This window comes from Lactuca serriola, chromosome 4 (genome assembly GCF_051521515.1).
Source record: "Lactuca serriola cultivar US96UC23 chromosome 4, Lser_US96UC23_V15, whole genome shotgun sequence".
Taxonomy (NCBI): domain Eukaryota; kingdom Viridiplantae; phylum Streptophyta; class Magnoliopsida; order Asterales; family Asteraceae; genus Lactuca; species Lactuca serriola.
Window position 1 is genome coordinate 240,806,945 of NC_136411.1, and position 72,089 is coordinate 240,879,033.

At 37.7% G+C, this 72,089-nt stretch overlaps 1 protein-coding gene across 1 annotated transcript; it reads left to right on the plus strand.

Moving 5' to 3' along the window:
- The first annotated feature begins 6,946 nt into the window (after positions 1-6,946).
- LOC145099260 (uncharacterized) lies at positions 6,947-50,616 on the plus strand. The gene is made up of 2 exons (XM_079036851.1): positions 6,947-7,513; positions 50,395-50,616. Exons 1-2 carry the CDS (start codon positions 6,947-6,949, stop codon positions 50,614-50,616), a joined length of 789 nt encoding a protein of 262 aa, XP_078892977.1.
- The last annotated feature ends 21,473 nt before the right edge of the window (positions 50,617-72,089 follow it).

Below are 72,089 nucleotides of genomic sequence, written 5' to 3' on the forward strand. Positions count from 1 at the left end.
CACTCACACAACTATGACTAACTATTTCAAGGATTAAACATGCAAATATGGAACAAGGTGAAGTTTTATGAAAACAATACACTTGATACATTAATACATCATGATAAAACACCAATGCTTAATCCCTAAATACAAAAATACCAAATTCTTAAATTGGTGATCTTAATATTTGAACATAATAAGCTTAGTGTCTTTGTCAAACTCATACTAGAAATAAACGTTCTTCAAAAATTGATTGGTAATATCACTCAAGTGAACCATTCAGGAACCACTAGATTTATATGATCCAATTGAACATGAATATCACAAACAGAACACAATATAGTTTTCTTAAAAAAAATGTTCCTCATATTCAAGTGAATTGATGATTACATGGATTCACGGGGCAATTGAAACAAGGAAACATGCCACAATCTTCCCTCTGACCTTTGCTCAATCTTGACTTCGGTGAAACTTGAAATAATCTTGGGTGGGGACCCGAGATGATACTCTGATGATAAATTCAATTTCTATCGAGAAAGAATGATCAAAGCTCAATGAAGGGTATATTGGGCTAAGCTTTTATGGATAGTCCATGGAGCTTTTAACCCATGGATCCTATGTAAATAAAAGGTCATGGGTATTAGGGTTTACATGGATGTAACCCTAATCCTCCATAATATATAAAGGGGTCCTTGGCTCACAAAATTGGCACAAGTGTGTGAAAATAAGATTGGGCCAATTTTAGTGTGCATACATATTCTCTCAAGTTCTTCCAAGGTGTTTTGGTGAATTGTTATTCCATTTGAGGCTTCCACACTATTTGGGCTAAGCTCTTAAAGCTTGAATACATCAAGCTACATCAAAAGGTATGTCATCTAACTAGAACTTAATAGTATAGGTGCTTCATAATATGCTAGTTAGGATGAAACCTTGGAATAGTTAATGTTTGCATGTATAATAGAGAAAACATATATCCAAGATTTATAGGGTTGCATGTACACCATAGGAGTGTTAGAATGCTCAAACTCCAACAGTGGTATCAGAGCCATGGGTTGTTTTCTGTTATATTGATGCAAATGTTTTATTTTCAAAGTTGGAAAAAAAAAAGGAAAAAAACATGACGTTTGTCAAATTTTACGATAATTAATTGTTTTTGTGAAAAACTAATTATTAGTAAAATCTGAATCATTTGCTATATGAGTTGAATTAGGTCAAATTTAGTAAAATATAATATGATATGATTATTTTATTAGTTTTAAAAGTTTGATCTAAAGAGTTTTTTTGAAACCTCCATAAGTTATGGATATTAAAAGGTTTAAAAAAATTTGATTCAAAGTTTTTTTATGGAGTTACAAAACTTGGTCGTAATGTTTTAAAGAATTCCATAACTTGTTCTTAAGTTATGGAACGTGAAAAGTTTATCATAAAACAAACATTAAACTCCATAAGTTATGGAATCCAAAAGTTTTCAAGAGTTACAAAACATTACCTCAAGTTTTGGAATTTGGAAAAAGTTTTTATGAAAAAAAAAAGAATTGAATTCTAAAACTCTTGGGTTCATAACTTAAACAATTAATTAAATGGTTTTAATTTTGAATTTAATAATTGGAATTATGATGTTTTGTTGAATAGTTCAAATTAACTCTTATGGACTTCATTAATAGTTAATTAAAGCATTTAATTAAAAGAATACTATTAAATCCATAAATAAAGATATGGTTTGAGTTTAATTAAATTAAAAGTTTAGTTTAATAAATTGATTAAACCACCAAGTATTTTAAATGTCTAAAATACACCCTTATACTATTTTAATATTAAAAATTTCATATATTATAAGTATAAGAGCAAGTCGTCTTACCATTAGTAGGCATCATTCACGTAGCCGGACTATAAGGGGGGTATAAGGTTACTGCCTATAAAATGGCAGTTTAATGGGTGTCTACTCTCACCCACCGCTTCCTTGACTGGTGGAGGGTCGTTAGCCGAACAGGTAGGACAAGGACTATAATTTTCCTTTCATTAAAAGTATTAATGATAAATACTTAGTAACTAAACTTTTTATAAATTTCCAATCTTAGTTATTAGGAAAATGTGAATAAGGTGCTAATCCATGAAATTACACTTTGCACTTTGTTTAAGCCGTTAGTGGAGCGTGTGTTGTTAACTGGCACACTAACCTGGACTTAACAAGGTAGGCAAAGGGTAACTTAATGTTTATCATAGTATCGTTGGAGCTTGTGTGGTTAACCGGCACATCGATTGAGGGGTAAATATTAAGACTACCAAGTATATTTGCATGGTTACTTCACACCTTATTTTGTGATCCTCGGCATCCCAGTCACAAAACCTGAAGGGCACACTCGAGATTGAAACATGTCATTGAAAAGTTCAATGAATCTCAAAAGAATCTAGGAGTTTCAAACCCGATTAAAACCTAATAAGACATTTCGTTTATCTTGGTGGAAATTTGTGAATCGTCATTTACCTACCTTCAAATATTTTATAGCTTGGATTACGGCATCCCTCTTCCATGTTATAAAATAGTTTGTTGGGTCCTAGCCTTAATATTTCATATTGGGTGTTATATTAAGGACTTAAATCAACTTTACTTGAATTTCTCCCATTGTTGATGTCTGGTTTAGAAAACAATGATCTTCCCATACCAAGCTTTCCTAATGAATATGACTTCCCGAGTTTGGCTCATGGAAATCATACTTCTCTTCCTCCACGTCCTCCAATTATTCTCCCTGGCCCACAAGCTCAAAGACTTGAATAGTTCAAGATCACTCAATCCCTATCCACAATGAAAGATAAAGGTGGAAGTCCTGTGTGCACTCATGTCTTAGGACTAAAGTCACACACTGACAGGTTGAGAATGTTGAGTGTCGTTGTCCTAAGGAAGTTGGTTATTGACTAGGTCTTTCAGTCACTTCCTGATTCATATAGAAAGACTACTATGTGATAGGTCACAACATGACCCTAATGGATCTTTCTTATTTGTTTATTGTTGCTAAATATAAAATAATTTGGTGCAATAGGCAAGCAAATATGGATGGAAGGTCTATTTCTCAAACTTCCATGGACATGGACAATGGTAACATTGGAAGTCCAGAAAAGCTTTCTCTTCCCAATGAAAAGGGATCAGCCTTGGTCAACCCGGTTGACCGGAAGGTAAAGAGAAATTCTAAGTCTGGAATAGTCGTTTGTACCATTCCCGAAGAGACTATATGTTTTCATTGTGAAGAAAAGTGGAATTGGAAGCGAAGTTGATGATTCTTAATACAAAATGTGACTTGGTTGCATTTTGATATTTAGCAGGATCAAGCAAAGGGAAGGAAACTTAAAGAAAATAGTATGTTGAATCTGATCGCGAAAATGGATTACAATCGCTTGGTTGAAGATCGGATTCTTGAGCTACTTTTAGGAGTTATGATGAATTGCTAGGAAACATGTAATAACATAGTTTTCATTTCAAGTTGCATTGTAAGGAAAAGGTTTTCCGCATTTTTATAAATAAATAAAAGGTTTACTTTATATCTCCTTGCAATGGCATTTATGAAAACTTGATGTTTGTATGTTTCTAGCAATATTGAAAATATGAATTTGGTTCTTTCGTTTGTGGTAGTGTCTAAATTTACCAAATAAGGAAAGATTTTCATCACCCAAGTTTCAATTGGACCGAAACTTGGAATCATACAAGTTGTATAGTATGATGTATGAGAAGTTTCATTTTGGAAAATTAAGACTAGTTCCTTGTTCACATGTATATATGACTCAAGAGAATGACTAAGGGATCAAGTACACATTCTTGTGAACTAGCCAAAGTTCACCACAAAAGATGGATAAGACTATTTGTCATGATTTACTAAGGTTTAGTAAATATGATTATACTTACAAGCTTAAGTATAATTCTGAGACATTAGAAAAGTTCCAAATGTATGGCAGAGCGAATAAGAAGAATCAAATTAGGCAAAAGGATAAAAGTTTCTCAAATCTGAAAAGATGGGAGAGTACTTTAGTATCATGTATATATGATCATCTTAATGATTAAGAGACCTTATCACAATTCATCCTCTAAGTTCATTCTGATAGCTAAAAAGAGGAGTCGTGAATTGTTGAAGTGGTTAAATTAAGAAGATGATTCATACTTCGTTCCAAAACAAATCTTAGAGTCATACTCTAAGATTGTAACTTGAGCGACATATCTTAAAGAAGGTTTATAACACTTGTTAAATGTAAGAGTAAAAGTTTTCTCCAAATAACACTTGTTAAATGTAAGACCCATTCACATTAGTTTTCTACTCTTGTACATTTGAAATTGGATAAAACAAAGACCAACTAAGGCGAATTGTGTGAAGTGTTAGTCTTGATTAGAATCCACATTATTTCCTTGAATATTTGGCAAGCAAGTCTTATAGGTCAAGAAGACAGTGGCAGTCTAACAGATCCTTATATAGTTTCAAGAACTAATCAAGAATAAAACCTGTATTTCATCACTAGCACACAACTAGAGGTTGATAACCTATTGTGTTGACATTTCTGTGCCTATTCCAGTTAAGTTGGCTAGAACATTTGAGTTCTATATGTTCTCAATTGTTTCCATAACTACTTGGAAGCAATGGCAGGCCCTTGTGCTGCCAGGTGGCAAGAGGTTAAGATTGCACAAGTTCAATCCATATGAGTTAGGATTTGTCACTAACCTACTCTTGTGATTATGGTTTTGACAAATTCATGTGGATAAGAACACATACACCATAAAATCTAAGGGTCATAAGGTTTCTATCTGCTTCATGAAAATGATGGTGAGGAAACACTTCCACCAAGTAGATTTTAAGTAAGATAGCAATTATAATCTTTTGCATTCTAAAATTCATTAGTGGAGCGTGCATGGTTATCCGGCACACTAACATGGACTTATGAGAAATGGCAAAAGTCTAAACAATTGAGACTATGATTACGACATCCCTTTTCATAGTTCTAAAATTGTTTAGACACACCTGTGAGTTATCTAAAATAAGGTGTATGATTTTGATAAAGACTTATCAAAGCAATCTAGTATCAGAAATATGAACTTTGGTAAGAAAGTCAATAAAGTATTGACTTCTAGAAGTCCATCTGTTTTCTGGATACATGTCAAAGCTAGTAGGAGCATAATTTTTATGCTAATAATCATCATGTTAGTGGGAGCATGATAATTATGATAAGTATTGCAAGCTAGCAATGTTAATTATAGAAAACAAAAGTTTCAATTCGTGATGTTGCAGGGGTTGAAAAAGTTGTTTTTCTATAATTAAAGGAGAGGATATACTTCATTTCAGTTCTAAAGGCTTAGATTGAGACCTTAATCATCTTTAGTCAAGAATGTATATATATGAATTTCATGTTGGATTGTTTCAACTTAAGGAAATTCTATATATTGCGTTCTCAAATTTCGATTATGATTACGACATCCCTCTTCATAGTCAAATTTTTTAGAACATGGCAAATAAAAATATTGTAGCAAAAGACTGGTCTAGAATCATGTCTTTATGTGAGACATCATGAATCGTGTCCCATTTGCTTTGGTTACAAGATCGATTACATGTGTTATAATATTTATCCTTTCTGAATTTTCCAAATGCCTTGGGGCATAAAGGAGGGAAAATGTTTAGAATTGGATATGACTAAAGTGATTAAGAAATTGTCGAGGATAATCTAAGGTTTTACCAAAGATTGGTTGCTCAAGGACAGTTAGAAGTATACTATTAATATTGGAAGGACCGTATTGACATAGTTTGAAAAGAGGCAACTCTTGTTCAGAAGTGGTAGTCAAAATGGGAATATGGAGTTATCTCCATAGGTGGAATTTATTTGTGTTAGAAAACTTAATGCAATATGAGACTTTGTTTCATGGAGTTGATCTCCATTAGAATACTTTGTAATGTTTGTTGAGAAGTCGTTGTGACTTTGTGCATGATCATTACAAGAGATTCAGTGCATATAAGTTTAAAATCTAAACAAATTTCGATAAATGATAGGAATTTGGAATTCTTAATTTTTTTCGATAACGATTTGAGAGTGTGAAAAGAGAATCATTGAAATTATGTTCAATCGATCTAGTTCACAAAGTAAGAATCATAGACAAACATAGAGTGCATACTTGGTGTATGGAAAAGATATTGTTTAAGACGAGTCGGTATGGGTCCAACGAGAAGCGACGGGGGGTGAGGTGGCACCCCTCAACGCCGTTATAACACGGGGAACTCCGCCCCCCTGCTCGTTGCTTCTCGTCGAGGTGAATCTCGTTGCGATGGCGACGGGAAGAAACGAAGCTAATTAAAAAAAAATGACCGTTTTAAATTAAAAAAAATGACCGTTTATTTGCAACGGTTTAAAAAAAAGTTAATTACTAAAAAAAACATTTTATCCTATAAATACTTTCATTTTATTTAAAATTTTCACACACTTTCTCTTATCCTCTCTACATACTTTCAATTATCTTCAAAAAAAAATATGGATCCTTTCGACTCGTCCGATGATTCAGATGACGATATTTTCTTTAGGATGGTGTATCATTATTACACTACCGACCTGCTACAACCAGACCCAGCCCCGCTACTAACAAGACGTGCGATGTTAAACTGAAATCGCGAGGAAGGACACGAACATCTATATCGCGATTCTTTGCGGATAATTGTGTATACGGGGCGAAGGACTTCAAAAGAAGATTTCGTTTGAGTAGGGATGTGTTCTTACGAATCGCCAACGCCTTGGAAATCTGGTATCATTTGTTTACTATATTTTTATACCAAATAAATAAAAATGTACTACATGTTTCTTTAATTTTACAACATATGCAATATATTTTTAAACTATAGTTAATTTATGTTTAGGTATGAATTTTTTTCAATTAAGATATGATGCTAGAGGTAGACGGGGGTTTACAACGTTGCAAAAATGTGTTGCGGCCATTCGTTTGATGGCTATGGGGGAGTCACCCGACACCATGGACGACTATATGAGAATGTCCGAAAGAACCGCAAGAGAGAGTTTGTATACATTGTCAAGGGGTGTTGTTGAAACTTTTGGAGATGTGTATTTGCGGAAACCTTCGTTGCATGATTTGCAAGAATTGTATGCGGCGCATGAAGAACGTCATGGGTTTCCCGGAATGATCGGAAGCATTGATTGCACACACTGGAAATGGAAAAATTGTCCGGTAGCATGGAAAGGGCAATACGCAAGTGGTCATCACGGATCACCTACATTGGTGTTAGAGGCTGTCGCTTCTCAAGATTTATGGATTTGGCATGCATTTTTTGGGGTTGCGGGTTCCAACAACGACGTCAACGTTCTTGATCAGTCGCCAATATTCGACGATCTTTTGAACGGAAAAGCCCCGGATGCTCCTTTCACGGTGAATGGAAACGAATACAAATATGGCTATTACCTTACAGATGGAATATATCCTCAGTATTCCACATTCGTGAAGGCATTCCGCCACCCGGTTGAAGAACGAGACAAATTTTTAAGAGAAGACAAGAAGGAGCACGTAAGGATGTGGAACGTGCTTTTGGAGTGCTGAAGGCGAAGTGGCATATAGTTGAACATGCAGCACGACCATTGGATTTAGAAACTTTACAATATATCATGTATGCATGTATCATAATGCATAACATGGTAGTAGAAGATAAAGGGAGAAATATTGCACACTATATCCCAACAGAGCCCAGACACGTTCAGTTTCAACCAAGAACAGCAGATTATTTGCATCGCGTTGTTGACATTCAGGACGCAAATAAACACAGACAACTTCGAGAGGATTTGGCGGATTATATCTTCTATGGTAACAATAACGATAATGAATAGCATTGTCTTTTTTTTTTTTTAATTTAGATGTTATTTCTTTTTTGTTTTTGGATATTATGTGTAATTTAGCCTTTATGTTAATTTTAATCTTTAAAAAATTTTAATTTTTTTTATAATTTTTAAACATTATATTTTATTTATTATTCATATTTAAAAAATATTTATATCAATTTAAAAAAAATCGAAATAAATAAAAAATAAATTATAAAATGAAAAAAAAGTATAAAAAAAACGAAATAGTAAAAAAAAAGAAAAAAATTATTTATTTTCAAAAACTTGGTGTTGCATCTTGTTGCATCTTGTTGCATCTTGTTGCCCATTTCCCCACTTGGTGTTATAACACCACTTGCTTATGTGGCATGTGAGGTGGTGTTGCATCTTGTTGCCCACACCCAATGCTCTAAGAAAAACATAGTGTACATTCTTGGAGCACGGGACAACTAGTGTTTTTAATTCAAGTATAAAGGTGATAAAACCGAAGAAATGAATAATGAGTAATCAGTATGGTGATAAATAAAACTGTTTATTTATATTCATAGGGTTTGACCATATTTGATTCATTTATTCTAGTGTTTCACTTTGCATGTTTTGACTTCCACAATAACTAAGTCGCTCTTCCTGAATGATTAAGTTATTCAAACCATCCACAGTCGGTCATATGTTGGAAGTTGATATGAATCAAGACTGTCATGGGTTGGTTTGTAGAGGTCCAAGTTGGTGGACAAAGTGGTGCTACAACACTCATGAGTGCTCATAAGTTCTAAGTATTGGATTCAACCCGTGCTCATTTGAATCACTTCATGGATTTTATCACGACTGATCATGAGACAATAATATCTTATATTCTTCAAACCTAGAGATATGAGTTGTTACTATGAGTTGATAGTACATTGATTGCACGAAAACGCATTGGTAACTCAATGTTATAAAACGTGCCTTTGTGTATGATTCAACAAGTAGCAGAACAAGCCATATGAGTCGAAGTTTATCCATTCCTTTTACCTTTGGGATAAAAGCGATATCTGTGGGCCCCTCGATGATTTAGCGATGACACATGTGAGTGCTTGGCCAAGCCATGACTGATTTGATTTGTTCAATCAGTCAGTCATCATAAATCGAAAATCGGGAAACAACAAATGGACAGAGAGAATGATTATAATCCATTTCTTAGTCCATATGATATCTAGAATAGAGGAATATATGATCCCTTATCTATTGGACAAATCATTCACAAGGTCAGAGTTCGACAGCGGCTTTAAGAGCTACGATTGACAGTTAGGTTTTGAAGTCATACTCAACAATAGTTTTAGACTTATCCAAGTGGGAGACTGTTGGATTAATGTCTAAGTCCATAACTATATTTGGTATGTACTTGACCCGACCCGGCATAGTCCATTTGGGTTGCACTTCACCGACACAATCTATATGGATAGTCTTTTGAGAATAGTATATTTATGATTAATATTAATAAATTATAAGTTCTAATATATTAATATGGAATCATATTATTTAATTAGTATTGATCAAGAATTAATTTAGAATTAATTAAGTGATCAAAAGTAACTAATTAAATATGGACTCTTATATATATGGAATGGGCCAAGTTCATTTAGGTTGGGCTAAGCTTTTATGGATAGTCCAAGGAGCTTTTAACTCGTGGATCCTATGTAAATGAAAGGTCATGGGTATTAGGGTTTACATGGATGTAGCCCTAATCCTCCATAATATATAAAGGGGTCCTTGGCTCACAAAATTGGCACAATTGTGTGAAAATAAGAGTGGGCCAATTTTAGTGTGCATACATATTCTCTCAAGTTCTTCCAAGGTGTTTTGGTGATTTGTGATTCCATTTGACGCTTCCACACTATTGGGGCTAAGCTCTTAAAGCTTGAAGACATCAAGCTACATCAAAAGGTATGTCATCTAACTAAAACTTTGTAGTATAGGTGCTTCATAATATGCTAGTTAGGATGAAACCTTGGAATTGTTAATGTTTGCATGTATAATAGAGAAAACATAGATCAAAGGTTTATAGGGTTGCATGTACACCATAAGAGTGTTAGAATGCTCAAACCCTAACATTTATGTCCATCATTTGAAATTTGGACGACAACTTTGACAAGGTTGAGAATTTACAACTTATTAGTTGAATAAAGTATATTAACTCGAGCCGGCTTACCGGTGCAGCCCAGCGGGTGTGGTATGTCATCAGCCCCACGTTATGGAATAATATATATATATATATATATATATATATATATATATATATATATATATATATATATATACATTTTGTATCGTACTTCAATTTCTAGTCTTCTAAAAAATGTACATAGTTGCTATTCAAGATAAGGGATTTTGTAGAGTAGATCATCATTATGCAAGATGGATTCGTAAGGTAGATCACCATTATGCGATATAGGAGATTTCACATGATAAACTGTCTTTATACATGATAGGAGATGTTATCTTTACATCCAAGGTGATGGGAACTTCCTAATGCTTTTTCACAGGGACGTTTCCAAAGTAAAGAAGTAGTGTAGACTCAAACCCATCATGTCATTGAGAGTATCTTCCTTGCCACCTATTGACATAGCCATAGGAAACCTTGTGGGCATTTTTGTCACACCCCAAAACCAAGAACGGCGGAAATGTTCTAAGGCGGAGGACGTCATGTACAGTATAACAACAATGAAAAGTAGTAAACAAGCAAGAACATCATCCATTGCATTAATAATAGAATTATTATACAAGTATGTTCTATCAAATTTTGATAAACACTAAAACATAAATCAAAATGAAAGATGAGTCTTGAACAAGCTCCATCTTCCTTTCTCCTTGCATCGGTACCTGTCTATGATGACCTGAGGATACAAGTAATTTTGAAAGCGAGTATCAGCTTTGAAGCTAGTGAGATCATAAGTATTTTAGTGTCTTAATTTGTATGTAAGTATTTGTATGTAAGAATTTGTATAAGAACTGTAAGTATGAAGATGTTTGTAAAACAACTATAAACGTTTGAAAAACCCTAGAAATCCCTATGATTCCTACTATTATAACAGGGAGTCTTCTACCAAGACTTAACTGATTCTCTATGTAGTCTTCTACTAAGACTTAACTGTTCCATATGTTCGTCTCTTGTAAAAGGGTGTAATTTTCCCAAGTGTGACTATTATTAACAAAATATAGTTTTTACATCTATAGTTTAAGTGAAAGGATCACTAAATATATGTACAGGGAAAATTAATGTAGTACTAAAACGTAGCGCTATAAGAACTACTGCTGTACTAATTACCTTAAACTGGATTTATATTAAGGCATTATGTGATAAATTGCACCACACTATAGACTGGTAACAACGACAACGTATACTCAAAAATAAGGTATGACGTTTGGCACCCGCATACCTGCAGGTCCCGCTGTAGCTAGCAGCAAGGTGTAGGTTAGTCAATCCAGTATAGATCTATACGCAAACTCACGCTCTCCCTTCAAGAGACTCTGGCAACAACCCGGGTCATGACAATTAAGGCATGATCCCATACAGTGGATCACAATTTTTTTAACGTATTAATGTAAGTGTAATGTACGGGAATGTTCTACGTGTGCTAGCTGTAATGTGTGTTCTCTCTCTATCTAGCAAGTATAGTAATGTACTGTAATGTTCTAGAAAATATTGACTCATGAATCAACTGACTCATTGTATGATATCACGTTCTAGTAATTGTTCTAGTATCTTCCTAAACTACCCATATGGTAGTTTACTAGTAATCTAACTAGTACGTATGGACAGGGATGTATACCCTTGCTAACCAATGGCATGGGATGAACTAGAAGGACCTTTTATGACTATATATGTACACATGATATATAACTAATATTTAAACGACCTTCGGACGAGTACCCGATATCCCACCAGACCACATCTCAAGCGCGAAAAGGAAATAGGGTGGATAGCCTTCCTAAGTCTTTTAAACATTTCTTATATAACTATACATATAGAGGCATGCAATTTATAATATAAAAGAATAAATAAGTTTTTTAAAACATTTGAACATAAATATTATCTTATGAAAAGATCGACTTGATGTCAATCTATAAAACAGTTTGAAGGCATGGGTTTGATAAAACAGTTTAGTATATAGAAACATTTGTTTGAAACACAATTGTAATAAGTTTGAAATATGATATACAGAGTAAAATGTACAATGTAATAAGGAGTTTAAAACATATAAAATTTTTATAAAAATCATTTGAAGGAAACTGTTTGGTAAAACGGCTAATGAGTAGCCAAATCTTTTGAATGCTATATATTAATCACATGTGATTGATGAAATAACTAGCATAATTCTACTTATTAATCACATGTGATTGATATAATAACTAGCATGATTCTACTTGTATCCCACCCATAAAACATTTAAAAATAGTTTAAAACATTAGTTAAGGGGTATGAACTCACCTGCAGTAAGTGACTAGAATTGAACGGACTGTTATCGTAAGGAAGGATCGGGCAAGTGCTTGGTGTCAAGTGAAGACTTTAGACACACAAAATGATCAATTTGGGATAAAAACCCGAAGATCCGTGAGAGAGAATTTTCGCTTTTCTCTAATTGGAATTCAAGTAATGAACCAATTTGGTTCAGTTTTCTATTTATAGTCCTGGGATTTTTGGCAGAAAATATTTCTATTCTCGGAATGAACTCTAATATACTAGAGTATTGGAATAACAGTGTTGCACAAAACCCTAGTGCATCCACTCTCCTAATATCTCCTTAAGTGTAATATCCTGAAAACTGCCAAACTTATACTCGAAATCTGAGTTTTCACTATAACTGTTCTACTTCTATTGGCTTCAAACGGTTTGTTCAGAATGGAAATTTCGTGTTGTCACATCATCCCCCTGTTGAAGGGAAATTCATCCCGAAATTAGAATTTAAGCAAGGAAGTATGTACGAATGATCGAGTCGTGAGGAGGAAACTTCCTAAATGATTGGTTCTAGCACACCTAAGTGAAATCGGGTTCTCGTTTGGAATCCCAACAAACCTTCACTATCGGGCGATGGCGCTGCTTCGTCCGCTTGACCTCTCGGTCAAGGGTCTCTACGGTTCAAATACGAAGGCGAGGATCTCGACGAGTGGACTTACAATAGTCCTGATGGAAAGGTATGGTTTCACGATCAAGACGCGAAAAGTAGAATGTACGTTACTGAGTTCGTGGAGTAGGTCTAGTTTGTGCGAGACACAGGACCGATTCTGATAAGAATCTCGGAGGTCCTAACTATATTGGATTTAGCTTTCCACGCTTTGCGAAGCGTATTAAGCCGCTCCCGAGTGAGACTTCCTAAAGAATTTGGTCACTCACTTGGAATCTCCAAGGTTTCTTTTTCTTGATTAACTTCCCAGTCAAGGGCCATCCCTTGCTGGGTCAGAGTCGTACGGGTTTCTGTAACTTGCGAGGAGTTCTAAATGAACTACGATAGTAGGTCGGTAAGACCTAGAATTTGGCGAAAGGCTGTCCGCGTCTCTGGTGTCGACAAATGCTCAACGGTTTTTGACAAGTTGAAAGAGTACTCAAAAATTTCCCACATTACTAACAGTGTGTCATAGAAATTTGACTCTTCAATTTCAAAACTCGTGCCTAGAGAACTTCGCTAAAAGTTCCTCTGTAGGAAAATGTTTCCATGGGTTTTCTTCTTACTACAAGGGTAGATAAGTAAGTCATTACATGGAGAAATGACGAACTGATCCAAGTAAGAAAGATGTACCCTATTCGTTTAGCTCATGAAAGCTATGGGCGTATTGGTCCTATCCGAAGGGTATCACTATGGACACGAAGTGTTTGCATCGAGTTCGGTAGATAGTCTTCCGGACATCCTTTCCTAACACTCGAACTGGTGATATTCAGATCTCAGATCCATTTCTGAAAGTGATTATTTCCTTGCGTTTGCTCAACCATTTTATCTATGTGTGGCAGAGATAACGATTTCTAATGAAAAATCTTGACGGAGTCCTCGAAATCCGAGGCACATACGATGCAATTTGCCGATCTCTGGGAGAATAAGACTGGGGGTTCTCCAGGGTGAGAAGCCTAGTCTTCTTATTCTATCGTTGTGCAGTTCGATAAGTTGTTTGTACTGTTCCGGTATCTCTGTGGGTGTCACAACTAGAAATTTTGTGTCTTGTAATCACTACACTCAAGTAAAATGTAGAATCAAAAACTTAAGAGCATGTATGATGCTTCCTCTATGACAACAAAACTTCAATCCAATACACCATACAAGTACTACAAATAGTCAACAAGCAATTGGAAACCCTAGAAGTTCTTGTTAGGTCCATTTTGGGCTAGGACTTCCCTATTGGACTCATTGGACCAATAAGCTTCCAATTTGACTATCATGGTCTTAGAACCTTTAAATGGGCTCTAATTGGACCCACAATCATTTATTTCAACATTTTGGGCCATATTGTGCCTAGAATGAAATAAATTAAATATTATGAACCATAATAAACCTAAACTAGCCCAACAAAGTATAAAAATCACACTTATATTTTATACGGCCAACAATCATCAAACCTAACTCTAATATGGGCTTAGGGGCATTAAAGCCCAAAAATCTCTTCTCCCCTCTCCAATCTTGGCCCAAGCCTAAAGAAAAGGGAGAGTTGACCTTTGTTGCCACCTCATAATTATTCAAAGGTCTTCCATGCAACTTATCCCATATATCCATGCAAACATCACTTCAAGGTCTCTATTCTTCTTCCTCTCTCTCACTCTTGGCCGAACACACACACATACACTCACTAAAAATTCCTTTCATCCTCTCTAAGTCTTGAAGAACATCCCCTCACTCTTTCTTCAAAAAATTCGAGATCTAAGGAGCATTCAAGAAAATATCTCTACAAATTCTTCACCTAAGGTAAGATCAAGTTTGGATCTATGATCTAGGTATTTTGTTTTATCAAAATCTTCTTCTAATCCATGTAAAAATCTTGATCACTCTCCTAGAAACTCTCTAAATTCGAGATCTTCCAAGGAAAGGTTGCTTAGGCCGAAAATCACATCATTTTCTTCCATCTTTTCTCCAAAACCGAAACCACACCCAAAGGTGAGCTTCATACCCCCTATTTTTCGGTTTTTATAAGTTTTGTGGGGGGGAGGGAATACAAGCAAATGTGTAGATCTATGAGTATATGTATGCTTTGTATGATTTCTATGCTTATTTACATGTTTATATGTGATTATGGTGTTGAAACTAGTCAAAAGGTCCTTAAAATCGAGATTTGCATTAGGATGTATGAAACAAGTGTTAAACATATTATTACACACAAATCATTTCTGGAGAAATAACCAACTTGGTTAATATGAACTCATTGGGCTAAAAATCCCATTTTTGGAGTCAAAATGTTAAAAATATAAAGTTAAAGGGCCCAAAATGACAAAATACAAATTCTGATAGATGAAGTGAGTCAAAACAGTTTCAATAAGGTATTTTCCAGAAACTTACTCTTTGGAAGGATTCAAATGTGAATTTTTAAGCATAATGGGCCAAAAATGAACTTTTCGGCCCAATAAAGCCCAATATGCGAGATTTTCAAATTAGAGGGGCTGAAACTATATTTTTCTGTAAAACAGGGGACTAATAGTGCTCCAATTCCATTTCAAGGGTTAAAAATGCTTTTCATATTTAAAAAGGACCAAAGATGCAAAATATTTCTATTTTGGGCCAAAAGTGTAAAAACTGCGAAAATGAGGGTTTCAGCCGAGAAAAACTTTATTTGATGGACTAAAACTGATTTTTCAAATAACTTTGAGCTGACAAATAACTTTTCTACAAGTTTTGATACTAAAGTGTCAAGAAAAATTGTTTGAGGACTAAAATAGAAATTTATTTTATACAAAGGATTAAATGTGTAAATTATCCAAAAGAAAGGGGCTGCAATAAAGAAACATCCTAATGTTTTAAAATACTAGCATCTCGACTATCGGCAAATTATAATACACCTTCAACACCAAAAATCGTTATCAAACGAATTGATTCGGTCTCGAATCAATAATGAATCCGAAATTACTAACACGACGAAACTTCAATACACACGCGGAAAATTCGGGAAGTCAATACACAGGTGAGAATACACCAGACGTCGATACACCGTCTTTGGGCCCAAAAGTTTCAAATCGTGTTTGTTGGGCCTAGCTAGCCCAATGGCATGATCTTTAGGCCCGAAGGAAACTCGCTTACATGGAGTCGGGTCTTATATGACCTAATTTCGTGTAAAGGACTTTTACAGGCTTTGTTTTGTTGGACCCCAAGGGCCCTCTGGTGCTGCTAGTAAAGTTGAGAATTCACCAAATGCGAGTCGGGCTAAGGGCCCTTCGCATTCACGATAGCCTTGAACGACTCACGGAAAATATCGGGGCTTCGCACCCTCTTTTCCTCCTCGGTTGTGGGGCTACATGAAGTCCGGGTGTTTGGATTAAGTGAATAGTGCGAGCGACGCCTAAGGGATCGTTTGTATGGTTGTAAACTAGTCATTTTCATTAATGTGTGTTTATAACAATTCACGATCCATAATTAATCCAACGTCACCGGGACTCAACGAATACACCTGTCGTAACGAAATAACAAGACATAAATCATTTGATGCAAACTATTAGGAAAACATCGGGTTTTCCTAGGGTTTTCAATTAATACACCTACGAGTTACATACCGAGTTTTAAAAATTGTACTTTCACATTTATAGAAACAAACAAGCATACTTACGGATCTTCACACTTTTTATACTAAGTTCTTTTCAGAAAATATCGGATTTTCTGGTGATTTCAAAACAATACAAACCACTGTATTTCAAACATTACTTATGAACTCACCAACATTTCATATGTTGACGTTTTTCAAAATACTTGTATTCTCAGGTAACAGGTAAATCGAAAGGGAAATATGTATTCAGTAACGTCTTGCTGTGGTTTTAATTAGTACCGAACAATTTACTTTTGGACATGTAATATTATGGATCAACGTACTGAATGTAAATGCTACCAGTTGTAATATTCCATTGCTTGGTATTGTATGATGTTATGTTTCATGTATATTCATTGTGATGGTATTCAATTGAGTCACAACAGCCCCCGGACGTTTCCGCCGTCTGGTTCGGGGGTGTGACATGTTGGTATCAGAGCTTTGTTTATAGTGAACTAGCATATCGAACCATACATTGATATGCAACTATAAACCAAAAGAGGGACTAACATAACTCTGAACAAAACAAGTAAAATACAACAATAAAACAGCTTTGCTTGCATTAGGAACAAGGAACATAACGCCGAACCAAACAAAATAATGCTAGTATCTCGGTTAATTCAGGACTGTTAGTCACAACTGGAAATTTTGTGTCATGTAATCTATACATTCAAGCTAATGCGAATCAAAAACTTCAATCAAATACATCATGCAAGTACTACAAATAGTCATCAAGCAATTGGAAACCTTAGAACTCCTTGTTTAAGTCCATTTTGGGCTAGGACTCCCTTATTGGATCCAAATGGACCAATAAGCTTCCAATTTGACTATCAAGGGCTTAGAACCCTAATTGGATTCAAATTGGACCCACATTTATTTAATTCAACATTTTAGGTCATGTTGGACCTAGAATGAAATGAACTAAAAGCCTTGATACATGAATAACTTAAACTAGTCCAATAAAAATATGAAAATCCTACCACATTCTTTTAGGCTTAAAACATACTCAAGATTAACACTAATATTGGGCTAAGGGGCAAAGGCCCAAATTTTTTCCTTTTCTTTCCAAATTCTCGGCCCAAATGCACAAGCCCAAGAAGATGGAAGAGTTGACTTGTTGTGCCACATCATTATTGTCCATAGGATTTCCATGCAAGATATCCCATTCTTCCATGCAAGTATCACTTCAAAGATCACCTCACTTCTTCCTCTCTCTCACTCTCGGCCACAAGCACACACACACACCACAAAAATCTCTCAAACTCTCTCTAGATCACTTAAGAACACTCCTTCCTCCCCTCTCCAAAAATCTCGAAAATTAGGGGCTTTCAAGAGGATCTTGCAAGTTAATCATCATCTAAGGTAAGATTATGCTTGGATCTATGGTTTAGATTCTTTTTGTTATCAAAATCCTTTCCTAATCTATGCAAAAATCGTGATCTTGCATCCTAGAACCATCTCAAACTCGAGATCTACCAAGGAAAGGTGCTAAGGCCAAAAATCATCAAGTTTTCTTCCATCTTTTCTTCCAAAAACCGAAACCACACCCAAGGTGAGCTTCATACCCCCTATATTCTGTTTTTATGAGTTTTTTTTTTGGGGGGGGGGGGGGGGGGAATACAAGTGAAAGTGTAGATCTATATGTGTTTTGTATGCCTTGTATGATTTCCATGCTTATATGTATGCATTTGTGTGTTATAATGTTGGATCTAGCCATAAAACCCCTCAAAACCGAGATATATCTTGTGTTAAATGATTTTAGCTTCAAATATATTTCTAAATACAAAGTGTTTCAAGAAAAATGGTTAAGTGGTTTAGTAACAATTTTCTTTGGGTTAAAAACACAAATTTTGGGCCTAAAATGTGAAAAATACAAAATTAAGGGTCCAAATTGGCATATCACGAATTCTCATGGATGAGGTGTGCCAAAACAGTTTCAATAAAACAATTTCTGGAAATATACTCATTTAGGGGATTAAAAACATAAATTCCAAGCTTAATGGGCTAAAAATGACATTTTTGGCCCAATGAGGCCCATTATGCGAGATTTTCTATTTTGGAGGGCCAAAACTGTATTATTCTGGAAAAAAGTGAACCATAAGTGTTCCAAATCCTTTCAAAGGTTTAAAATGCTTTTTAAATTTAAAAAGGACCAAAATTGCAAAAATATTACAATTTGGGCCAAAATTGTCAAAGTTGCGAAAAGAAGGGTTATAACCGAGAAAACTGAAATTTCAGGGGCTTAAACTGTTTTCATTGAAAAATATGCAGAAAAATATAAATTTCAATAATTTTTGGTGTTAAAATGTCAAGAAAATCGATTCAAGGACCAAACCGGAAATTATTTAACAAAAGGGTTGAAAAAGTAAATTTTACAATCAATGAGGGGCTGAAACAGAAAACTTTCAAGGCTATTTCAATACATGCAAACAATGGTACCACGACTATCGACGAAATACAATACATTTCAATACCAAAAGTCGTTGTTAAACGAATTGGCTCGGTCTCGAACCAATAGAAATCTACAACTACTAACACTACGACACTACGATACTACAATTTATACAAGTAACGTTTGGTAATTCATCATACATGCGAGTGTGCACAGACGTCTACGCACCATCTTTGGGCCCCAAAAGTGTAAAATCTTGTCGTTGAGCCTAGCTAGCCCAATGACCTGATCTTAAGGCCCGAAGACATTTTTTTTACGGAGTGCTGGGTTTTACCGATCCGACACAACGTAAATGGACTTTCAATGGCTTGTATACTACTGGTCCCCAAGGGTCCTTTGGTATTGCTAGTAAAGTCTACATTTCATGCGAGGCGGGTCGGGGACCCCTCGTACATTTTTATCCCCAACCGGTTAATGGAGTCATCGGGGTCTTCGTGACCTCTCTCTCGTCGGATGTGGGACTACACATAGTCAGGGCGATTGGATAACGTGATTAGTACGGACGACGCCTACGGGATCGTTAGTATAACTATAGACAAGTCGTTTGTGTAACGCGTGTTTGTAGCAAATAATCATGCTCAAAAATAATCCAACGTCGCCTGGGACTGACACTACACGCTATGCAATGTTTTCGATGTGACTTCATGGAATTCAAGGAATTAGGAAAACATCGGGTTTTCCTAGGGTTTTCAATACATACAGATTTGAAATGCATAAAATTTTAAATGAACAATTTTTTTTTACAAGCATAGAAACAAACAAGCATACCTATGGATCTTCACAACATTTTCAAAAGCTTTTCTTTTCAGAAAATATCGGATTTTCTGGTAGTTTTCAAACAATACAAACATTGGATTTCTAACACTTCTTATGAACTCACCAACATTTCATATGTTGACGTTTTTCAAAATACTTGTATTCTCAGGGAACCAGTGAACCAAAGGAAAACATATTCGGTGATGGCTTGCAGTTTGATTATGTACGAATCGAACAATTTATTTTTGGGAATGTAATGTTTAAACAATGTATGACATGTAAACGCTACTGGTTGTACTATATTAATGCACGGTGACGAATGTTGTTATGTTTCATATATATTCAATGTTATGGTATTCAATTGAGTCACGACAGCCCCCGGACGTTTCTGCCGTCTGGTTCGGGGGTGTGACAGGTTGGTATCAGAGCTTTGTTTATAGTGAACTAGCATGTCGAGCCATACATTGATATGCAACTATAAACCAAAAAGAGGGACTAACATAACTCTGAACAAAACAAGTAAATAAAACACACTTGCTTGCATTAGGGATAAGGACCTAACGCTGAATCAAACACAATAACACTGGTATCTCGGTTAATTCGGGACTGTTCTTAGTGATACGAAGGAGTGAATGTAGCCTGATCAACTACATTCTCTTCAAGGTAAAACTACACACGTCTTGATGAGATCGGGATGGCTAGGGAACCTAAAACTATACCCTTTATCACCAAAAAGAGAATGTTTTCTTAGTCTGTACAATAGTCATAGCATCCTAGGAATAATGTTAGCATATTTACGTACTCGCGCAGACAGCATGGCTGGTTTTCATCACCCTGGAGACCCCTACTTCCCTAATCAGGGAAACAACGGGTGGCTAGAGGAGGAGGAGGAGCCTGAGGAGGAGCAGCAGGGTATCCAGTTTCATCAGGCCTTAGTAGCTCACGGGATGCTTGTGGATGAGCCAGGAGAGAATCCAGGTGAAGCACACGATGTCGGACCCGACGAATACGTAGACACCGACTACGAATTTGGAGAAATCGACGGCGACGACGAGGAAGGTCAGGTCGGGGACCAGGACCCCATCCCGCCATGCGAGGACGAGGCACAACCAGATCACCCTGCTCCACCAGCGAACCCCCCAAGAGAGAACCGTTCCCTCAAAGCTGAGATCGCCGCACTGCGACAACAGCTGTATGCTATGGAGGCTCGGGCAGTGCAAGCAGAGCATGAGAGGGATGAGGTTATAGGAGACATGGCAGAGATGGCGCAGCTACTGGCACAACATTTCGGCATATGACCTCGGCACCACCTCCTGACGCAGCTCATCGCGGTTAGGGATAGACTTATCATAGTAGGTCATTAGGAACTATGTTATGTACTCCGGCTCTATGTTTAAGTGACTACACTACTCATGGAGCCGTTATGCTGTCGGATTAGTGTCACATATGTATGCTCCTACGAGCAAATTTTCTTGTATTAAATGCGGATAATATTAATGAACTTTTGTGTGTTTTGCTATGATATTACCAGTTAATATGTGTTGAGACGTTATGATTGTATGCTCGATGGTAGTAATGTTTAGGTTCGTATCATACGCCTAGTTAGTAGGATCACAACGTCACAGAAACCGCGTACACTCAACATCTTCCCGTTTCATGACAGAAAGATGCCTCGCCCAGCTACTCGTGGGAATCCCGAACCAACTCCGCCCGAAGTTGACTCCACTGCTTTCCAGGCAGCCGTGTCTGCTGCGGTCACAGCAGCTATGGCACAACTTCACCGAGGGAACAACGGAGGAGGTAACGGGCAAGGATCCGGAAGTTCGAACAACGGGACGAACCAAGGACCCACTAAAACGTGCACCTACAAGGATTTTGCGAACGCCAAACCCCGAACTTTCAACGGCACTGGAGGAGTGATTACCCTAAAGCGATGGATCGAGAAGGTAGAGTCGGTATTCGAGATATGCGAGTGCCCCGAGCAGATGAAGGTGAAGTTCGTGGCCTGCACTTTTGTGGACCAAGCACTCACTTGGTGGAATGGACACGTAGAAGCTATGACGCTCTCTGTCGCCAACTCTATTCCCTGGGCAGAAATGAAAGAAATGTTAATGGCGGAGTACTGCCCCCGAGGCGAAATACAGAAGATGGAACAGGAACTATGGAATCTCACTGTGCAGAATGGGAACATCGATGCTTACATATCGAGATTCAGCGAACTATCTCTGTTGTGCCCGGGTATGATCACATCAGAAGGAAAGAAGATCGAACGATTCATCTGGGGACTGACACCCCCCATTCAAGGGAATGTGATAGCTGCGAACCCTGAAACGTTTGACAGTGCAAAGAGATTGGCAAAGAGGCTATATGATCATAACCACAAAAAGGGCGAGAAGCCAGTGGAGACTGAGAAGAAAAAGGAGGATGATGGCAAGAAAGGGCGGAACAACAAGAGAAAGGGGCGTCAGGGCCCCGAGACCTCTAAAAAGCAGCAAACAGTGGCAGTTAACGCTGTCACTGCGCCGGTTCCAGCCACACCACATGCTCCAGCCTCAGCTGCTTCAAATGCTTCAAGACCCTATTCCGGTAATCTTCCCAAATGCAACAAGTGCGGTTTCCATCACCAAGGAGAATGTAGGGAGTTCCATTGCACCAGTTGCAACCGAAGGGGACACACTGCAAGGTTCTGCAGGACTTATCCTTCTCAGAACCAGAGTCAGGGAAACAACCAGAACAACAACAACCACCGCAATAACAACAACACCAATGCCGGCAGCAACAATACAAGGCCTAGCCACACCTGTTTCGGGTGCGGAAGGACGGGACACTTCCGTCGAGATTGCCCTAACAACAACAACTCAGGAAACAGAGGAGCAGGAAGAATGCTAACTATGGGTCAGAGTGATGCAGTTCAGGACCCCGCAGTTGTGACCGGTACGTTCCTCCTAAACCACACTTATGCATGCATCTTATTTGATACCGGAGCGGAGCGAAGTTTCGTAAGTGAGAAGTTTAAACATTTACTAAAACAACAACCCCAGAAGCTAAATGAAACCTATACGGTGGAAATGGCCAATGGGAAAACCGGATCCACTAGGGAGATCTACATCGGATGTACCCTAACCCTCAACCAACACGTCTTACGAATAGATCTGATGCCAGTATCAATTAGGAGTTTCGATGTGATTATCGGCATGGATTGGTTAAGCCCCCACCATGCTGAGATTATGTGCCATGAGAAGGCTATTCGCCTTCGTCTCCCAAATCACGAAACCCTAGTAATTTATGGAGACAAACCCAGTACGAATCTTCGTCTCATCTCGTGCATCAAAGCACAAAAACACTTGCGAAAGAACAATTTGGCGTTCTTGGCTCACATAGTGGACCAAAGAAGAAACTAACATCCAAGACATTCCAGTAGCGTGTGAATTTCCGGACGTGTTTCCCAAAGATCTTCCAGGAGTACCCCCAGAGAGACAGGTTGAGTTCCGAATCGACCTCGTTCCAGGAGCAACTCCTCTTGCTAAATCACCATATCGATTGGCTCCTGCTGAAATGCAGGAATTGTCCAGCCAACTCAGTGAGCTTCTGGACAAGGGATTTATCCGACCTAGCTACTCGCCATGGGGAGCTCCGGTGCTCTTTGTCAAAAAGAAGGACGGATCTTTCAGAATGTGTATCGATTACAGAGAGCTGAATAAACTCACTGTTAAAAACCGCTACCCACTCCCACGGATCGACGATCTATTTGACCAGCTCCAAGGAGCTAGTTACTTTTCTAAAATAGATTTACGGTCCGGATACCACCAACTCAAAGTCCGAGAAGAGGATATTCCTAAGACCGCTTTCCGAACCCACTACGGACATTATGAGTTCGTCGTAATGCCCTTCGGTCTAACAAATGCACCCGCCGCATTTATGGACCTAATGAATCGAATCTGTCGACCGTTCCTGGACAACTTCGTCATTGTGTTTATCGATGACATCCTCGTCTATTCTCGAAACAAAGAGGAGCATGGCCGACATCTCCGACAGATCCTAGAAACTCTGCGAACGGAAAAGTTGTACGTCAAACTCTCCAAGTGCGAGTTTTGGCTCCGGAGTGTGAATTTCCTAGGCCACGTAGTTAGCCAAGACGGAATTCATGTGGATCCCTCTAAGGTCAAAGTTGTGGAAGGATGGGCAACTCCGACTACGCCCACCGAAATTCGTCAGTTCTTAGGCCTAGCAGGCTACTATAGGAGATTCATCCAAAACTTCTCTAAGATCGCCAAGCCGCTTACCTTGCTTACGCAAAAGGGCGTGCCATTCAAATGGACGGACCGACAAGAGGTTGCGTTTCGAACCTTGAAGCAAGCTCTTTGTAGCGCACCTGTACTATCTCTACCCGAAGGAACGGAAGATTTTGTAGTTTACTGTGACGCGTCAAATCAGGGCTTAGGTTGCGTTCTCATGCAACGTGGAAGAGTGATAGCATATGCGTCCCGCCAACTAAAGACGCACGAAGTAAATTACACGACCCATGACCTAGAACTGGGAGCCGTGGTCTTCGCCCTAAAAATTTGGAGGCACTACTTGTACGGTACAAAGTGCACCATCTTCACGGACCACAAGAGCCTCCAGCACATCTTGAATCAGAAGGAGTTGAACATGAGACAACGAAGATGGGTGGAATTGCTAAACGACTACTAATGCGAGATCAAGTACCATCCAGGCAAGGCCAACGTGGTAGCCGATGCATTAAGTCGGAAGGAGTACTCTAATCGCCGTACGAAAACGCACTCGATAACCATTCAGTCTCATCTGGCCACTCAAATTGCATCAGTCCAGGCAGAGGCTATGAAAGCGGAAAATAGAACTAGCGAGGCATTACGCGGGATGAAGAAGAACCTAGAAGTCAAGGAGAATGGGGTATACTACTTCATGAACCGTATTTGGGTCCCAAAAATCGGAGGATTTAGAGAGACCGTTATGAAGGAAGCCCACAAGACACGATACTCCATTCACCCTGGTTCGGACAAGATGTATTTGGACATTAAGCAACACTATTGGTGGCCTAACATGAAGGCGGAAATCGCGACCTATGTTGGTAAGTGCCTTACGTGCGCCAAAGTAAAAGTGGAGTACCAGAAACCTTCCGGATTGTTACAGCAACCGGCAATCCCTGAGTGGAAATGGGAGGGGATTTCTATGGATTTCGTGACCAAGCTGCCCAAGACGTCGGACGGATTGGACACCATATGGGTAATAATCGACCGACTGACGAAATCTGCCCATTTCCTGCCAATCAAAGAATCCTACAAGATGGAGAGACTGACGCGTTTGTACCTACGAGAAATCGTAAGACTCCATGGAGTGCCAAAATCTATCATCTCGGATAGGGACAGTAGGTTCACATCGCGCTTTTGGCAATCACTCCACAAGGCAATGGGAACTCATCTTGATATGAGCACCGCGTATCACCCACAAACGGACGGTCAAAGCGAACGAACCATTCAGACGCTTGAAGACATGCTTCGTGCATGTGTAATAGACTTTGGAAAGTCTTGGGATACCCACCTGCCGTTGATTGAGTTCTCATATAACAATAGTTACCATTCAAGCATCAAGGTGGCTCCTTTCGAAGCACTGTACGGGCGTAAATGTAGATCACCGTTATGTTGGGCTGAAGTAGGTGATACCAAGCTAGCAAGAACAAATACGTCGGACAGAGCACTAACAGGACCTGAAATCATTTGCGAAACCACAGAAAAGATCGTTCAGATCAGAGCTCGATTACAAGCATCGCGTGACCGAAAAAAGAGCTACGCCGATAAACGGCGAAAGCCCTTAGAATTCCAGGTCGGCGATCGAGTACTGTTAAAAGTCTCACCCTGGAAAGGGGTTATACGTTTCGGAAAACGGGGAAAGCTAAACCCACGGTACATTGGACCTTTCGAAATCGTCGCCCGAATAGGTCCGGTAGCATACAGACTACAACTACCCGCGGAGCTAAACGGCATACACCCCGTGTTTCATGTCTCTAATCTGAAGAAGTGTCTATCAGATGAAACCCTTGTCATTCCTCTTGACGAAATTGAAATCAATGAGAATCTCCTGTTCGTCGAAGAACCAATCGAAATCATGGACAGGGAAGTGAAGCGTACTAAGCAAAGTCGCATCCCGATCGTGAAGGTACGGTGGAACGCAAAGCGTGGGCCAGAATTCACGTGGGAATGCGAGGATCAAATGAAGCAGAAGTACCCTCACCTATTCTAGCATTTTCAAATCTAGCTTTCAAACAGAATTTCGGGACGAAATTCCCTCTAACGGGGGGATGATGTCACAACTGGAAATTTTGTGTCATGTAATCTATACATTCAAGCTAATGCGAATCAAAAACTTCAATCAAATACATCATGCAAGTACTACAAATAGTCATCAAGCAATTGGAAACCTTAGAAGTCCTTGTTTAAGTCCATTTTGGGCTAGGACTCCCTTATTGGATCCAAATGGACCAATAAGCTTCCAATTTGACTATCAAGGGCTTAGAACCCTAATTGGATTCAAATTGGACCCACATTTATTTAATTCAACATTTTAGGTCATGTTGGACCTAGAATGAAATGAACTAAAAGCCTTGATACATGAATAACTTAAACTAGTCCAATAAAAATATGAAAATCCTACCACATTCTTTTAGGCTTTAAACATACTCAAGATTAACACTAATATTGGGCTAAGGGGAAAAGGCCCAAATTTTTTCCTTTTCTTTCCAAATTCTCGGCCCAAATGCACAAGCCCAAGAAGATGGAAGAGTTGACTTGTTGTGCCACATCATTATTGTCCATAGGATTTCCATGCAAGATATCCCATTCTTCCATGCAAGTATCACTTCAAAGATCACCTCACTTCTTCCTCTCTCTCACTCTCGGCCACAAGCACACACACACACCACAAAAATCTCTCAAACTCTCTCTAGATCACTTAAGAACACTCCTTCCTCCCCTCTCCAAAAATCTCGAAAATTAGGGGCTTTCAAGAGGATCTTGCAAGTTAATCATCATCTAAGGTAAGATTATGCTTGGATCCATGGTTTAGGTTCTTTTTGTTATCAAAATCCTTTCCTAATCTATGCAAAAATCGTGATCTTGCATCCTAGAACCATCTCAAACTCGAGATCTACCAAGGAAAGGTGCTAAGGCCAAAAATCATCAAGTTTTCTTCCATCTTTTCTTCCAAAAACCGAAACCACACCCAAGGTGAGCTTCATACCCCCTATTTTATGTTTTTATGAGTTTTGTGGGGGGGGGGGGAATACAAGTGAAAGTATAGATCTATATGTGTTTTGTATGCCTTGTATGATTTCCATGCTTATATGTATGCATTTGTGTGTTATAATGTTGGATCTAGCCATAAAACCCCTCAAAACCGAGATATATCTTGTGTTAAATGATTTTAGCTTCAAATATATTTCTAAATACAAATTGTTTCAAGAAAAATGGTTAAGTGGTTTAGTAACAATTTTCTTTGGGTTAAAAACACAAATTTTGGGCCTAAAATGTGAAAAATACAAAATTAAGGGTCCAAATTGGCATATCACGAATTCTGATGGATGAGGTGTGCCAAAACAGTTTCAATAAAACAATTTCTGGAAATATACTCATTTAGGGGATTAAAAACATAAATTCCAAGCTTAATGGGCTAAAAATGACATTTTTGGCCCAATGAGGCCCATTATGCGAGATTTTCTATTTTGGAGGGCCAAAACTGTATTTTCCTGGAAAACAGTGAACCATAAGTGTTCCAAATCCTTTCCAAAGGTTTAAAATGCTTTTTAAATTTAAAAAGGACCAAAATTGCAAAAATATTACAATTTGGGCCAAAATTGTCAAAGTTGCGAAAAGAAGGGTTATAACCGAGAAAACTGAAATTTCAGGGGCTTAAACTGTTTTCATTGAAAAATATGCAGAAAAATATAAATTTCAATAATTTTTGGTGTTAAAATGTCAAGAAAATCGATTCAAGGACCAAACCGGAAATTATTTAACAAAAGGGTTGAAAAAGTAAATTTTACAATCAATGAGGGGCTGAAACAGAAAACTTTCAAGGCTATTTGAATACATGCAAACAATGGTACCACGACTATCGACGAAATACAATACATTACAATACCAAAAGTCGTTGTTAAACGAATTGGCTCGGTCTCGAACCAATAGAAATCTACAACTACTAACACTACGACACTACGATACTACGATTTATACAAGTAACGTTTGGTAATTCATCATACATGCGAGTGTGCACAGACGTCTACGCACCATCTTTGGGCCTCAAAAGTGTAAAATCTTGTCGTTGAGCCTAGCTAGCCCAATGACCTGATCTTAAGGCCCGAAGACATTTTTTTTACGGAGTGCTGGGTTTTACCGATCCGACACAACGTAAATGGACTTTCAATGGCTTGTATACTACTGGTCCCCAAGGGTCCTTTGGTATTGCTAGTAAAGTCTACATTTCATGCGAGGCGGGTCGGGGACCCCTCGTACATTTTTATCCCCAACCGGTTAATGGAGTCATCGGGGTCTTCGTGACCTCTCTCTCTTCGGATGTGGGACTACACATAGTCAGGGCGATTGGATAACGTGATTAGTACAGACGACGCCTACGGGATCGTTAGTATAACTATGGACTAGTCGTTTGTGTAACGCGTGTTTGTAGCAAATAATCATGCTCAAAAATAATCCAACGTCGCCTGGGACTGACACTACACGCTATGCAATGTTTTCGATGTGACTTCATGGAATTCAAGGAATTAGGAAAACATCGGGTTTTCCTAGGGTTTTCAATACATACAGATTTGAAATGCATACAATTTTAAATGAACAATTTTTTTTTTTACAAGCATAGAAACAAACAAGCATACCTATGGATCTTCACAACATTTTCAAAAGCTTTTCTTTTCAGAAAATATCGGATTTTCTGGTAGTTTTCAAACAATACAAACATTGGATTTCAAACACTTCTTATGAACTCACCAACATTTCATATGTTGACGTTTTTCAAAATACTTGTATTCTCAGGGAACCAGTGAACCAAAGGAAAACATATTCGGTGATGGCTTGCAGTTTGATTATGTACGAATCGAACAATTTATTTTTGGGAATGTAATGTTTAAACAATGTATGACATGTAAACGCTACTGGTTGTACTATATTAATGCACGGTGACGAATGTTGTTATGTTTCATATATATTCAATGTTATGGTATTCAATTGAGTCATGACAGCCCCCGGACGTTTCCGCCGTCTGGTTCGGGGGTGTAACACTGTTCTTAGTGGTACCAAGGAGTGGATGTAGCCTGATCAACTACATTCTCTCCAAATTATAACTAACACACGTTCTGATGAGATCGGGATAGCTAGGGAACCTAAAACTATACCCCTTTATCACCAAAAAGAGAACGCTTGCTTAGTCTGTACAATAGTTGTAGCATCCTAGGAATAATGTTAGCATATTTACATACTCACGCAGACAGCATGGCTGGTTTTCATCACCCTGGAGACCCTTATTTCTCTAATCAGGGGAATAACGGATGGTTAGAGGAAGAGCCTGAGGAAGAGCCTGTGGAAGACCCCGAAGAGGAATCTGACGGGGAACCGGAGGCTGGAGACAAAGGCGAGCCTGCCGAACCCGAAGAAGACGAAGAGAACTTCGAAGAGGAACCCGATGACAGTGAAGGAGGTGATTCGGACGGAGAGTCTGAAGTCATCAACCCCCCCCTACCTGATCAGGGTGTCGGCTTACCGTGTGGGCCCCACTGGTCCTACCCCTCCTTGGGGTATTGATCTTTGGAGATGGAGCAGACAGCAGGGACAGCGACCCCCGTTCGGCATGTCACGCGAGTTGTTTGACCTGAGGGACGGAGGACTGGCCGACCGAGCCCTACCGGTCATGGTGAGACGATTACGGAACACCGACGATCTTGCTTAGGGCACTGTTGATTAGGTACGCCAGCTGTGGACTAAGGTCGAGCGTGCGGAACAGGATACATGTGACGTCCTTCGGGAGTTTCACATGAGGCAGGTAAGGTGGGAGTCTCGACTCCAGGACGCAGAACGACTGGTGGCTCGTCTTCAGGGAGCATCCACATCCTCGGCACCACCTCCGGACGTAGATCATCGTGGTTAGGGATAGACTTATCTTAGTAGGTCATTAGGAACTATGCTATGTACCCCGACTCTATGTTTAAGTGACTACACTACTCATAGAGCCGTTATGCTGTCGAACTAGTGTCACTCATGTATGCTCTTACGAGCAAACTTTTCATATATCAAATGCGGATAATATTAGTAAACCTTTATGTGCTGTGTTATGATATTACAAAGTGTTATGTATTGAGAATCTATGATTGTATGTTGAATGGTAGGAGTGTTTAAGTTCGTACATTGCACCTAGTCAGTAGGGTCACAACCTTCTAGAAACCCCAAACACTCAACATCTTTCCGTTTCATGACAGAAAGATGCCTCGCCGACCTACTCACGGAAACCCTGGGCCAACCCCACCCAAAGTTGACTCCACTGCATTCCAGGCGGTCGTGTCTGCTGCGGTCACCGCAACTATGGCACAACTCCACCAAGGGAATAACGGAGGAGGCAACGAGCAAGGGGCCGGGAGTTCGAACAACGGGATGATTCAAGGACCTACCAAAACATGTACCTACAAGGACTTTACAAATTCCAAACCAGGAACTTTTAACGGCACTGGAGGAGTGATCACTCTGAAGCGATGGATCGAGAAGGTGGAATCGGTATTCGAGATATGCGATTGTCCTGAGCAGATGAAAGTGAAGTTCGCGGCCTGCACTTTTGTCGATCAAGCGCTCACCTGGTGGAACGGACATGTGGAAGCCATGACACTCCCTGTAGCCAACTCCATGTCGTGGACGGAGATGAAAGAAATGTTGATGGCTGAATACTGCCCACGAGGTGAGATTCAGAAAATGGAGCAAGAGCTGTGGAACCTCACTGTGCAGAATGCGAATATCGATGCCTACATATCGAGATTTAGTGAACTGTCTCTGTTGTGCCCGGGTATGATCACCTCGGAAGGAAAGAAGATTGAGCGATTCATCTGGGGACTAACATCACCAATCCAAGGAAATGTGATAGCTGTAAACCCCGAAACATTTGACAGTGCAAAAAGATTGGCAAAGAAGTTGTATGACCATAACAACAAGAAGGGTGAGAAGCCAGCGGAAGCTGAAGGAAAGAAGGAAGGTGATGGCAAGAAGGGGAAGAACAACAAAAGGAAGGGGCATCAGGGCCCCGAGACCTCTAAAATGCAGCAGACAGTGGCAGTTAATGCTGTCACCGCACTGGTTCCAGCCACACCACATGCTCCAGCCTCAGCTGCTCCAAATGCTCCCAGACCTTATTCCGGTAATCTTCCCAAGTGCAACAAGTGCGGTTTCCATCACAATGGAGAATGCAAGGAGTTGCAGTGCACCAATTGTAACCGAAGGGGACACACGGCGAAGTACTGCAGGACCTACCCTCCCCAGAACCAACAACAGGGAAACAGCAACAACAACGACAATCGCAACAACAACAACGTCACCACCGGCAGCAACAATGCAGGACCTAGCCACACCTGCTATGGGTGTGGAAGGACTAGGCATTTTCGCCGAGACTGTCCTAAAAACAACAATCCAGGAAACGGAGGAACAGGAAGGATGTTGACCATGGGTCAGGGAGAGGCGATTCAGGACCCCGCTGTTGTTACCGGTACGTTTCCGCTAAACCACACTTATGCATGCATCCTATTTGACACCAGAGCAGAGCGAAGTTTCGTAAGCAATAAGTTTAAACACTTATTAAAACAATAGCCCCAGAAGCTAAATGAAACCTTTACGGTGGAAATGGCCAATGGGAAAACCGAATCCACCGGGGAAATCTACATTGGATGTACCCTAACCCTCAATCAACACGTCTTTCGAATAGACTTAATGCCTGTATCAATTAGGAGTTTCGATGTGATTATTGGCATGGACTGGTTAAGCCCCCATCATGCTGAAATTATGTGTCACGAGAAGGTCGTTCGCCTTCGCCTCCCCAATCACGAAACCCTAGTAATTTACGGGGACAAACCTAGCATAAACCTTCGCCTCATCTCGTGCATCAAGGCACGAAAACATCTACGAAAGAACAACTTGGCGTTCCTGGCTCACATAGTGGATAAAAGCAAGGAAGAGGTTAACGTTCAAGACATTCCCATAGCATGTGAGTTCTCAGACGTGTTTCCTGAAGATCTTCCAGGAGTACCCACAAAGAGACAAGTGGAGTTCCGAATTGACCTTGTTCCAGGAGCAACTCCTCTCACTAAATCACCCTATCGGCTAGCTCCTGCTAAAATGCAGGAATTGTCCAGCCAACTCAGTGAACTCTTGGACAAGGGATTCATCCGCCCTAGTTACTCGCCATGGGGAGCTCCAATCCTCTTTGTCAAAAAGAAGGACGGATCTTTTAGAATGTGCATCGATTACAGAGAGTTAAATAAACTCACTGTTAAAAATCGCTACCCACTCCCACAAATCGATGATTTATTTGACCAACTTCAAGGAGCTAGTTATTTTTCTAAAATAGATCTACGGTCCGGATACCACCAACTCAAAGTCCGAGAAGAGGATATTCAAAAAACTGCTTTCCGAACTCGCTACGGACATTATGAATTTGTCGTAATGCCCTTCGGTCTAACAAATGCCCCTGCCGCATTTATGGATCTGATGAACCGGATCTGTCGACCATTCCTCGACAACTTTGTCATCGTCTTCATTGACGATATTCTCGTCTATTCCCGAAGCGAAGAAGAGCATGGCCAACATCTCCGACAAATCCTAGAAACTCTATGATCGGAAAAGCTATACGCAAAACTCTCCAAGTGTGAGTACTGGCTCCGGAGTGTGAACTTCCTAGGTCATGCAGTTATCCAAGATGGAATTCATGTGGATCCTTCTAAGGTCAAAGCTGTTGAAGGATGGGCAATCCCGACAACACCCACGGAAATCCGTCAATTCTTGGGTCTAGCAGGCTACTATAGGAGATTCATTCAAAACTTCTCTAAGATCGCCAAACCACTTACCTCGCTTACACAAAAGGGCGTACCATTCAAATGGATGGACAAACAAGAAGTCGCATTCCGAACCCTGAAACAAGCTCTCTGTAGTGCCCCGGTACTATCACTACCGGAGGGAACAGAAGATTTCGTGGTCTACTGTGACGCGTCAAATCAGGGCTTAGGTTGCGCTCTCATGCAGCGTGGAAGGGTGATAGCTTACGCATCCCGCCAACTAAAGACGCACAAAGTAAATTATACGACCGATGACCTAGAATTGGGAGCTGTGGTCTTTGCCCTAAAAATTTGGAGGCATTACCTTTACGGTACAAAGTGCACCATCTTCACGGACCACAAGAGTCTCCAGCACATCTTGAACCAGAAGCAGTTGAACATGAGGCAACGAAGATGTGTTGAATTACTAAACGATTACGAGTGTGAGATCAAGTACCACCCAGGCAAGGCCAACGTGGTAGCTGACGCATTAAGTTGGAAGGAGTACTCTAATCGTCGTACGAAAACTCTCTCAATAACCATTCAATCTCACCTAGCCACCCAAATTACAGTAGCCCAGTCAGAGGCCATGAAGATGGAAAATAGAGCAAGCGAAGCATTGTGCGGAATGGAGAAGAACCTAGAAGCAAAGGAGACTGGAGTATACTATTTCATGAACCGTATTTGGGTCCCTAAACTCGGAGGATTTAGGGAGGTAGTAATGAAGGAAGCCCATAAGACGCGATACTCCGTTCATCCCGGCTCAGACAAGATGTATTTGGATATTAAACAACACTATTGGTGGCCCAACATGAAGGCGGAAATTGCCACCTATGTTAGTAAGTGCCTTACGTGTGCCAAGGTAAAGGTAGAGTACCAGAAGCCCTCAGGGTTATTACAGCAACCGGTAATCCCTGAGTGGAAATGGGAGGGGATTTCTATGGATTTCGTGACCAAGCTACCTAAGACGTCGGATGGACTGGACACCATATGGGTAATAGTCGACCGACTGACGAAATCTGCCCATTTCCTGCCCATAAAGGAATCCTACAAGATGGAAAGATTGACACGTTTATACATTCGAGAAATCGTGAGACTCCATGGAGTACCAGTGTCTATTATCTCGGACAGGGACAGTAGGTTCACTTCACGTTTTTGGCAATCTCTCCAGAAGGCACTGAGAACTCATCTCGACATGAGCATCGCTTATCATCCACAGACGGATGGTCAAAGTGAACGAACCATTCAAACGCTCGAAGACATGCTCCGCGCATGTGTGATAGACTTTGGGAAGTCTTGGGATACCTACTTGCCCTTAGTAGAATTCTCATATAACAACAGTTACCATTCGAGCATCAAGGTCGCTCCTTTCGAAGCACTATACGGGCGTAAGTGTAGATCACCGTTATGTAGGGTCGAGGTAGGTGATACCCAACTAGCAAAAAAACATACATCGGACAAGGCACTAACGGGACCAGAGATCATTCGTGAAACCACGGAAAAGATTGTTCAAATCAGAGCTCGATTACAAGCATCGTGCGACTGACAAAAGAGCTGCGCCGATAAACGGCGAAAGCCCTTAGAATTTCAGGTCGGGGATCGAGTACTGTTGAAAGTCTCACCCTGGAAAGGAGTTATTCGTTTCGGAAAACAGGGAAAGCTGAACCCACGATACATTGGACCTTTCGAGATCGTCGCCCGAATAGGTCCAGTGGCGTATAAACTGCAGCTACCCGCAGAGCTAAACAGTGTACACCCCGTGTTCCATGTCTCTAATCTAAAGAAGTATCTATCAGATGAAACACTCGTCATTCCCCTTGACGAGATTGAAATCAACGAGAATCTCCTGTTCGTTGAAGAACCGGTTGAAATCATGGACAGGGAGGTGAAGCGTACTAAGCAAAGTCGCATCCAGATCGTGAAAGTACGGTGGAACACGAAGCGTGGGCCAGAATTCACGTGGGAACGCGAAGATCAAATGAAGCAAAAGTACCCTCACCTATTTTAGCATTCTCAAATCTAGCTTTCAAACAGAATTTCAGGACGAAATTCCCTCTAACGGGGGGATGATGTCACAACTAGAAATTTTGTGTCTTGTAATCACTACACTCAAGTAAAATGTAGAATCAAAAACTTAAGAGCATGTATGATGCTTACTCTATGACAACAAAACTTCAATCCAATACACTATACAAGTACTACAAATAGTCAACAAGCAATTGGAAACCCTAGAAGTTCTTGTTAGGTCCATTTTGGGCTAGGACTTCCCTATTGGACTCATTGGACCAATGAGCTTCCAATTTGACTATCATGGGCTTAGAACCTTTAAATGGGATCTAATTGGACCCATAATCATTTATTTCAACATTTTGGGCCATATTGGGCCTAGAATGAAATAAATTAAATATTATGAACCAAAATAAACCTAAACTAGCCCAACAAAGTATAAAAATCACACTTATATTTTATAGGGCCAACAATCATCAAACCTAAATCTAATATGGGCTTCGGGGCATTAAAGCCCAAAAATCTCTTCTCTCCTCTCCAATCTCGGCCCAAGCACAAAGAAAAGGGAGAGTTGACCTTTGTTGCCACCTCATAATTATTCAAAGGTCTTCCATGCAACTTATCCCATATATCCATGCAAACATCACTTCAAGGTCTCTCTTCTTCTTCCTCTCTCTCACTCTCGGCCGAACACACACACATACACTCACTAAAAATTCCTTTCATCCTCTCTAAGTCTTGAAGAACATCCCCTCACTCTTTCTTCAAAAATTTCGAAATCTAAGGAGCATTCAAGAAAATATCTCTACAAATTCTTCACCTAAGGTAAGATCAAGTTTAGATCTATGATCTAGGTATTTTGTTTTATCAAAATCTTCTTCTAATCCATGTAAAAATCTTGATCACTCTCCTAGAAACTCTCTAAATTCGAGATCTTCCAAGGAAAGGTTGCTTAGGCCGAAAATCACATCATTTTCTTCCATCTTTTCTCCAAAACCGAAACCACACCCAAAGGTGAGCTTTATACCCCCTATTTTTCGGTTTTTATAAGTTTTGTGGGGGAGGGGGGGAATACAAGCAAATGTGTAGATCTATGAGTATATGTATGCTTTGTATGATTTATATGCTTATTTACATGTTTATATGTGATTATGGTGTTGAAACTAGTCAAAAGCTCCTTAAAATCGAGATTTGCATTAGGATGTATGAAACAAGTGTTAAACATATTATTACACACAAATCATTTCTAGAGAAATAACCAACTTGGTTAATATGAACTCATTGGGCTAAAAATCCCATTTGTGGACTCAAAATGTTAAAAATATAAAATGAAAGGGCCCAAAATGACAAAATACAAATTCTGATGGATGAAGTGAGTCAAAACAGTTTCAATAAGGTATTTTCCAGAAACTTACTCTTTGGAAGGATTCAATTGTGAATTTTTAAGCATAATGGGCAAAAAATGAACTTTTCGGCCCAATAAAGCCCAATATGCGAGATTTTAAAATTAGAGGGGATGAAACTGTATTTTTCTGTAAAACATGGGACTACTAGTGCTCCAAGTCCATTTCAAGGGTTAAAAATGCTTTTCATATTTAAAAAGGACCAAAGATGCAAAAATTTTCTATTTTGGGCCAAAAGTGTAAAAACTGCGAAAATGAGGGTTTCAGCCGAGAAAAACTTTATTTGATGGACTAAAACTGTTTTTCAAATAACTTTGAGCTGACAAATAACTTTTCTACAAGTTTTGATGCTAAAGTGTCAAGAAAAATGGTTTGAGGACTAAAATAGAAATTTATTTTATACAAAGGGTTAAATGTGTAAATTATCCAAAAGAAAGGGGCTGCAATAAAGAAACACCCTAATGTTTTAAAATACTAGCATCTCAACTATCGGCAAATTATAATACACCTTCAACACCAAAAATCGTTATCAAACGAATTGATTCGGTCTCGAATCAATAATGAATCTGAAATTACTAACACGACGAAACTTCAATACACACGCGGAAAATTCGGGAAGTCAATACACAGGTGAGAATACACCAGACGTCGATACACCGTCTTTGGGCCCAAAAGTTTCAAATCGTGTTTGTTGGGCCTATCTAGCCCAATGGCATGATCTTTAGGCCCGAAGGAAACTCGCTTACATGGAGTCGGCTCTTATATGACCTAATTTCGTGTAAAAGGACTTTTACAGGCTTTGTGTTGTTTGACCCCAAGGGCCCTCTGGTGCTGCTAGTAAAGTCAAGAATTCACCAAATACGAGTCGGGCTAAGGGCCCTTCGCATTCACGATAGCCTTGAACGACTCACGGAAAATATCGGGGCTTCGCACCCTCTTTTCCTCCTCGGTTGTGGGGCTACATGAAGTCCGGGTGTTTGGATTAAGTGAATAGTGCGAGCGACACCTAAGGGATCATTTGTATGGTTGTAAACTAGTCATTTTCATTCATGTGTGTTTATAACAATTCACAATCCATAATTAATCCAACGTCACCGGGACTCAACGAATACACCTGTCGTAACGAAATAACAAGACATAAATCATTTGATGCAAAGTATTAGGAAAACATCGGGTTTTCCTAGGGTTTTCAATTAATACACCTACGAGTTACATACCGAGTTTTACAAATTGTACTTTCACATTTATAGAAACAAACAAGCATACTTACGGATCTTCACACTTTTTATACTAATTTCTTTTCAAAAAATATCGGATTTTCTGGTGATTTCAAAACAATACAAACCACTGTATTTCAAACATTACTTATGAACTCACCAACATTTCATATGTTGACGTTTTTCAAAATACTTGTATTCTCAGGTAATAGGTAAATCGAAAGGGAAATATGTATTTAGTAACGTCTTGCTGTGGTTTTACTTAGTACCGAACAATTTACTTTTGGACATGTAATATTATGGATCAACGTACTGAATGTAAATGCTACCAATTGTAATATTCCAATGCTTGGTATTGTATGATGCTATGTTTCATGTATATTCATTGTGATGGTATTCAATTTAGTCACAACAGCCCCCGGACGTTTCCGCCATCTGGCTTGGGGGTGTGACAGTGGGTGTTTAGACTATAGGGTGATCTGTTTACAAGAGTCGTACTGGGTTCTATGTGTGTTCACATGACGATGTGATTACTTGTAGGCTTAAGCAGTTCTCCGTCCTGAAGTTCATATTAGAATTCATACATGGTTCACAATCACAATTTCATGTATACGAGTCGTATATAATTAAGATTGAAAAGGTAGTCGAATAACTGATTCTTCTTTAAGCTCACATCCCATCCGGGAAAAGAAGTTAAAGTGGAATCATCAATTCTAAACCTGTAGAACCTTGATCACATATCACTCTTATGCATACATTCCTTAGTGATAGATCAATCGTATGAATCCTTGGATTGAACTTGACGTACTGCACGAGTGGTACTTCGGGGATTTCTTCGGAAAGAAAATAACTAAGAGGTACTCCTGGCATGAGTACTTCGGTGTTCTGATATGACGGTTTCGCTGGAAAAGTGATCTAGAAGAAAGGGATGTACGTATGAAGCTATTTTTGTGACGATCAAATCGAATCGAGTCGTATGATAATGTCGGAATCATACTGCAACTTAAAGACATTAGACTTGAACATAAGATGTTTACAGACAAAACACAATCGTGCAACCATGAACGGAGTTACAGTACTCTCGATTTACCACTAGACTATTGCTGCGAATAAGATATACTACAAAAGACAAGTATACGCAGTACGAGAATCCCTATACAGACAAGATCTCGCAAAAGGTAAGACTCTAATTGCACTAGTCCTGGATAGTTTATAAGTCTGTTACAACAACACGCCTAAGTTACATTAATGAGGGTTCTGGAGTAGGCTCTCCTACAGCTGTGATCCTGAGAATTTTCCCATCTGCGCCAGGGTTCTTTGCTATAGGGCAATCCTTCTCGACGTGCCCTATCTCACCGCATTGGTGGCATGACTGGCTAGTACTAGCTTTGGTGACAGGATTTCGGTGTTTAGCCAATGTTATGTGGACACGAGTGCCTTCCTCATTACTCCACTTTGAAAATTGCTTCCTAAAGCGTTCGGCGTTATAACTACTCTCGTGTTTAGGGTTAGTCCCAATGAAAGGGACTTGAGTGATGGGTCGTGCCGGTGCTCCACAGCTACTAGCATGGTGCCCTATTTTTAGGCAATTGCAAAACTGCATCTCATGGCAAGCCCCATGATGATGGAAACTACACTTATCACACTTCGGGAGTTTTCCCTCGTATGGCCTGCTCGGTACTGGGATGGCAGGGGTTTCCACTTGTTGCTGTTGCATAGCCAGCCTTTGGGATTTCTTGCGTTCCTTCTGGGCTTGACGCTTTCGTTTCTTGTTGTCTGTCTTTCGGCTTTGCGAGCCCGTGATTGTTACTGTTTGTTGGTTCCCCGGTTTGGTACTACCATCTAAACTCTCGACTCCTTTTTGAGTCTTGTTTGTGTTGCCTGAGTTGATGTGTGTAAGGAAAGTTGTCACAGCAGCTGCTACTGCAGCTTGTAATGTAGCGGTGTCGATATGGAGGATGGGGGTTTCGTTGTTCGGTTGATCGTTTCCTGATGACGACATGATTCTGTAACACGAAAGATAAGGATTTGTGAGCGATTCTGGTTGACCCTTAATGTACTGAGATTGTTCATGTAAAGAGTACGGGTATGTTCTCGAAAGTTTGACCTACATCCCTATGATGCAGGCCTAGTAATGAGTAGAAGTAAGTTCGTAGAATGGTCTCAAGACGTTTGTCGTTCAAGCCGAGGTATCGTGGGTTGGTGAATAACAGGATCCAACCACTGAAAGAGACTTGGAAATGTCTCCGGAGCTAAATTACTATAGTCCAATGACTTGACTAAAACATGATTCAGATAGACTCCAATGAAAGTATGACAAAAGTACTTGAATGAAGAATGACACAGAAGTTAGCCGGCTGTCAATATCTTGGATATTCACGACGTAAAGATTCGGGAAAATGACCTTGTAAAGGTCTTACATCATATCCATAGAAGATAGTTCCTGACAGCATAAGGACCTAACTCAAAGTACTTACAGTACAAGATAATTTCATAGAAAATGCCACATCAGGCAACGACAGAAAATGATTACTTTCTAACAAGGGAAGCAAAGTAAAGAGTCTACTACTGACGACGGTCACCCCTCTGGTGAACTCTCAGTTCAGCCAGTTGACGTTACATGTCAAGTAGGTGCCTTTCGTACACCCTATGGTGTACTCGGAGCTCTATGACTTCGGCTCGAGTTTCAGATAGTGTATGCAGCAGGGTTTCATGGTTTCTCTCTGATCTCTCGTGAGCATCTTCTAAACGAATGGTGCAGAGGGTATGCATTCTCGCATCGGCGACAACTTCGTTAATCTGATGTAGGGCTGTCCTGCCTTGAATCTCATCTCGGCCACTCTGCGGACCAAGATTGGCAAGACTCTATCTGCTGAGCCCCCATTGTTCAAGTCGCAAAAGCTTTGGTCGCCATTAAATGGCATGGGCTGATCTTGTCCTTGGCTCCATGTTTCCAAGCATTCTACTCACTCAGGTTCGGGCCATGAAAAGTCATACGAGGGTTAGGAATTGGAAAGGGAGCTACTCGGGGTAGGTTCTCAACCTCTGGTTCAGAGTTAGAATCATATGAAAAGTCTTCATCATGGTGATCATTCAAGGGGATAGGATGATCATTCTCTGGTTCTTCTCCAAACCAACCAGCTATGACTTCGTTCGGAAGATACTGGTTGCCGTGGGGATGGAGTCCAGCTATGTTTTCTATGCGAGAATTTAGGGTAAGAGAATAATTATTAGATGAACTATCTAGACAATTATTTAGAAAACCTTCATTAGTTACATCGCTATTTGTGAAGTGCATACCGGCTATGTGTAATCTAAACAGGATAGACCTTCGAATAAGTGACCTTAACTCCGTATTCACACAGAATAGGGGTGATGTAAAATTTCCACAGATTCTAAGTCTATAACATCCTAATTACATATAGCCTTAGTGTATCCACTTAGCAACTATCAAATTAGTAATGAAGATCCCGTTTTAGTTTTCAAGTATAAAGTACTTATAGTAGCACCAAATACTCCTATAGTATTTTAATTTTAAGGTTATGTTCTATTGTTCTCATTGTGGTAGGGTTGGTAAGATTTTAGCATTGTTGCAACCACACAATTAAACTTAGGCACATGCTAGTCAACCCTCGGATAATATAGGTGATCAGGCTATATCTTCCCAGTTTTGACCATATGTCTCTAAGCCCACTTGTGTTGCCCAACAATCATAATTATTTTGTACTGTCCTAGTGACACTGATTTTAGTATGAATGCAGGCACGTATACTTTATTAAATATTTTATTATTTAAAGTATAAACTCTTGGTCAGAGTATTTTTAATCCCTTATGTATTTATAGTTAGTATATCTTTTATGGGTTGATATACTTAATTCACTATAAACAATGCTCTGATACCAATCTGTCACACCCCAAAACCAAGAACGGCGGAAATGTTCTGGGGCGGAGGACGTCATGTACAGTATCACAACAATGAAAAGTAGTAAACAAGCAACAACATCATCCATTGCATTAATAATAGAATTATTATACAAGTATGTTCTATCAAATTTTGATAAACACTAAAGCATAAATCAAAATGAAAGATGAGTCTTGAACAAGCTCCATCTTCCTTTCTCCTTGCATCGGTACCTGTCTATGATGACCTGAGGATACAAGTAATTTTGAAAGCGAGTATCAGCTTTGAAGCTGGTAAGATCATAAGTATTTTAGTGTCTTAATTTGTATGTAAGTATTTGTATGTAAGTATTTGTATGTAAGAATTTGTATAAGAACTGTAAGTATGAAGATGTTTGTAAAACAACTGTAAACGTTTGAAAAACCCTAGAAATCCCTATGATTCCTACTATTATAACAGGGAGTCTTCTACCAAGACTTAACTGATTCTCTATGCAGTCTTCTACCAAGACTTAACTTTTCCATATGTTCGTCTCTTGTAAAAGTGTGTAATTTTCCCAAGTGTAACTATTATTAACAAAATATAGTTTTTACATCTATAGTTTAAGTGAAAGGATCACTAAATATATGTACAGGGAAAATTAATGTAGTACTAAAACGTAGCGCTATAAGAACTACTGCTGTACTAATTACCTTAAACCGGATTTATATTAAGGCATTATGTGATAAATTGCACCATACTATAGACTGGTAACAACGACAACGTATACTCAAAAATAAGGTATGACGTTTGGCACCCACAGACCTGCAGGTCCCGTTGTAGCTAGCAGCAAGGTGTAGGATAGTCAATCCAGTATAGATCTATACGCAAACTCACGCTCTCCCTTCAAGAGACTCTGGCTACAACCCGGGTCATGACAATTAAGGCATGATCCCATACAGTGGATCACAATCTTTTTAACGTATTAATGTAAGTGTAATGTACGGGAATGTTCTACGTGTGCTAGCTGTAATGTGTGTTCTCTCTCTATCTAGCAAGTATAGTAATGTAATGTAATGTTCTAGAAAGTATTGACTCATGAATGAACTGACTCATTATATGATATCGCGTTCTATTAATTGTTCTAGTATCTTCCTAAACTACCCATATGGTAGTTTACTAGTAATCTAACTGGTACGTATGGACATGGATGTATACCCTTGCTACCCAAGGGCATGGGATGAACTGGAAGGACCTTTTATGACTATATATGTACACATGATATATATAACTAATATTTAAACGACCTTTGGACGAGTACCCGATATCCCACCAGACCACATCTCAAGCGCGAAAAGGAAATAGGCTGGATAGTCTTCCTAAGTCTTTTAAACATTTCTTATATAAATATACATATAGAGGCATGCAATTTATAATATAAAAGCATAAATAAGTTTTGTAAAACATTTGAACATAAATATTATCTTAAGAAAAGATCGACTTGATGTCAATCTATAAAACAGTTTGAAGGCATGGGTTTGATAAAACAGTTTAGTATAAAGAAACATTTGTTTGAAACACAATTGTAAATAAGTTTGAAATATGATATACAGAGTAAAATGTACAATGTAATAAGGAGTTTAAAACATATAAAATGTTTATAAAAATCATTTGAAGGAAACTGTTTGGTAAAACGGCTAATGAGTAGCCAAATCTTTTGAATGTTGTATATTAATCACATGTGATTGATGAAATAACTAGCATAATTCTACTTATTAATCACATGTGATTGATATAATAACTAGCATGATTCTATTTGTATCCCCCCCATAAAAAAATTTAAAAATAGTTTAAAACATTAGTTAAGGGATATGAACTCACCTGCAGTAAGTGACTGGAATTGAACGGACTGTTATCGTAAGGAAGGATTGGGCAAGTGCTTGGTGTCAATTGAAGACTTTAGTGCATCCACTCTCCTAATTGGAATTCAACTAATGAACCAATTTGGTTCAGTTTTCTATTTATAGTCCTGGGATTTTTGGCAGAAATTATTTCTATTCTCGGAATGAACTCTAATATACTAGAGTATTGGAATAACAGTGTTGCACAAAACCCTAGTGCATCCACTCTCCTAATATCTCCTTAAGTGTAATATCCTGAAAACTGCCAAACTTATACTCGAAATTTGAGTTTTCACTGTAACTGTTCTACTTCTATTGGCTTCAAATGGTTTGTTCAGAATGGAAATTTCGGGTTGTCACAATTTTCTACTTATTGTATGAATAACCTAGGGAAGTTTTTGTTCCATGTACTATTGGATTAATTTAAATAAGTTTGGTCGAACTCCCTCATGTCATCAAGAGTGATGTCCTAGGTATTGCAGGGATATTCGAGGGGAGACCTTGTGAACACATGCATTTAAATGTGCTATAGGTAGGTAAATTGACATTGTGCCTTTAGGGAATGACATATAAGTTCCAAGTCCCTCATGTTATCGAGATTGGCTTCTTAGATATTTAAGGAATAACATAGGTGATGTAATCCTCATCCTAGCTTATGTAAAAGCATTAGATGTAATCGCTTTGACTTATGAGTCCAAAATAAAGGTAGCAGGTACTTTAATTGCATGACCAGCAGCAACTGGTGCTTTGTGGTAATGGCAGCCAATGATTGGTTCTTGTGAGATGTATATGATGAAAACTATATGACACAAATAAGTTTCTAAACTTTGCTAGTTAGATACACAACCAATAGAAGCAAATATCATATGAGTATAGACTAGAAAGAAGAAACATGTAAATCTAAACACTCATTGACCATGAAAAGTATCTAAAGTATAGAAATGTTTTGAAATCATAAATAATTACATTAAAAAGAAGGAAATTATCACATCTTTATAAGTTGTACTTCTGGAGGTAACCCTCGATGAAAAATCTCCCTCTCCTCACATCTGGCCGAACCTTTTTTATCCCGAGGAGCTTGGTCTTTAAATTTGTCTTTTTTATTCTCCCAGATGTAGCCACTCAACTTTCCCAACTTTAATTGGCGCTCGATTTCCCACTTCTGTACACTATAATTTGTAGATTCATGATCGTAGTTTGAGTGATACTCACAATACTTTGTGTTATATCTTAAATGGAATTCTTCTTTTGGTTGGTTCTTCTCTTTATTAATGGCCAGTATTTTTTAATATTCTTGAGGGGATTCATATTTGTTGAAAGGGTGGAATTTGTGTCTGAACGTATGGTTTTTGTTGCGATGGTGGTCAAGTGCTCTTACTCCTATTTTCTATTCTAGACTTTTCAACTATATCTTCCTCATGCCTTAAGTACATGCTTACTCTTTGTCACACCCCTAAACCAGAACGGCGGAATCGTTCGAGGGCGGATGACTTTATGTAGTATCGTAACAGTTGAGTAAATAGTAAAGAAAGCAAACACAACCATCATAAATATAATTTAAAATTTTACATTGTTGATTGTATTACATGTTTCAAAAGAAATTACATTATGATGATATAATAAGTTTGAAATTGATGCCTTAGCGTCCCTTCGCCAAAAGTTGTTGTTTACCTGTATTACTGAGTCCCTGAGAAATACAAGTAGTTTTGAAAAAGTGTCAACAGTTAAGTTGGTGAGTTCATAACCGTTTTTGTATAAGAAATGTATGCCTTTTTGTATAAAGTAAATAAGCTTATATCTAAAAAATTCAACATTTTCGATAATGAATAGTAGTTTTAAAAGTTCCCAAAAACTGGAATGCATAAGTATTTTCCATACCTAAAATAGTGTAAGTAGATTTATATATGTATATATAATCACTTAGGCGTTTGTTAGCCCCGTAAATCAAATGTTTTAATACTTCATATGAGTTTTATAATCGTACTATGACCCAGACTACATGTCACAACGTTCTTTAGGCGTTGGAATGATATGACGTTTGTCACCCCTGACATGCCGGTCCAACTGTAGCTAACAGTTTAGGTGCGGGATTGTCAATCTCGTATAGATCTATACACAAATATCACATTCTCTCTATAGGAGATTATGGTTTATAACATAGGACTTCAAATTCATACTTGAAAGTACGTGAAGTAAATGTCTCACAAATGTTAGTATCAAATAGATTTACATATGAAAATTCCATTTTTCTTGTAAATGTAAGTATTTCCTTTCCATAGTGTTTATAGAGTGTAAAATATCATGAATATCTCGTAAACTATACATATTATAGTTTCTCGAAAGTGTGTTTCGTTTGAATTATAAAGCTTAGTGTATTACCAACTTTGCATGTAAAGTATAACATTTGTAATAACATTATTTTACTTATTTAACATTTATACACAAAATGTAGGTAAATCATTAGAAACTGTATGTAACGATTTGCATTTTTTCATAAGTTTTTCTTGCGTCTCACTTGTATTCCCCCCCCCCCCCCCCCTAAAATATAGTAAAAACGTTAAATATAAGGGTATGAACTCATCTGGTAAGTGTGATGATTTGAAGAAAACGAGATTTTTCACGGGCAGCACTTCGACCGGAAAGTGGAAAATTTCTCGGGAGTTTCGGACCTTCTTCGTAGCTTGGATATGTAACTGAGGCGTCGGGATAGTTTCAGGAGGCTCGAGCGTGAGAAAATAGGAGAAATGTTGTGAATTAGCAATAGAAGTCGGAAGCCTCTCACCCTTTTATATAGGGGTGGAACTGGCCCACGTACGTTGGGCGTACTTCATGCATGACGCCATCTTCGGACTCCAGACTTCGCATGGGACTGGCTATAGGGTAGCGGGGGACGTGGTCGATCTGAAGCTCTACATTGAGTACGCTGGGCGTACTCTCGTACGCCAGGCGTACTCCCCCTCGGTTTGTGTGTCCCAAACTTCTAAAATCCATAACTCTCACATAATAGCTCTGTATTTGACGTTTTTTATATCCCCATGTAGGTGAGATTATACTCTATAACTTTCGTTCCGACTCCGTCGGATGGTTTCGATTTTATTATTATTATATTTTTAGTAGGGCGGGATAGGAAAAGACAGCTAAAAATTCATAACTTCTTCATCCGATGTCCTTTTCGTCTGTCTTTTACCATTGTATTACTAGTTATGAGATCTTCGATTCTCGTTTAGGTTCTGTCAGATAAATATCGCTCGATCTTTATGTCAAGTTTTTAGTTGTCTACCGCTACTCTGAAACATAGAAAAATCATAACTTCATCATACGAAGTCAGATTTGGATGTTCTTTTTATGTACGTTCACGGTTTGATGATATCTATGACATTCATTTAGATACCTAATGCTAAAAAGTATTTTATTGAAACGTCGCGTTTTACGCTTAACAATGTTTTACCGATTTTGTTGTGGAATCTTAGATTAGTCATAACTTCTTCGTTATAACTCGGATTTTTGTGTTCTTTATATTTTTTAAAACCTTGTCACAATATCTATTACTTTATGCAACTCAATTGAGACCTTTTATCATTTTATTTTTGACACTGTTTTTATTATCTCAAAAGTAGATTACAAATCCTTGACTTTTAGGTCATTACATTAACTTGAAATATCGGGTTGTCACACTCTTTCCATCAATTCTCTAGGTGTCTTCGGCGGTTTCGCTACCAACATTCAGAATAAAGGACCATCTTTGATTCTATAAGTAAAAGCCACCACAATCATGCTCCTATTCCTGCCAGGGGCTTCTAGCATGACTTTGTTAAACCAGTCCTTCTCCCAAGTTGGGAAACGATAGGGTATGATTGTAATAGGACTCCCCAAATCTAAGAGCCATGTTCGCTTTTGTGGTTTTGTGTTTAGGTCCCACGGATGGCGCCGATGATGATTACATAGATTCACGAGATAGTTGAATCAAGGAAACATGCCATGATCTTGGCTTTGACCTTCGCTCAATCTTGACTCTGGTGAAACCTGAAACACTCTTGGGTGGAGATCCGAGATGACACTCTAATAATAAAGTCAGTTTTTAACGAGAGAGAACGATCGAAGCTCAAAAGAGTAGATGCATACATCTAAGCACAATTCAGTCGTCTTGGAAACACTTGATTTTATTAAAACATATAAATGTTTATTTCCACTTGGTTTTGAAACAAATGTAACTAGAACTATGTTCATGGGATATTATCTAGTCAATGAATTGTCATGGTTTTAATCTAAGTTCAAAGCGTCGTCATCGGTCTGATATTTTTGGGCTTCTAGGGTTTTGTGTATTAATATAAATAGGACCCCTCAAGTGGCATTTGTCACACACCTCGTAATCGAAACCTTCTATTGATGTTGGAACAAACGATAATTGTGTTAAATCGTGGGTTCTAAGATGGAAGTTACAACCATTGGAATTCATAAAAATCTTTAAGGAAATAAATCAATATGTGTAGCTACTAATTAAGAATCAAAAATCTTTATGTAGGTTTTAATTTTATGTCTCTTCTTTTAATTCTTCTGATAACATGACAGTCTTCTTATACCTTTCTTACAATCATATTTGATCAAGAATATTCAATCTGATTTATGGACGAAACTTGGTAATTAAGTAATAGTAATTGCATTTAATATCTTCAATGACTTACCAATTTGGGACTAACCCACTTTGATAGAGGAATTGTCCCTTAGATTGGAGAACCCTGGTTCGCTCGTTGACGACTTCTAGTAATTTAGTGATACTAACTTTTACCTACTAAGGAGCCGTTAAAAAAAATAGTGTTTAGTTTGCATTGGTTATAAGGATTGGATATATATAACTGTAAATATTAATTATTAAATCGTTTTTTGATTTGATATTTTGACATTTTAATAAGTATTTCTTAATATTGGTTATCAGATTATTTTATTAGTAAGTCTAAAATATAACAAAACATTACTTGTTGAAAATATATATGATTATAATAATTAAAAATATTTTTAATTTTTGATGACATCAATATATTATGGACAAATATTTCATATGTTACATTGTGTTACGAAAGAAAATAAAAATATAATACTGCTAAAAAAACAATAAAAAATATATTATTATTGGTAACGTTTGATTTTCACTTTATGATGTTATGCAAATAAAGAAAAGCTACATCTACTAAAATTTTAGTTTTTATTAATAGCACCTAACTAAATATAATAGAACCTGATCACGGAAAGAAGCACCAACCAATCAACATATGTCTCTCCGTAGTGATTTAAAAACGTCTGAATGAGTTTGTTGCCAAATATATGTAAATCCCATTAAAAGTTAAGCCGCAACACTCCAAAATTTCACGGGTTTGAGAGGCCGACTCAAGTCGGCTTAATCTTCGACTTAAGATAGTTACTCGGACCCACATACACCCTAACCATTCCTAGTTAAATCCTACTTGCAACTAAGGTCTAAAGTATTGTTTATTTTATATGATTAATAGATATAATAAGAGTAAATCTAATATAATAAAGTACATATGAGTATTATTATTATTTTGATGTAATAAAACTTTTTTAATCAAAACGCCAACAGTATGATATCTTTATTACACTCAACGTTTTTACACTGCAACCTTGTTTTTTCTATCTTACATTTGTTAGGTATTTTATCCGTTTCTTAAATATTTGTATTTGATATATATATATATATATATATATATATATATATATATATATATATATATATATATATATATATATATATATATATATATATATAAATGGGTTGAGTTTTTCAACCTGCTAACCCGCCAACTCATTTATTAAACGGGTCATATATGGGTTTCTCAAAAAATTATTTTATTTTTAAATGTATTTATGTATCAAATATTAATATTTAATAAGTATTATATAATATATATATATTATTGATTCATAGACCATTTAACTATTTGACACTTTGACTCGTGGTGGATGGTCTAAGGTCGTAGTCGTAAACTATAAGGCTAAGTCCGTAACCATTTTGCCCATTTGCCCTAAATAATAATCTCAAAATTAAATCGTGTATGAGCGCATCTCCCTCTGCCAGACATCCAGTTTCCTGGTCTCCCACTGTCCCACTTTCACCTCTGTTACTCTGTGATCGAAATCAGGTATCGAAATGATGTTGGAGAATTGACTTTGTTTTTTTGGAAGAAAAAAATGGGAATTGTGGCTATTACTTTAGCACTTGAATTATCAATGTTTGTATTAATGTTTAGTTTGAACATGTTTCTATAAATGTTTTTAATTTTCATTTGGATGTTTAAGACTTAAGTGTCTAAAATTCAGTAAAGTTTGCATCAACCCTCAAGAATTTATTCATGTTTAATTGTCAATTTTATTTATGGAATCTGACCCACGAACCCACCAACCTGTGAACCCGTATAAATAAATAGGTTGGCGGGTCATATATGACTTTATCTTCCAAACTCGTGAACCCGTGACCCGCCAACCCATGACATGTATATTTAAATGGGTCGTCTTTGGGTTGGCATATTTTGACCCACCAACCCGTCAACCCGCGACACGCCAACTCGAACACGATACGATTGTTAGACCTATATATATATATATATATATATATATATATATATATATATATATATATATATATCAAGGTTCTAAAAGCTCATTATGGATTCATCATGACGCACCATGACTCTAAAACTTATACTTGCTATCAAACTTTAACAAAATGTCGTCTTAAGTCATATATGTATAAATGACTATGAATAATAGTAGAAATAAATATGAAATTATTAATTATATACAAAACCATCATCTTAAGTCACGCCTTAAAAACAACGTGACTCGCCACGACTCGAAAAAACTTGAGGCTTGACATTGCCGTCAAGTCACGCCTAACGTGATTTAGAACCTTGATATACATATATATATATATATATATATATATATATATATATATATATATATATATAATGAGAGAGAGAGAGAGGAATGTTCCATTGAGAAAAAATGTTGAGAATGCGATAATAAATTTGAGCCACTCATTTCATATATGAATATGACAGTTGGTGGTGGAGATAACAGTTGTAACGGTGTTGGTGTCATTGGAGGTAGTGGTTGCGGTGGCAGGTGTGTGGTGGTGGAAACAGTGGCGAACATGATGGTGGAAGAGGTCATAGATGTGGTGGTGGTGGCGGCGCGGTAGTGTTGTTGGTGGGCGGCGAAGGTGTTGGTAACGATGGCGGTGTTGAAGATGGCAGTGGTGGTGATGGTGGTGTGGTAGGGGTAGTGAGATGGTGCTGGTGGTGGCGGATAAGAATCGAAGTGGTGGATTAATACAGGGTTGACCCTGAGATTTTCGAGGCCTTGTGCAATTTAATAAAACTAGCCCTAAAAAATTCTTAATTCTAGAGTCATGTTAGTTGTTCCCTAAATTATAGAAATGATAGAAAATGTATGTGATTTCACTGTTTCGTAATTTACCCCTCTTGACTCCAACAACCAAGTCATATTCTGCTATTGAGAAACCAAGCCAAACTCTGCAAAACTGAAATAAAAAACAGATTCATAAACAGAAAGATGTGGAGTTAGAAAACCAATCATTAAATTAGAAAAAGATTAACAAAAAGTTATAAACATATTACAAAGTAGCATATTTGGATCTTTAAAGTTTATACAAAATATGTGAATCAGAAACCTATAACTCCATAATTTAAGAAAGTGAGATAGAGAACCAAAAATCCTATTAAATATCATGAACTCATAAATCCTAACCAGAATCATGAACTAAAAAACAAAACTTAGCTTACACAACAAATCATCATGAATTAAAAAAATAAACATAGATTACAAAACAAATCAGTGAATTTTTACTTTGTTGATCTTTAAATTTTATTAGAAATCGGAAACCAAAACTAGTGATTTTTGAATTATGAAGTTTTGAGAGAAGACAAAGCAGAAGAATAACCTAGCCGAAGGTGATTTTTCAAATTTTTTGTGGTCGTTATGGTGGTGTTGATTTCTTATTTTGAAGGCCGAATAAAGAAAACAAAAACAAAGAAGGTTTCGATTGATATTTTTGAAGTCCGAAACAATCGGGACCAAGAATGTGAATTGTTGACATGAATAAATTAATTTCCACGCTTGTCATCAATTACTCATCGAGAAACTCAAAATGAAATCGAAATTCCCGCTTTCCGTTCAATGCATCTCACAGTTGTTGCATTTTGATTGTCGGTCACTCTTTGATTAACCTAGGAGAATTTAGGCCTAAATGATTATATGAATGTAAGTTGCTATATTGTGGATAAAATATTTGGCCCTTGTAAAAGAATGGGCCATGTTCAAGGGAACTTTGTAAACTCATAGTGTTGGCTCTAGATTAATATATGAATATACTTACATGAATGTGTTATGGCAAAAATAAATGATTTGTTAAGAAGGATTCATTCATTGTCAACCTTTTTTTTCAATTCAACTTATCTCTCTCTCTCTCTCTCTCTCTATATATATATATATATATATATATATATATATATATATATATATATATATATATATATATATACTAGGCGAATGCCCGTGCGTTGCGCAGAAACACGTATATAGTTAAAGTCTTTATAAATATATGTTTTTTTAAATATAACAATAACGTTGTTGTTAAATTTGATAGAATAATTCGTATAATAAATTGATATAATATATTGATTATTTGAAATTATATGATAATATATACATCTAATATGACTGCATAATTTCAATCGTTTGAATAACTTCTACCCGCACGTTACACATGAATAAAATTAAATATAATATATGATTTAATGTTATTTATAGTTGTTGTTATTGTTAATTAATTTTTTTTAATTTATTTGTTTAATGTTTTAATTTCTATCATTTTTAATTATTTAAAACATTAAACACTATTTTTTTATTTTAAAGGTAACAATATAGTCATTTATATAGAGTTATTTTTAACTATTATTATTGTAAGTTATTTTAAGCTACTTATTTGAAAACTTTTAACGAGTATAAAAATATCTTTTGGAAATTTATCATTTTTAACTATTTACAAAATATTCTTTGGTTTTTTAAGTGGAAATGAAATTTATATTTAAGTTGATACCGTAATGTTATATTTAAATTAACAATTTAAGTATTTTGCCCCAACTGTTTAAAAGTTGTAGCTTTAAACTGATAATGGTTTACATATAACAACATTTAAATCTAATAAATTAATTATAATATATTAAAACTTAAAGACATAATTTTATAAGTAGAAGTAAAGATGTTATTTTAAAATTGAAATTTAGTTTATTTATGATTACATTTTAGGTTTGATATTTATTTAACCTTATTAACAAACTTATAATAATTATTAGAAAGACACTACAATTTCTCACTTTTAACTATTTACAAAAAAAATTGGGTTGTTTAAGTTAAACTAAAATTTATATTTAAGTTGACCCTGTAATGTTATAATTCAATTAATAATTTAAGTATTTTATACAAATTGTTCCAAAATTGTAATGATAATGGTTACATCCAACAATATATTAAAACTAATAAATTAAGTATAATATGTTAAAAGTTAACAAACATAACTTTATAAATAGAAGTAAGATACTATTCTAATATTGAAATTTAGTTTATATATGATTACACTTTATGTTTGATATTTATTTAACCTTATTAAACAACTTATAATTATTATTAGAAAGAAATTGAAAAGTCATGTGAGTTTCAAATGAATGTGGTGAAAGGAAAAGTGCATGGGAGTTTCAAATGAATGTGATGAAAAGAAAAATGCTTCCTTTATAAGTATATAATAACTAGGTGAATCCCCGCGCGTTGCGCGAGAATAAAATTATATAGTTAAAATAATAACTTTTACCAAATTATTATTTAATGATTCTACTTTGAAAGAAAATGCTAGTAGTAAAGCAAACACATAGGTAACATATTAGTTTTATTAAACATTGTAGTTTTATTTTTAAGTCATGGTGATATATACAATTATTTGATAATTTTATAAACCATTTAAAAATTGTGTAAATTATATATCAAATGAATGATAACATAACGGGTAACACGAATAAACAAAAATATGAACTGCAATTTTTAGTAACATAAAAATAGGAAAACATTTATTATAACATTTGTATTTAAATATATATATATATATATATATATATATCTATATATATATATATATATATATATATATATATATATATATATATATATATATATATACAAAGAATAATAAAAAATATGAAAAATAAACACTATAACTTTTAATACAATAAAAACTCTAAAATATCTATTATAGCATTTATATTAACTATTCATATTTAAATCACAAATCTCTTCAAATATATTAATGTTTTTAATGAGCAAAACTTTACAACCTTATAAAAGAAAGGAAAAAAAAGTTATTCGTGATTACAAATTAATAATCATAAGTTAAAAACTCTTGAGTTGTAACTAATAAATATCCATAATTTAGAAAACTATTGAGTTGTAGCGTGGGTTTCAAATGAATGCGGTACTTGGAAATGTATATTTATTATTATTATTATTATTATTATTATTATTATTATTATTATTATTATTATTATAAATAATTGGCTTTGATGCATCATTTTAATCCCTTCAATTATAAAACATAAAAATATTTAGTAATAAATTTATAACATACATAGGTGCATATACATGTTAAACAAATCACATATAACATATACATATATATATATATATATATATATATATATATATATATATATATGTATATTCGTAAATGTCATATGTAATTATTGTCGTAGTAATATTGATAAATTACTTTCATATGAATAACAAATCATGATAAGTCTATCATAATTACATATCAAATGTTCAAACATTATGTTATCTTTTAAATATGTTGTGTAGGATAACCCAACAAAAAAATAATAGAAAATAAACATAATCAAAATAGAAAAAACTACAATCAAATAAATAAGAGCACTGGGTGGTTGAATATATAAATAAAGATGTTACATAAGCATACATTTAAATGAAAAGAAAAAACTAACATTCGTCAACTTTGCTCAAACAAAAAGCTTATATCCATTTTATGAATCTTCTTTCTTCATTTAACACCATTCAACCATAAAAAATTCATGACAATTCTTCACTAACCTACAATCAAAATATTTTTCTTGAAAAAGAAGAATCAGAAAGATATTCCAAGAAAAACATTGATGTTTGGAGAGTCACATTCAAGATTGAGTAATACACACAAATGACATATAAAGATTAAATGAGAAACTGAATATAAAGAAAGAATTGAAAAACTTCATTTGTTTTGTTGAATGAAAAAATCATATTACAATTACCATCGATGCGACATAACTCATTTCTTCAAATCATCATATTTGGATCGTGAATGCTTCAACTATATGAAAACTTTTGAATCACAATATTTTCAAATCCTTCTTACATGTAAGATTTTATATAACACAAAAGACACAAAAGATTGACCTTTTTATAGTAAACTTTTCACAAAATGTTAATTAAACATAATATAAGTTATAAAACTTTTGAATGTTAAATCATAATTAAAAAAACTTTTGAGTTGCATTAGTTAAAAAAGGAGGTTTCAAATGAATGTGGTTTGATGAAGTTAAAAAAGAGGGTTTCAAATGCATGAGATTCAAGAAAAAATGCTAGCTTATATATATATATATATATATATATATATATATATATATATATATATATATATATATATATATATATATATATATATATATATATATATATATATATATATATGTGGGTGTGTGTGTTTAAATTCATTTTTATATTAAATACGTTCTTATTTAAGTTTTTCTCAAATTATTTAAAAAATCATCACATTTTCATTGGTTTGTTAGATATCGAATTCATGTGTGACCATCATAAATTATTAAAGTCTCGTAATTGTCTTATAGAACATATAATTAAAGTTTCTTGGTTGTCTTATACGATTCATATTAAATAATTCGAGTTAGTGTATTAGTATTTATATCACTTAGTCTTAAAACTTAACATTTTTAAATTTAGACAAAACCGCACAAATGGTCCATGTGGTTAGCTCAAAATTGCCACTTTAGTCCAAAAATGTTTGGACTAGCACTAGAGGTCCAAACTTTTCATTTTGTTGCGAGTTTGGTCCGTTTTAAAAATAAAAGAAGTTAAAATGACATTTTTGCCCTTGTTATTTGTTTTTTTATTTTCTTTTTATTTCCTCTTTTACATTTTAATTAATAAAATACAATTAAGTCTCTCTCTCTCTCTCTCTCTCTCTCTCTCTAACCTTCCCAACACTTTTCTTTTCATCTTTGAAAATCTGAAAACTTAAATTTGCAATTTGAAAAATAAATCTTCATCTTCTCCCAACGGAAGCTACCACCAAAAACCTTAGCTCCGGTGAAATAGGATCATGTTCTCAAATCACCGCCCTTCTCTCCCTCTCTTCCAGATCCTCCAACCCTTCTTTCCTTTTCTTCCAAATCCATAAATCCTGTAAACCCACCTTTCTGATGCGCCGTAGATCTGCAAACACACTTCTAGGAGGTGATGACGAGGGAAGTAGTGGAGACAAGGAGGTGAGAAACGCCACAGGCGTAAAGAAATTCATTGACGCCGGTGAGGACACTGGTGACGGCCGCTATGGAGAACAACCTAGTAAAATATGATGTCGCCCTTCGTCTTCATACAACCAAGCTGCAACAGATCAAATCGGAGAAGGACGGGTTCGGTGGTTGTTCATATCTGAAACCTTCACCCCAAACGACCACAACTTTTTTGACTTTGTCTAGCGTCGTTGTCACTGTCGTTGCTGGAGATCTCACTGATGATAGCGATGTTCCAGATCTGTGACGAAGGGAGGCGGCTACGAAGGACGGGGTTAGGGTTTCCAGATCTACAAATGATTGTTGAAGGCTCGACGGTAAAGGTGTTTGAAAACTCATGTGTGTCCCGGTAGGGGTAATAAGGAGATGAAGTTGATGTTATAAGAATAAAGGTGGAGGTTACAGGTGGTGTTTGGCGGAGGTGCTGCTTTGGGGGTGTTTGCAGAACTTCACCGTCGACTGCTTTGTAGTTGTTGGCAGTCAAGCAAAAAAACAAATGAGAGAGAGAGAGAGAAAGAGATTGGTTTTTATTTTTATTTTTATTTTTATTTTTTATTTTTTAAAATCTAAATATCAGAAAAACAAATAAGAAAAAGAAAAAGTCATATTAACAGGGGCAAATCTGTCATTTTGAAAAAAATCAAAATAAATTGGACCAAACAAGCAACAAAATGAAAACTTTGGACCTTTGGTGCTAGTCCAAACATTTTTGGACCAAAGTGGCAATTTTAAGCAAACCACAAGGACCATTTGTGCAGTTTAGTCTTAAATTTATTATTTCTAGGGTTGTCAAATATATGTCTCAGATAACCAACCAACATGTTACCAATCGAACCAAGAAAATTAGTTACTAATATGTTTGGTAGACAACATATTTGATTGGTAGTAGTATCGTACCAATTCAGTAAACTTCGTGCGATAATGATATTAAATTATAAATAACACGACATTACCGTACCAACCATTATATATATATATATATATATATATATATATATATATATATATATATATATATATATAGACACACACACGAAATCATATTTCCAACTGTCAATTGTGTTTACTGTTTACAATTCTAAAAACATGATATTAACCATTGGGTGTAGTCAACAGTTATTACCACATTAAATTAAAAAACTGAAAAATTACTTCAAAGTTAATAAAATTATTTAGCAACTAAAATAGTTACTTTACTAATTTATATTACTAGACAGTAAAATTGTCTCATGTATTTGATGGTTATTAACTATTACAATTGAAAATTAGAAAGAAGTTTGTTATACCATTATTAATTTGTATCAACCAAACTTATTGATAGCCAACCATGTTGATACCGAGTACTTGGTATTGTAGCCAAAAGATTGTACCAATTATAGTTGGTATGGTATATAGTTTGATTAAAAATAAATTAGTATCATACCATTTTCAACCCTGATTATTTGTATCATGTAATTTAGAATATACATTGTTACTTATCGAGTTATACTATAATATATTAGTTTAAATATTTTGTAAAAAATCTAATTATTTATAGAAAAGAATTAAGAACCCATGTTATTCCTTACATTAAAAGTTTTTAATTAAATGTTTTATAATTTTTATTTTTAATTTTTTCTTTTCATATTGCCATAAATAAACTAGAAAAAATGTAACCCTAATTAGAACAAGATTAGCCCTAGCTATCCATATTGGTAGTTTATGTATGGCTTCGGGCCTAACAATCCTCATGTTAATCCAAACATTTATCTTGTTTATATCATGTGTCAGATTTCTTTATTTTGCTCGTGCGAGTTGGATATCCATTCGCATAGTTAATTCTCGAGTGGCATTTAACAATCCATTTTGCCTTTAGTATATTTCAAACTCTAGATACCACGAACGCTCGCTTCTTTCTATCATTTTTCACTAAAGGGACTTTCCTCCGACGAACATCTATCAAGTCCAAGCAATGTTTGAACTTGTTTATAGGAAACAACGTTTTAAACATATCAGTCGAGTTCAAAAGTTAAAATCCCAAAATAAAGTAATTTGTTTTAAAGAGAAAAGTAGTATCAAAATCAAAATCATAACATTGTTCAAGTCTTTACCACACTATATGTAACCTTTCTAAAATGTTATACTACCTTCTAAGCTCTTCTAAGTATTCAATATGAGCATAATACAAAAGTAAGTTAGGTAATGAAAATGCCTAGTGAGAATATATGAGGTTGATTCATTTTGAGTAACTAATGATAGAAATCATTACACTTAAATCAAACCTCCAAAATGAATATAAAACCAACAAAATACCATAACTATTAGTAAACTAAAGTGTAGAATGTTAACAACTCCAATAACCAAAATAAAAAGGGTGTATATTTTAGTTCAAGGATGTAATATTTATAAACCAAAACCAAAGAGTTTGATAAATCATAATTCAAACCAAAGATGTGACAACCTAAACTTCCATATCTAGGGCTTAATAACCCACATTCTATAACAAAAGGAATTAGCATTCCAAAATCTAAATCATATGGTTTAGTAACCCATGATTCCTAAAAAAAGATTATTAATCCATAATCCAAAGGGTATATAAACTCATGATCTCAAGTAAAGGATATGATCTTTAAATAAACCAACCATAAGGTGTAATAACTCTTGATGTCAAAAACAATATTCTATCTTTCAATAAACCAAATAAATAAGGAGTAATAACTCATAATATCAAACAAAATGTTTAATTTATCAATAAATGGAAGTATAAGGAATAATAGATCATAATCTCAAATAAATGGTTTAACTTTTAATTAAACATTTAAACAAAATCATAAGCAATATTAACTTATAATCTCAAAATAAATGGTTAAACTTTTAAATAAACTAATCCATATAATTAAACGACTCGTGATTAGTATCCACAAAGTATCACCTTCAACTTTTATCCAAATCATAAAAAAAAGACTCAATAGGTTAAAATGGGATAATTCTAAAAAAAACAAGAATAATAATGCATATACATATATCCTAACCAACTTTAATCTCATAAGTCAAAACTTTCCATATATTTATGGCATTTAAAAAGGACTCATAAGTAGTGAGCACAAGGGATAAGGATCCTTGCTTGTTCACATGAGGGAATTTTAGAATCCTACTCATGACTCTCTATTTGGTTATTTAGACAAAACTGTAAATTTGGTCCTTGTGGTTTTCAAAAACATTTGGATGGGGTCCAAAAAGTTTCCAACTTGCATAGAAGGTCCAAAATCAAGGTTTTTCTGGGTTTTTGGTCCAAAAAAACTTAAAAAGACGATTATGCCCTTTTATTTTCTTTTTTGTATTCCTTATAACTATTCTAATGTTGTTTTAATTAAAAAAATAAAGAAAAAAGAAAAAAAGTATCCCCACCCCACCCTCTCCCTCTCTGTCTCTCTCACTTCGTCTCTCTCTCTCTCTCTCACGTCTTTGTTTCTATGGATCACTAACTTTCTCTTTCTGCACAATTAATATGGAAATAAATTATAATTAAGATTGTTCTGAAGTGTAATTCGTTCTTCAACTGGATCAAAATCAATTGTCGGTCCACTGAAGAAGGTTTCGGAAAAAGAAAAAAATACGATACCCACTTCTTCTTCTTAATCATATCATAAGTGGAAATCAAAATCAAACCTTCAACAAATCAAAATCAAACCTCACCATCCCACTGGTCAATACAACCACCAAAAATTTGTTGGCTCCACCTCGAGGTTCTTACCCACCTGCTCCAAGCCTTGAGGTGTTGATTTATAGTCCCAATCTGAACTGAAAAAAAAGTTCATACAGAGGTCGTCGATCAAAGAGGAGAGATTCAGAAGGTGCTTGAAATTAAACTGGATCGAATTTATAGATAAAACGAGCTCATATCTATTCTCTCTGTACCACCGGCGGCGACGCCTTGCGAGAGAAGATGAATACCACTGGTCGTCGGAGCTCTCAATACACTCAGATGCAGGTTTGAGGGCATAGATCTATGCCACACATTCTCCCCACGACCTTCAACGAGTACCTTTGATCGCGTTTTGTAACGAACACCCATTTCAGATGGAGAACGAGATGAGAGAGGGACAGGAAGAAAGTGGAGAAGATTAGAGTTGGAGTTTTGGGTGTCAGAAATGCAAATGTGTAGTGGTCGTTGAAGAGGGGTATAACGAAGATGAAATGCATCGATTAAGATGGAGTTACAGTTCCGAAAGTAGGGTTATTGACGGCTCCGGTGGTTTCGGTGGCGGCGAGAATGAATCCACAGGTGGTTCAATTTTGAATATCAATTTTCTTTTGAGAGATGGCGTTCAGGAGAGAGGGAGAGAGAGAGAGAGAGAGAGAGAGAGAGAGAAAGAAAGACGAAGAGAGAGAGAGAGACAGACAGAGAGGGTGGGGTGGGGGATACTTTTTTCTTTTTTCTTTATTTTTAATTAAAACAACATTAGAATAGTTATAAAAAATACAAAAAAGAAAATAAAAGGGCATAATCGTCTTTTTAAGTTTTTTTGGACCAAAAACCCAGAAAAACCTTGATTTTGGACCTTCCATGCAAGTTGGAAACTTTTTGGACCCCATCCAAAGGTTTTTGAAAACCACAAGGTCCAAATTTGCAGTTTTATCGGTTATTTATAACATCCCATCTAGCACATATCATAATATTATCCTCTTTGTGCTACGACACGAAAACTTTGTAGGTGTCACCCATCATGAAATTCCTCTCACTTAGGCGCGCTTAACTATAGAGTTCTTGTATGATCTAATGTCCTCAAAGTTTGTGCACATTAGTGATTTTTAGAATCCCACTCGTGACTCTCTATATGGGTATTTGTAACATCCATCTCTAACATGTATCACAAAATTATATGCATTGTGCTCCCGACATGAAAACTTCATAGGGTGTCACTCATCCTGGAATTTCTCTCTCCTGTTCATACTTGATTGTAAAGTTCTAGTGGGATCTTCTTTCCTTATAGCTTTAAAATGCATTGTGACAGAGAAGGTATCCACACCCTATACAAGGAATGCCTAGGTCTCTTTCCCAGCTAATATAGTATCAGGTGTAAGTAGCCATTCACCTTCACCCCTTTATATGCTTTGACATCCACATTGAACACAGTAACATGTTCCCTAGCTCTAATAGCATTTATAGCAACTGATTCTAAAACATATCATAATATTATCCATTTTGGGCTCCCGACATGAAATTTTCCCAGGGGGTCACTAATCTTGGAATTACTCTCACTTGGGCATACTTCACTACAAAGCGCTTATAGGGTCTGCTACCCCCACAACTTTAAAATGCATTTTGATTGGGAAGGTATACATACTGCTTATAAGGAATTATTAGTTCTCCTTACTTCTTAATATGATACTAGGTACACCCACCTATCTCATAATTATATTCTAGATAATAATAGTCTTAGCTAGTTATTTATTTTTCGTATAGTGTAATGGAAATTTTGAGAAATAAAAAATGAAAATAATGAAATAAACTAATCTATTATAACTTTTAAAAGCGTCATATATATATATATATATATATATATATATATATATATATATATATATATATTGTAACGTCCCAAAATTTAAGACTAAAAATTTCTTTTAATAAAAGATTACTTAACGCATAATAACCAATCCAAAACATAATCAGCGTATTAATTTCCAAAACATATGTTCATTATCAGAGTAAAACATTCCCAGGCTGACTAATTTATGGTGTGTGCCATGCGATCACCCCGAGTTCTTCCCTCCGCTACCGGAAGTACCTGAAACCAAAACTGAAAACCGTAAGCACGAAGCTTAGTGAGTTCCCCAACCTACCACATACCATGTGTAACCATATACTGCACATACGGGGCCACATCCACTATTCTAGGCCTCGCCCCCTACCTCGGGCCTCGCCCGCTATAACGGCCCCGCCGCTCCAGGCCTCGTCTGGCTTCGAGCCCCGCTCAGATACAGATCTGTTTCACTTAGGCCTCGCCTGTCACAGGGCCTCGCCAGCTAAGATATAATAGCACATAAACATATCACAACACATAAGCTAAACATATACTAATGGATTCTGTCCTAAGGTCTCGCCTATCCAGGGCCACGCCCTTGTCCTGCTATTGATGAGTCATGGAACCCCGTCCATGATCCTACTGGTAGTGAGATTCGGGCCCAGCCCACACTCACTCTTTCCCTAACTTGGGTCTTGCCCCTGATCTGCTGCTAATGAGATGTGGAACACCATCCACACTCTGCTATTGGTGAGATACGGGACCTCGCCCACACTCACCTCCCTACTAGGCACATACAAGTATCACACAGACAACAAGAATAAACTATCACATAAAACCTTCCTTGGGCACCCGCCCGCTATTATTGGACCTCGTCCTGAATGTCATTCTAGCATACTGTACCTAGGGCTAACCCTCGGTCTTCTACTCATAACTACATGGGCCGACATTGTGGCCTTAGACCCATTCACACAAAGGGAAACTCACCTGGTACTGCTGAAATCGCTGATAACCTCTCTGGATGCTGACTGACAATTCCTTAAACCGCTGCTTCACTAGCTCTCCGAGCTACCAATATCAAAGCATATATCACTTAGCTTACCTGATCTCCAAAAGTCAAATCTGGTCAAAGTCAAATTCCTGGTCAAAGTCAACCTTCCAGGTCAACCCTACTCGCCGAGTCTGCCTACCGACTCGCCGAGTTCATTAGCTCATAATCCTTTCATTCGCGACTCGACTCGCCGAGTCTACCGATTTCCGAGTCCTGAGCTGTCCAACTCATTGAGTCCCCACTCGACTCACTGATCCGTGTCTTAACTCGAAGTGTTTGAAGTTTCGCGACTTGACTCGCCGAGTCCAAGAACAGACTCGCCGAGTCCAAGGCATTCTTAAATAGACTCGCCAAGTTGTTCTTCCAACTCGCTGAGTTCCTACCCAACTTCATCCAACTCGCCGAGTCTACCCATGTGAATCGCCGAGTCGCTCCAGTTCTTAATCCATTCAGTGGCTTTTTGAGCCATGTAGGGGCTCCAAATCATAGATCCATACTTCCAAAGCTCAATCCTTACGTAAAGTTGCAAACTTTATGTATAACTAAAGAGATCTAGGCTCAAAACACACTAGGGCTAGGTTTTAGGACAAAAGGTCTTCACCAACTACTCAATATCTGATGCTTTACGACATATTGGACCATCCCAACACTATATCTGAAGTGGCAACCACACATCTAGGCCCCAAACCCGAATTGGGTCTCAAACAACTATAAAACCCCCAAATCTCATAACAAAAATAGATCTAGATGCAAAGGAGGGAAGATAGCAGCTTATTACCTCCAAGATGAACACAAACTGAAATAGATCTCGGATCTACACCTCTCCTTTGAAGCAACCCTCGTGGTTTTCAAGTTCCTTTCAAAGGTTTCCTCCTCCAAAGTTATTTCTCTCAAATGATGGAAGTTCACATGAAATCTAGGGTTTACAGGCTCTCTAGGATGATATGTTGAGGAAGGGACATAACACCCTTTATATAGGATACAACTCCCGGGATTAGGGTTTTCCTTGTTCAGACCAAACTCGCCGAGTCCCCTTAGCTGACTCGCCCCCCGGTTCCCGCTCCGACTCATCGAGTTCCTCTCTGGACTCGACGAGTTGACCCTTTGATTTAGGGTTTTCTTTCCTTTCTTGGCCTTCCTGATTTTGGGTGTTACAACTCTCCCCCACTTAAAGTAAACTTCGTCCTCGAAGTTTGCTATGGCCAACCGCCTGCGATCTGCTTTCAATACTCTACTTATTAATCCAACACCAGCTGCCTACCTTCGCTGGCGTTTCGCCCGGTCCTCCTGACGACCATTCATCCTTGCGGATAATAATCTTGGGTCCACCCTGACCCTGAACATTCTGGAAACACAACTTACTCAACTGACAATCCTTCTGGTACTCTCCGAGTACTGCAACTGAACCCATAGGGGTTCACCCCCTCTTTCCTTGTGCGTTTTCTTGCCTTCCCAAGGTGATGCTCCATAACCAACTATTTCCTTTGTCACTATGAAGGTCCTATCCTTCACCAAATCCATTACTCCCGCTACCTCCAATATGGGTCATTACCACCAGTATCCACTGGGCATTTCTCTCTACTATAATTTGGTGTCGAGCACCCCACGATCAACTAACTGAATTCCACCATAGACTGCTTACCAGTACTGCTACTGACTGAAAATTTTTGCTATTCCTTATCTGCCTTCCGGATGAACCGATACCACCTTGGTGCTTACCAATCTATCAATATCTGGATTACCTGCTCCCACCGGTCGCTAACCCCAACACAACTCCTAGTCGCTCCCAGCGACTTTCGAAGAAACTTCGACTACCTATAACTGCTCAATCTATTTTGCCATTCTGGCACTACAACCCTGGGTTCCTCGATCCCCTATCTTGACACTAAGGTCCTTACTAGGTCCCACCTGTGCTACTAAAACTCACGGGCCTCGCCCACGGGTCTCACCCGCCTCTATCCTTCTAGTCTCACTTATCTAACCACTCTCGCACGGGCCTCACCCATGGGTCTCACCCAACCATACTACTGAGCAACCCTACTCTCAGGTCTCACCTATACTGCTACTCTCATACAGGCCTCGCCCACAAGTCTCACCCAACTACATCCTGGAGCGGCCTTTCCCAAGGTCTCACCTCTCTAGGGCTATACAGGCCAACTCCCTACTATTCTCATCCACTACCCATTCCTAATCCCTATCTGATCACTAGGAGATAATGGCCTCGCCCCAACTCCGCTAACGAAGCTACTATAGAATGTTACGGCTTACCTGCAATCTTACATCACCTTCCATCTCTGACTGCTAGTGAATGCTACGGTTGCCCCGTATTCTTATAACACCTTCCATCTCTAACTCCTAGTGAATGCTACGGCTGCACCGTAGTCTTACAACACCTTCCATCTCTGACTGCTAGTGAATGCTACAGCTGCCCCGTAGTCTTACAACACCTTCCACCACTGATCGTTGCAGGAGAAAGCTGCGACTCTTCCGCCGCTCTACCATGCTCTACATGTTGCCTCTGCCACTATCTACTAACATGAAAGCATCCCATGTTATCTGTCCTCAAGATCTTCATTTCGACTCACTCGAGTCCTACAGGCGATCCTCCAACCTGAATTCCCAACCACGTACTAACAATCACCATTACACGCACTAACTGATGTGGAGTTTCTCAAACTCCTAACCCTGAACTCCTCAATCCATCAAACGCTGTACTACTTCTTTTCCATCTCATAGATCGCGTACTCATTCTGGATCTGCGTGCTCTTACCCTTGTACACTCGGAGGATTCTCCCCCACTTCGATACTGCTTACACCTCGCTGCTCACTGCTCAAAACGAAATCCCAATCCTTGCTACCATTCCATCATCAATCTGCTGAGGAAGCCCAAGCTTACGATAGCTAGGGATATAACTAGTCCGTTTCTAAAACTATACAAATCTGAACTAGCGAGACATACCAAGTCCCTCCCAGGCGTGCTACGGTTACTGCATCCTAAGCGACCTTCTCCGATAGGGCACATCCCTTAACTACCATTCAAATATCCAAGGTATGCAGATGGCATATAACTCGATCAAAAGCAAGTCGCACAAAAATAAAATACTCATACCGATAATTATGCAGAACCATAACAATATAATCATGCACAAATAAAAGAAATGAAAATGGAAGTCGCATACCTGCAACGTCCGACGTTGCTCGCGTCTCCAGGGTAGTCATCTAAAAAGCCCTGCCTCCTACCGCAGGCGCCTATGCTCGGCCCTGACGATCGTCTGTGATCCTCAAAGTTGCAGGGGCAGGTGCCATCACCCGTCCTTCCGGAAACAAACTGGGGCACTAGGCCTTCTTGTGGCCCCGCTGGTTGCAGTGAAAACATATCAAGTCTGATCCCTGTGTGGTGGTAACAGTACAATCCCTGCTAAAATGACCAGTCCGACTGCACTTGAAGTAGCCCGAATCTCCGTCACTACCACTCCTGCAAGCACCCTCGTGCGTCATGTCGTACCTTCCACATCGGCCGCGGCTCTAATAATCCCTCGATCTCGAATCCGATCCCTTGGGCCTTTTGCCCGAACTTGTGGCTACCTGAACCTCATCTGGCATCCTCTTCCGGATCTGCTCCAAATCAATCTCCTTCTCTTTAGCCTGAAAGATCATATCTTCCAACGTCTTATAGCCGGATCTGCTCACGAACTCCCTGATGTCAGCCCTCAACATCTTGTGATATCGGGCCTTCTTCATCTCCTCATCCGCGACATACTGCGGAACAAGAAGGGCCCTCTCCCTGAACTTGGCGGTGATCTCCGCCACAGTCTCAGTAGTCTGCATCAAATCCTGAAACTCCCGTGCCAACTGCTGCACCTCAATAATCGGTGAAAACTCAGCCCTAAACCTGGCTGAAAAATCACTCCATGTCATCGCGTCCAACGCGGCATCATCACCCAAAGCGTAACCAATCTCTTCCCACCAATCCCTCGCTCTGTCCTTCAAAAGACAGGAAGCGAGTCTGACCTTGTCCCCCTCGGGGCACCGGCTCGTACGGAATGCGTTGGCAACATCAGCCAACCATCTGCTGCTAGCGATGGGGTCCCTAGCCCCATGATAATCCGGTGCCCTGCAAGCCCTGAACTCTCGAAATGTCAAAGTACGCACTCCTATCAATGGCATCATCTCGGTACGGAAGTGTGACAACCCAACCTTATTCCGTTATATAATTCCGTTTTCGCTAACGGTATATATCGCTTTATAAAAAGTTCCGTAATATGGAGTCGTCAAATAAATAAATACTTATTTATTTATTTATATTTCATGTGATTATTATTTTAGTAAAAATAAATATAACTCGTTATTGTTAGTTCCATTTAACGAAATAAAGTTATATTATTTTTCAACCACTTAACCCGGGTAAAAAGTTTAAACCCCGTTAAACTTTAGCATCGGGTAGCCATGTACCGAGTGCAATACCCGAGGCATATATAAGGAAGGTGAACGCCTCTTTGAACTCTTTTACCACTCAAACACACACACTCTCTCTCTCTCTCACTACTTTCTCTCTCTAGACTCGTTTTTGGCCCCAAAACCGCAATTTTCGGCTCCTAAACGTAAGATCTTCAACCCTAACTTGTTCTAAACATTCATTATTGTTGTTATAGCTCAAAAATCTCATGAAAAGGACATGCAAAAGGAGTTTACGGCCTAAGAACCTCCTTAGGCCGTAAACACCCAAAAAGTGGCCTAAAGTCCCAAATTTCCTTCTTTTAAGCTTGGATACTAGTTAGGGATTTTACCTAGGAGTGTTTGAGCATCAAAACCATAACTTTTAGGGCATTAAAGAGTGTTTACGGCCCAAGCACATGCTTAGGACGTAAACACCCTTTTTCCAAGCAAAAAGGCCCCAAACACACTTCCAAATCATTTTAGGCTTAAGATATGATTTAAGGGAATTCCAATCCGAGTTTTGGACATTAAAACAACATGAATTGGGGGGTAGTTTAGAGTTTACGGCCCAAGCATAAGCTAGGACCGTAAACTCCCCCAAACCTCACCAAATGAGGGTTTAAACCCCCTAATTAGCCCTAGACCTTCACTAGAAAATTTATGGGATTGATTTAAGGACTTTAACATCAAAATTGGGGACTGAACAAGAGTTCACGGCCAAGCCATGAGGCTTACGGCCGTAAACTCCCAAGGAGTGGCCTTTGGGCCGTAAACTCCAAGGGAGTAAGCTTTTGAACCCCCCTTAGTACCCCTTTTGGTCTTGTACAATCCCCGAGAACCACTTCTAACCCATAAGACCTCGAATCGATTTTAGGATATGTAAATATTTTAATAAAAGTATAAGTGACTAATTTCTTGTAGAACATATATCTCATATGTTAATAGGCTCTTAAAAGGTGTGCAAGTCCTTAATTGACACCAAACGCTCAACCGACACTTTCACCCGATTTACTCGATTTCAGGTGAGTTCATACCCCTTAATGAACCTTTTCACTGTTTTTTTACATGTTTTAGGGGGGGATACAAGTCAAATATACATTTTTATGAAAACCAATCACATGTGATTTACTATTCGTAGTTCAAATCACATGTGATTTATCACTGTGCTTTATATAAGAACTTTACGCTTTCAAAACTACTTTGGAAAAATAAACTATTTTCTAAATGTTTTCTTTGGTCAAGATTTTTATTAAATTACTTTTCTTATAAAATGTATATACACTAATATATTTATATAAGTAAATCATGAAGGACTTAGGACCGATAGCACGCCTTATTTCCTGTGCTTGTTTGATGTGGGCTTAGGGTATTTGTTATCCGTCCGACTGTCATTGATTTCTTAGTTATATATCATGTATATTGGTGTTAGATATGAGCATTTTCATCTCATTCGATGCCTACATTACTTAATTGCCAAGAACCATACATACTAAGTTAACTATAATAGGTATGGTTAAGGTTACTACTACTTGTTACCGCTACTACGATACATACTATAATTCATACTATTACAAAACGATACACGAATAAGAGAACATGCTATGAACTACATAAAAGACTACCACACTATATTACAAGAGAAAGCACTAATCCGGAAGATAACACACTAACATCTCTACCAGATACTCTACGCGCTACATACTGTGACCAGAGCTTTCCGGAAGGAAGGCGACGCTACATGTATAGATCTATACGGGGCAGACACTATTAGGTGCCGACTGTTAACTTCAGTCCGAGCCGAGCAGGCCCATGGATGGCACTACTTCAGTACACTGTGTATGACCGGGAAGGTCATGGGATCCTCTATTACTCACACTATTGGTCACATAAAAGGAATACACTATATCCACACTAAAATACTAAGACTAAAGTCTCAGTTAATATCCCGAAGTAAAATAAGTATCTATTACTAATGGAAGTTCGCACCACTATCACTGTCAACAGGCATAACTTTTCTTTTACCTAAACTACATATTGGAGATTTAGTACCACACTTTTATAACAAACAGTTTTCCATGATAAAACTTACATGCAACTTAGAGTTTTTCACTTACGATGTATTTTCTAGAAAATATACGATTTTCTAGAGTTTTCTACTACTTATAAATGTAAATTGCAGTTTTTCACACTATATGTTCTAATACATTTTATACAAAATTCACACTAAATTCTTATGAACTCACCAGCTTTATGCTGATACTCGTTTTCAAACTAACTTGTATCCTCAGGTCAAAGATAGACAGGTACAGGTGCAGCATTTTGGAGAAGATGGAGCATACAAGATCCGTCTCTTATTTTTGTATTACTTTTGATGTCTATTGAAACTTTACAGAACACACTTGTAACTAAACTCACTATGTAATGAAATGGTTGTATGTTTCTTGTTTTTACTATAATGCAATTGTGATGATACTGTACATGACGTCCTCCACCCCGAAACGTATTCCGCCGTTATCGGTTTTGGGGTGTGATAGATTGGTATCAGAGCATTGTTTATAGTTAATCAAGTATATATCAACCCATAAAAGATATATGAACTATAAACACTTCGGGACTAAAACACTCTGACCAAGAATATATACTGTTAAGTATTTAAAAGATTTAACTAAGTATATATACACACACCTCTATAAAACACAGAAGTCAGTATCGCACTAGAACAGAACAAAAGTATTAAGATTGTTGGACAGCACAATTGGGCTTAGAAACATATAGTCACATCTGGGGGGATGTAGCCTGATCAACTACATTTTCCTGGGAGTGACTAGCATGTGCCTAAGTTTGGTTGTTATGTTGCAACAAGTCTAAAACTTACCAACACTACCACAATAACGTTAGCATAAGAATACTATAGGAGTATTCTATACCTCTAAAATATACATATGTGAGAACTAAAAGGGGTCATTACTAGTGGAGCAACAGTTGCTAAATGGCTACTTTCCGGTTAAATGTGATTAGGGCGTTATAGACTTAGAATCTGTGATCTTTGCTTTACTTCCTGTTCCTTGTTTGGTTGTGGATTTAGAGTTAAGGTCACTTATTCGACGGACTATCCTTCCCCGATCACATGTAATTAGTATGCATCATGCAAGTATTGGTCTAACTCGTGACGATCACATTATAAGTATTTTAGGTTAGTACATCTATTAATCTTCCTTTCCCCTTTTCTCGCGTAGATATCATGGCTGGCTTCCACCTTCCCGACGATCCGTACTACCCAAACCAGGGCAATGGAGGATGGCTCGACGAAGAGTCGGACGATGATCACTCGATCCCTCTGGATGACCACCGAGTAGAAGGCTTTTTGGGTAGCTCCGACTCCGAGCCAGAAGTTAACAACCTACCTCCTGAAGCTCCAAACCCCAACCCCCGTCCGACATTTCAGGGTCCCACTCCCCTATGGGCAATATCCTTGAACCGATGGAGCGAGGAGCAGGGCCAGCCTTTACCTTACAATGGAGACCGAAGCTTCTATAACATAATCGAAGGAGGATCAGCGGATCGGGTTCTGCCTATCATGATCCGAAGGATTGCTAGGAATGACGAGCAGGGTCAAGCAGCCATTGGTCGAGTTGTAGAAGTGGATGCCAACTCGAATCTCAACACTGTTCGCATCCGCCAACTTGAAGAAGCCGTGGAAAGGACAAGGAGGACCAACGAGGCTCTACAGCATCAGCTAGCTGCATCCCGAGCCGAAGTTAGGGAACTCCGAGCATGTCAAAGGGCTCAGGAACGACACCTTCAAGAAGTTATGCGTCAGCTAGCGGATCTGAGGATTCGCCCAACGAGTAACCGTCGCCAGTAGAAGACGTCTAGTTACCTCACTCTTTTGTTTAAAGGACTAGCCTTCCCTCTCTATGTTTCGTAGATCACTTGTCTGTAAACATTCCTAGCTTAAAAGTACTCTAATTAAACCTCTAGAATGCCTACATTTTCCTTATGGTTTGATGTAAGACCTACTGTTAGGTCGTTTTTCATGAACATGTATTACATCATTAATACCAGTAAATTGGCAGTTAACTACTCTATTACTATGACTCTCATTCTGATCTTTGGATTATGTTGATTTCATCCATGAAACACTCTATTCATATTCGCAATAGACTCTTACTATTGCTATCATTTCTATGATCTTCCAGTAAAAGATGCCTCCACGAAAGCGTCCAAACAGAGGAAGACCGACAACTCAAACTCCTCCTCCACCACCTCCTCCTCTGCAGTTCGATCCAGTGCTGTTCCAAACGGCTGTGACCGCAACTGTGATAGCAGCCATGGCCCAAATGAACTCGGGTGATGCGAGCGGTGGAAATTCTAGATTTGGTGAAGCCCATCCAAGAGTGCAGGGATGCACTTATAAGGACTTCATGAACTGCAAACCTACCTTCTTCGATGGTACCAGAGGAATTCTAGCATTGTCCTAGTGGTTCGAAAGAACCAAAGCTGTCTTTAAAATGTGCTCTTGTCCCGAAGAGAGCAAAGTCAAGTTCGCTACTACCACCCTCACCAACAGGGCCTTGACATGGTGGAACAGCCATGTCAGTGCACTCTCCTTGGTAACAGCCAATGCCATGGGCTGGGACACTTTGAAAGACCTCATGAGAGGGGAGTACTGCCCTAGGGGCGAAATTCAGAAACTTGAGGAGGAACTCTAGAACCTCAAGATGAAGGGATTGACATAACAGCTTACACGGCCAGGTTCTGCGACTTGGCGGCTATGTGTCCCAACATGATCCCTTCATAAAGCAAAAAGATCGAACGATACATTTGGGGTCTAATGCCTCCGTATCAAGGAAACGTTCTAGCCTCACGCCCTACCACCTTCGACAGCGCCAAGGAATTGGCCCAGAGTCTAATCAATCATGAAGTCCCTTCCACTCCAGCAACAGCAACCACAACTGCCACTGCACCACCCGATTCAGCTGACAAAAAGAGAAAGCGTTGGGATAAGAAGAAAGGCAAGAAAACTCAAGCCCCATCCAAGGACCAGCAAATTGTGGCAGTCCATGTTGTCACCACTCCAGCCACACCTGCACTGACAAAAGCTTATGTTGGGAATCTGCCCAAATGTCCCTAGTGCCCTTACCACCACAACGGCCC

Bases quoted from the DNA above. Each gene is read 5' to 3' on its own strand.
- LOC145099260 (XM_079036851.1), top strand. From the start codon at position 6,947: ATGGGGGAGTCACCCGACACCATGGACGACTATATGAGAATGTCCGAA. The intron at 7,514-50,394 runs GTAAGGATGTGG...CATTGGAGGTAG, and splicing joins GAGAAGACAAGAAGGAGCAC to TGGTTGCGGTGGCAGGTGTG.